We start from the raw sequence: 55,523 nt of genomic DNA on the forward strand, positions 1-55,523 counted from the left end.
TTTTCACTTGTCATTTTGATCCTTCACCATCAACTTAGGCAATGTTCTAGGTTTTCTCCATGTATATCCTCTTGTATTTTGGATTTTATTTTTCTATTTATTTTTTTCTTTTCTTGATTTTTTATGGGGTCAAAAGTGAGTAACAACAGACATATAGGATACACAAAATCAATTAAAATCATTTTTTATTTCTTGAAACACTTTAAAGGTGCACTAGGTGTCCATAATACATAAACAACAAAACATGAAGCACTTATTTCATTACCTCTCCATACTAAGTTCTTGATATCATATTGAATAAAGTTTATGTCTAGTTGCAGATTTCAGCACATAAAAAAAAGGTGCATTAGTTAATAACCGATGTTATATGATCACATTAAATATATAATATAAGTAAAAGCAAGCAAATAAAAAAAATATTTTGCTAACTACAAATAAAAGTGAATGTCTATCTCTAAACCCTCAAACTTTATAGCAGTATGGTAGCTTGCATCATGCATAACCGCTCCATCTATGTACCACACTTTAATAGGGGTGATCATTTTCGGTTCGGTTCGGTTTTTAACTATAAAAAACAACCAAACCTATTTTTTTTTTGAAAAAAAACCGAAACCGAACCAAAACCGAGTCAAACCGACCGGTTTCAGTCCGGTCCGGTTCGGTTCTTGATTTCAAAAAACCGAGAAAACCTATATGCTCATATTTCTTTTTGAACTCGTCAGTAAGATGTCTTTTCACAACTATTGTTTTCCTTGCATTGTGCAAACGAATTAAAAGCCAAAAATCAACACCACTGATTTCATCCCAAATCCAAAACTTTGCTATAAATCAAAACCCTAAATTTCCAGGCACTGGAAATCTGGACTTCCATAGAAGTCATTGAAACTGAGCCTTACATTATTCAACACAAAATGCAGAATCATGAAGCAAGCAAGCAAAACAATTATATCACTAGATTGTTGCCTCAAATGTAAAGGGGAAACAAATTGAAAGATATCCATCCTACTCACACAAACAAATCTTCCTATGGTTCATCGCAAAGACTACTAACAATAACATTTCGTATGTGGTGTTGATTGGGGTTCTCATGGCTTACAGGGGATGGTGGTCTCTGCAATCATGTAAGTCACAATATATGGATCCATGTTTGAAGCAACCCTTCTAAGTCTAGGGGGAGGGGGAGGGAGAGGGAGAGAAAGAGGGAGAGGGGGTTGCGGCTAGGGTTACTGGAGAGAAAGAGGGAGAGGGAGAGTGAGAGGGGGTTGTGGCTAGGGTTACTGGAGAGAAAGAGGGAGAGGGAAAGGGAGAGAAAGAGTGAGAGGCGGCTAGGGTTACTTGGGGGAGGTGGGGTAATTTTTTCTATTTATAGTGCCTTTTTTGAACCGGTTCGGTTCGGTCCGGGTTAACCAGTTCCTGCATTACAAAACCAAAAACCGAACCGAACCGGGATTTTTTCTAACTATTCTAATCGGTTTAATCGGTTTTTTTTTGTTCGGTTTTTTCAGTTAATTTTTTCTCGATTTTCTCGGTTTATTCAGTTTTCCGGTTTTTTTGCACACCCCTACACTTTAATAGTGCCATGGATCCCCTCATTCTACACCACACAAAATACATTAATTATGTACTAATCCCAAAGTAATTAGAAAATTTTAGCCTTACTTACTAATTACCTATTGTTTCACCTATTTTGAAACCAAGAGGAAGGAAAAATCCCTAAAGCTTAGTTATTGTAAAAGCTTGAAAATCATTCCCAGAATAGGTCATTGAAAATATATTTCTATAAAAACCTTCACAAAACAAATTAATCTGTAAGAAATAATCAACACATTAACAACTAATCAAAACCGACTCCAAATCATACAAGATTCCAGGTTTTACAAAGCATAACAAATTTCAAATTTACAAAGCTTCTTGTAGTAGCCAATCAAAACAAATAATACTCAACTATCAAGATTTTTTTATAAAAAAATTAATTAAAATCACTAATTACATAGTTTTAACTTGGCAAAACATAAATTTTAAAGCAAACACTATACACCAAAGAAATTAAAGCCAATTTTATCATTAAAACCCTCACCTCCAAATCAAGTAAAAATCATAACCTTAAGTTTATTTTTGGGGGGCGGGGGGAGTAAAACCTTATATGGGTAGATGAGAGGTACTGTCGGTGTCGGATTTGTGAGTTGGTTGTTGGATTTGGAGGGGGGGTTCTTGTTGTGTTTTGTAAAAGTAAGAAGAAGAATAAATGGGGAGAGAGTAGAGGGATTGTCAGGTTTTAATTCAATTTAAAATTACCAATAAAACTTTCATCAGTAATTTGATACATCATCAAGCTAAAGGAATTGTTCACGATATTTTTTTTATTTTGAAAATTTTCCATCGTAGTTTTTGTTAGGAAACAACGATGGAGTATTTTTCATTGACATTTTTGTATCTATTTTTTAATTTTCTGTTAGTGAATCTTGCACTTCGAAGTGGCCATGGTGAAAGTATAAAGAGTGTGTATATGTATAAATAATCCATGCTTGGAGTGAATAAGATGGTCCCTTGCATGTTCCATTCATTCCAAATGCATTTTATTGGAATAATAATATTTTCATTCCCCATCACGAAAACTTTGTTTAGAATGTACAATGGAAGGATAAAATAAATGTGATTTGATGGCTGTAAATGCATGACTAAAGATTTGGGAATGCTTAACTTCTCGCATTTACTTTTTTTTAATATATAGTTTTTCGATGGTTATTTAATTTTTGTTCACTCGCTCTCTGTTACGAGAAAAATATTGTATTGCCGCATTAATTTCAATATAAATGTGTAAAAAATATTTAAAAGTCAATAAGAAAAAAAAAAAGCAAAAAACCACTACTTCCTAGACGGCCACTTAAACCGTTAAATAAGAAAAATATTTGACTTTGTGAGCAATACTTTGTTAAGAACTCTTGTCTGTCTAGCAAGTGGTAAACATGTGGATCCCACTCGTTCATTGACTTAGTTTTTTTTCTGATAAAAGTTGAATTGCATCATTTTAAAAATTAAATAGAGTGTTTTGCCTTTTCTTATCCTACTTTGCGAGCGAAAACGGAGCTGTCGTTTCTGTTTCCACGCAAAAATGGAATTGCATGGTAATTGGCATGTACGCTTGAGTTTTTGGGTTTCTTCTTCTTTTTTTTTTTTAAAAAAAATAGTAAAATAACATAGTTTAAAAAATTATGAGATAACATAATTTATACATGTTACTATTAAAAATATGAAATTCAAACTTGTTGCTATTTAAAATTGCGACATTTGAAAAAAATTATGATATAAATTACATAAATTACGATAAGAAGAGAAGAGAAATAAAAAAATAAAAAAGAAATTAAAGGTATACCGAAGCTTTAATTACGATACTACTAGTATTATTGAAAAGATCTCGATAAGACGAAACTAACGACACCATAGAAAGTTATAACAAAGTCGATAAGATGAAAAACCATTCTAATAAGCAAAAATAGCCTAAGTTTTTTCGGACATTAGCAAAATATTTTTTAAAAATATTACAATCTAGAAAATATTGAGAAAAATATCATAGTTTAGCAACTTGCAAATGGTATTTGCCAGTTGCAAGTTGCCTATGCCACTAACGACTCTCTTAAATTGTTAAATGGCTTGTTACAAATTATAATAAAGAGAAATGAGAGAGGGAAAAAGAAAGAAAGAAACTCTAGAGTCACACTAGAACTTCGATAATAACACTACCAGTACTATTAGAAAGATCACAAAGAGACGAATCCATTTGCTTTTAGACAGCTCGTGTAGCCCATTTGTTTTTAGACGGCTCGTGTGGCACATTCTAGTCATTGTTAATGTCTTTCCTTAGTGTTGTTGAATTTGTCTCATCAAGATTTTTTTTATGGTACTCGTGATGTTATCATCGGAGTTTTGGCGTGCCTCTAAGGTCTCTTTCTTTCTTTCTTTCTTTCTCCATCCTTTTCTTTAGAAATTATAACAAAAAAGAGGAGAGAAAAAAAACAAAAAAAATAGAAAAAAACCCTCTCATGGATACACTAAAACTTCGATGATAACACCATTAGTACCGTAAAAAAAATCTTAGTGAAATGGATTCAACAACATTAAAAAAGGTCATCAATAGTAACTGAAGTGGACCACACAAACCGTCTATATGCAAGCGAGTCATTCACTATCTTTAGGCTACTCGTGTAGCCCGTTTCAATCATTATTGATGATTTTTTTTGATGTTATTGGATTTTTCTTGTCAATATCTTTCTAACAATACTATTGATGCTATTATTGAAGTTTTGATATGTTTCAAGGGCATTTTTTTTTCTTTTTTTTTGGTTCTCTCTCACCTCTTTTTTTTTTATTATTATTGTAATTTATGCCAAACCATTTAACAATTGTAAGTTTATTGAGATATGTGATTCATGAGTAGTAGATTTCATATCTAACTCTAAATTGTACTTTAATTTTCTAAATATTTTATGTGTTATCGTCCTAATTTTTTTAAGGTGCTAAAAGTCCAGAAAAAAATCTCTCTAAGCATCTGATCTTCCGGTTTTTCTTACTTGTCATGTCCTAATCAACTTTGTAATTAAGGTTGTTGGCCGTTGGCGACTGTTTCTGCGGTGGCAGTGAAGGATCGACCAGTCATTAGAATTAAGATGATTTGGCCAGTGGGGTGGGTGGGTGGGTGCTTTTCAAGATTCTCATGAACTATAATATACTCCATATTTTTATAAAGTTATCTCGTGAATTACAAGACCACCTAAGGCATCGCGACAATTTATATTCAACCAATCCACCCAGTTTTTTTTTTTTTTTGTCTTATATGTTATTTAACAGTAAAGTAGTTATTGTTTTTAAAAATATTTTTATTTAAAAATATATTAAAATAATAGTTTTTTTATTTTTTAAAATTTATTTTTAACATCATTACTTCAAAACAATTAAAAAAACTAATTTAAAGTAAAATAAATTATTTTTTAAAAAATATTTTTAAAACACAAAAATAAAATTTATTAAATCACAAAAATTATCAAATCCAATGAAACAATCATTTTAAAATCACAAAAGTTATCAAATTCATCCAATTGATTCAATGTATGAACATATTTTATTAAATCGACAAACATGAACTGATTTCTTGAGTTAAAGAAAAAAAGAATCCACTTCTTTCTTTACAATACAATATAAATTGAATATATGTTAATTTCTCCATATCATTGACTATATTTATTTCACGTAAAATATGATTTTGTAAAATATTTTTTTTATGGAGAATTATTCAATACAACGGGAATTGTACTCTTTTCTCTCACATAATAGTGGGGTGCGTGAATAATTTTATAATGGGTCTCATATTTTTGTGAAATAGAGGAATACAATTCTTTATATATCTAATAATTTCTCTTTTCTTGATTTTCACACCTAACACATATGCACGCATACATACATAGCATTTATATGTGTGTGTAATGTATGTATGTCTGTATTTATTTATTTTGAATAGAGTTTTTAGTTGAATTTGACAATATTTATATTATATTTATCTAGATAACTATCTAAAAATACCAACTCATTTAAATTAGTTTGAAATAATTATACAACATACTAAAAAAAACTTGGGTTTTTTCCTAGCTATTTAACTATTTATATGGATAGTGAAATTGTGCTTTTTTTCATTTTATCATAAAGTATTTGTCGTTGATTAAATTATGTTCAAAATCTATTTAAAAATTAAGAATAAAAAATTATTTGAATTGAGTTTCCATGAATAATTTATTATTAATATTATTATTTTCATATCAGATACATAATAATTGAAAAATAAATTATTAAAATTTAAATAAAAATTTATAATAATATTTAAAAACAATATCAAAACTAAAAAGTTAGTGAATCCAATAATTTTTCTTTGAGTGGTAAAAAAACCAAGAAAAAAAAAGGTTTAGACCTAACATTTGGCCTCCAGTAGAAGGCCCGTTTCCTTGAACTTGCTTTTTTTTTTTTCTGTCCTTTAATTTTTCTTAAAAAAAAAAATAGATGACAAGTTATTTAAAAGAAAATATTATTGTCAATATCACTTAAATCTGTGACCTCTATATTCTGACCCGCACACTAACCACCTAAGCAACAACACAGAATTGTTATCTAAATGATTAAACAAATATATTAACCCACCTCACTGTTATATGAACAATAAAACACTATAAGAATCACAATTATTTTAGTAGTATACTATAATCCATTTGAATTAAATTGTGATCCATTTGAATTAAACTGTGAAGCGTGTATTTAATAACTCAGTGTAGAATGTTTTTGTAAATTTATTTATATTTTTAACATATTTAACATCAATATGTTAAAAATATAAATAAAACTGAATATTTTTTCAGTTAAAAAAACAGTTTTAAAAAACCGCAAAAACATAGCCACAACTTTAGACTAATCGCGAGGTGAATTCATTTTCCTTACCACATTCAGAAAAAAATGTGAGTTTTGTCAAATGGACTAATTTTCAATTCACGTCGGCAGCCTCAGCCTGGAAAATACCTACATGTGGCTCCCACAACATACTGACTCCTCATATTTGTCCAGACTTGGGCAAAGAGTGCAAGGCACCAAAGTTTTAAAAAGAGGGACTTTTCTCTTTTCTCTTTTCTTCCTGGTTTCTGTGATTCTGCAGCGTGTCTTGGTTTCGTCAAGTCCTAACGCATATGGTTTCATATTCTTTTCTTTCTCCGTCTTGGTGCACCCGTATCAGGTGCATCTGTCTCACACCACGTTCTTTATATATATATATATATATATTGAGATGTGCACTTTGCTTTTGTGAGTTCTGTGCTTTTGTTTATCCAACAAAAAGAAAAGAATTTTCAGTTCTTGTTTTTATTCAGGGTTGTGCTCTGAGTTCTTGAAGGAAAATTGGGTTGTTCTCAGAGAGCTTTCACGTGATTACTTGAAGTTTGGTTAGTTTTCACGATTTCTTCGTCTGGGTTCTTTTTATTTTATTCTTTCTTTCTGTTCTGGACAAGTTTTTATGAATTTGTTTGTACTTCTTTGATGGTCGTTGGCTTTGTTCGCTAAGATGTGTTAATATCTTGGTTCGCAGAGCTGTCAAGTTTTTTCGGATAATTTTGGAATTGGTTGGTAAGTTTTGGAGTCTTTTTAAGTTTTAGTAAAGTTGTGTTATTGAGGCATCTGTTTTGATGCTCTTGTATTAAATGTATCTGCATATTGTATTCAGGAGTTATTACTACCAGACAAAGGCTCTCTTTTCTAACTTGATTAATTATTTGTGAGAACCATTTCCATACATAAAATAGTACTAATCTCTATTTGTGTGGAATGTTTTGAGATGCTAATATTATGATTTCTTTTGGTTAAGTACTTGTGGAACCAAAATATGTAAATTTTCATTATAATATGCTTATCCATGCAAATGATTTTTAGAGACTTTGGCATTCCTGCATATTTTGTTGCTACAAGTCTATACCAAAGTTTAAACATTTTTTGTAATGTTGAATTCAGGAGATGATAACATAATCACATACCTGTACGTGAGTAATTGTAAATTTTAAAGAGGGTTCCTTTTTCTTTCTTGGAGATGCAAAGATGGGGAAGAGTGGAAAGATCTCTCAATACAGAGAGAGGCTGGACCAGACACTGGCATCCCCTGAACTGACAAATCTTGACGCACTTAAAACCCTTATCAGGAATCAACTTGTTCACTCTTCGCTTGATGAAACCGAAGGCTAGTATTTCTCAGAATTTGCTGTTCTCTTTTTCAAACTGCTGGGATGTTGATTTTGTTAGATTCTTATCTTTTGTAAGCTACTAATTGTGATGGTCAGCTGCATTTGTCAAAGACTCTAATTTTGGATTCTGAATTTGCAGGATGCAGCGACAATTTAATAGAAAATAGAACTAAACATGTATCCTCTTTTCTTGACATGTTGAGGAGTGCTTCTGTAAGTGAAAATGAGGTGTCAAGAACCAGTGAGACATCACATGGTGGATGGAAAGTATGCCCTTTTAGCTAACTATTCATTCTGGCTTCTTTTCTTTCTGTTTACTCCTAGGAACGTTTTCTTTCAGAGAAAAAAAAAGCAAGAAAATCAGCTGATTTCATATTTTTTTATCTGTTCAAGTTTGATGTTTCAGCTCCTCTCAGGTTTCTTTCATATGTTCTTTAGTTCTCACATAGTCAGAATTATATTTATAATTGGTGTCTATTTAGAAAAATGGTCTCAATACTGATGTGCTGAAGCTTACTTCTCTTGACAGATAAAAGAGGATCATGAAGAGTTCCGTGTTATGTATCGCCCAGGACCTGAGGGTACTCCCTTTCATTCATTACTTGTCGAAGGTTATGTTGATGGAACTGTCGATACTTGTAAGTTTAGGTGAAATATTAATAAATTTTGAGCTTTATCCTCGTAGACTAGCACAAAGCAGACAATTATTTGAGACATCTTGAAGCTGCACAAATTGAATACTCTTTTGACAAGTACAAATAATATCTTGTAGGCTTATGCGTCTCTTGGGAGGCGACACTCTACAGGAAATGGTAAGGATTGCTTCTATCTTGGCATCTCTCTTCACTTTGTGACATATAATGTCTACGGAGATACTCTGTTTTGTGAAACAACATTTATACACCTCTCTTCAGTTCATTCCTCTGTCCAGCTTTAATGACAATATTGTTGCGGCATCTTAACTTGATAAAAATACTGCATTTTACTTTTATTTTAGGGAAAAAAAATCACAATTGCTGAAAAATTTGCATTTTAACACTGCTAATTATAGTTATTCCTTATGGGGGCTGATTTTACATCCAGTAATGCTAAGGAAATCAGATCACTTGAGAGTTGAAGCTGTTAATTTTGATTGTGAACTTTTATAAATGCATCATTGAAAGTTCCATAAGTTGCATTTTATACTTTTGAGACAGTTCTGAGAATTTCCTCAAGAATGTGTAGGTTGGTGGATCTGTATAAATGACATTGTGCTTAAATTCTTTCACATTTTGGCCCTGCTTCCAGCTTCTTTAAAGACAATATGCACATAGACTAGGATTTCTTCCTTGGAAGTTTGACATTTTTGTTCATGAGTACAAAATAAGAGGCTGTCTCTTGTCATATTTGTCTCATCCTTCTACATATCGACCCATGTCAATCATATTTATCCTTGTTACTCCAATTAACTATTGCTGCCAGATATGCATGGTCATGCATGACGGATAGCAATTAGTGCATTGATGAGGAGTTTTAGGCTTATGGGAACAACAATCTTTGCTGGCAGCCTTGCCCTAGAAATGTCAAGGATTTATGTGGCTGCACGTCCTTCTAGATTCATGTGATTATTCTTATTTCTCCAGTTTTAGTTGAGGGACGGTGCACAGTTGACAAGAGATTAAAAATTAAATGGTTGAAATCAAGATTTATATTGCAAGGTTTGCTTTAATCTGGTGATTTCGTGTTCTCAGGTGGCCCCAGTATAGTTTCCCACCTTTTAAAATCACCATTTGTGAATGCTTGCAAAAGATCCGGATCAGTGAGCAGATATCTCTAGTGAGGTTTGCCCGCCACAATCTGTAGCGGTTATGTGGAGTAACTTATAAATTAGCCCTTCTGGTCTTGATAAATGAATTAATTAGTCCCCCTTGTTTCAAAAACTAATTCAATACTACTTTATTCCAAAATTCTTTTTTTTTTTTCACGGAAAGGACTGAATAATTAGTTTTTGAAACAAGAGGGACTAATTAATTCATTTATCAAGACTAGAGGGACTAGTTTATAATTTACTAGTTATTTGAAGTAACTTGTTTGATTCCTTTTGCTTGTATTCTGCAACATAAAATTCTGATTCTTCCTCAAATTTTGGAAGGAAGGGTGAAGGTTACATGGCCGATGACGGCTAGGGAAGCTGTTGTGCACTATGTTTTGTTTGAACACCTCCAAGATGGTCTGGTTGTTGTTATCATAAGCACGGTACTCGCTTGAAGTGGATGAATTCATCATTTTATCAGTTGCAATTTCTTTTTACCCAAGTTTTTGGATACCTAATTCTAAATTGGAAGAGAAATTCCCGGATTATATTGCTTTCAGATCTCGGATTTGGAGGGCATTGATAAAAATACCCATGGATTTTCAAAAGATGGAATCCCTGAAGCAAAGGATGTGGTAAGGATTGATATGATGGGTGGCTTTGCCATCCAAAAAGTGACCCCAGGAAGAAGTTATTTTCGGTGAGTAACAGTTAGTTCGATTTATATTGCGAGTCTTCTTTGATATACGACACATGCACAAGTCCTACGGTTCAAAGGAGGAAAACTTGTAATTGAATTTCATATAAACGTAATCATTCCTGTTTACGGCTCTACCATCTATCATCTGCTACATAAGTAGACAAGTTGAGGCTTGATCTTTCCCATTGCATGAGCTCCTTTGTTGTGGAGCTTTTGAAAACCATTAAATTTTGCAGGACAATAGCAAATATGGATTTGAAGCTGGATTTTGTCCCTCCATCTCTCATGAACTTCATCACAAGGCAGCTCGTTGGCAATGGTTTCACACTCTATCAGAAGGTTATATATTTCTCTCTATTTATTTTCCGTATACCCTGCTGCATGCAACAGTGAATCCAATTCATTTGGCTCTTTATACGCTCTCTGCAGTATTAACAAAACCAGTGCCCGGTATTCATAATCATAACAACTTTTGAAGGTAGAGGATCTGGGTTCAATAGGTGATAGACTAGTTGGGCTTGGGATTTTCTCTCTTTTGGCCTGAGTAATAAAGATAGGGGGCATGAAAATTAAGGATTATAGTAGGATCTACAAAAGTTTCAGACCCAGTTTCTATGTCAGGAGGGTCATGCATGAAGAATGAAGAACCATCATTGCATTCTAACTTTTGTGGTTTCTGTGCAAATATATTTCTCTGACATCCATTTTGCAAATTATTACAGGCAGTGGCTTCTGTGTCTAACCATGATGAAGACTACAGAAAGGCTTTGGAAGCTCCAATGTATGCTCGAATACGCGAGGCTCTTTATTCTACTGAAAACGCAAATGAGGCCATGGAATGGAAAGAGCCTAAAGCAGATGCTTGCCTTCTACAGCAAGAGCATTCTGCTGAAGATATAAAAGAAAACTTGGGAGATGTTGAACTGAATATTCTTGGAGACAATGATGCAAGTGAAGCTTCTCCAGAAAATGCACAAGTTGTGGTAAACAAATCCTTTGGTGAGATCAAGGAAGAAAATAATCAAGAAAGCAGACACTTGAAGAATGAAAGCTTGGGAGTTATGGAACTGAATATTCATGGAGATGATGGTGCAAGCGAAGCTTTTCCAGACAATGCACCAGTTACGGACAATAAATCCTTTGGTGATATCAAGGAAGAAAAGAATCCAGAAAGCAGACACTTGAACGATGGAATGCGAGGGATGGAGCAGAGAGTTCATTGCAATGACCATGGAAATGAAAGTTGGCGAAACATTGCACTTGCTACAGGTAGGAAAACTTTTATTGAGATTGAGGAAGAAGAAAGTGAAGATAGCAGGCGATTAATGAGGGATTGCAGAGTTATAGGTCAAACTTCAAGCAATAATATTTCCCTAAAGAGTCCTGGAAACTGTACAAGGAATATACGTATCAGTTCTGATGTAGGGAGAGCTTTAGAAACTCTAGAGAAGGCCATTTCTATGGTCCGGGAATACGGTAATTCTCTTACCAGGTCTTTCTCTAGAAAAACAAATGAAGAAAATAAAAACCTTGAAAAGGATGCAGAAAATGATCCAACTCATTTACAAGACAGTGGAGGCCGTTCAAATGCTGAGGTCTCTGTTGAAGCATCCAATAAAGGAAAACGTGTTGGGAGGAGTTCATCCAGGAATAGCTTCAGCAACCGTGAAATCAGGTACTCATGCCTGCGTACTGCTGTCCAAAACATAGTAATGATTCTAATGGAAATGATAAATTATTACTTCAACTGCTCTAGGATAATGACGTTGCTGGTTCGATCTTTGTTTTACAGGCGTGCAGGTTCAAGGGAAACAAGCCATAACAAGATAACGCCTGCATCACCAGATCAATACATTTCAATTCCTAGTGAAACTAACCATGTTGCTTTATATTCTTCTGAAAATGGGAAAGATGAAACAACAGAGGTACCAGCTATGGACCTAACCACGCAAGGCGACAAGCAAATGAGCCTTGAGGTAAATGGCATCCATGAAAATGTTTTCATTGAAGGGAAGAAACTTACTCGGCAAACAAATTATAGATACTGTTGTTTTGGTTCCACATACGAGTAGATGTTACAGTGAGACAAGAATTGAGATAACCAAAGAGGTCGAAGATTTAGTGATCAACTCAATACATTTGTTGTATTCACAGCTAAACTATGAGAGTGGATTTGTATCACCTTGTACTGATGATATATGTACCAATATATCATTGTTTCTTATTTGTCAAAGACGTATCAATAGTGAGTTTTTCTTTCCTTTATTGTTTTTAGCAAATATTTATGAATAAGTTATACCAATAATTCGTAGAAATTGATGGGAATTTGGAGTTTGGGAAAGAAAAAATGGTCAAGTTAGCAGTAAAGTGAGTAAAATCTTGTAATTGGGTGTAACAGAATCATCTTTTGTTGCATAATTCAAGTTACAAATTAGAATGCTGGGTTGAACTCGGATTATAGCACAACTGGATTTAATAAATTGATTTTATTTTAATTAAACAATAAAAAAAAGTAACTATAGTAAATTAATATTTTTTTAAAAATCATGATAATTTGAAAAATAAACCCTTAGAAATATGAAATTGGGTAAAAAATAGTTAAAAAAAAAACTCGAGTCAACCCGAAATATAGTGATAGACATATATGATATAACCTAGGTAATAAAGGGCGTGCCAACCCGCAAAATCCATGGTTCAGATCATGAGATCAGAATAACCCGATAGAGAAGAAATTGAAAAAAACCACAATCAATTTTTATTTTTTAAAAAAACTAATGTTAAACTATGAAGTTGAAAAGGAAAATAAGCAAAAAAAAAAAAAGAAGTTGACTCGCATTAACTATTCAAACCCGTGAGTCAAGTTATTAGACCAGAAATAACATACATGAAAAAACTATGAACCTCAATCCCCATCAAATCAAACGTTGAATGATAAAATCGAAAAAAAAAATCAATTACATAAAAATTCTAAAATAAAAAATAACAATTAAAAGAATTAGGGTAAAAACAAAATAAAAAGTAAATTAGAGGACAACTTTAAATTTTTAATTGGAGGGTTGAATTGAAAATAAAAATAACTTTAATAAAGAGAAAAAAATCAAAAAAATGATGACCAAATTGAAAAAAAATAATGCACCATAAACTTGGATTGAAGGATGAAATTGAAAACCAATAAAACTTTTACAAAATGCTAAGAAAAAAAATAAAAATCAAAAGAATAAGGACCAAATTAGAAAATAAAAATATGATAAATTGAAATTGAAGGATTAAATTGAAAACAAGTAAATTTTTTACAAAAAGACTAAAAACAAAAAGTAAAAATCAAAAGAATAAGGACCAAAATTAAAACATCAACAACAAAGAGGATCAACTTATAATTTTTTGAGGAGGAAAAAAAAAGAAAAGGAAGGGCCGATTAATGACAAACTATCATGCTATCGTCAACACGCACCTAACCAGAAGAAAGAAAAGGTGATGATTCTTTCAATGACATGATAAAATGATATTTTATGCCACCATAAGATACTACATGTGTGGTATAAAATGTGTTGAAAGATTAAAAAAATTCTAAATTTATGATTATTAAAAGGCACATACATGTGGTTAAATTTTTTTTACTCTAAAAATAAATTTATTATTTTATTGTATTTTAAAAAATAAAAAGATAAAAATACTCTTTTTAGTTAATTTTAAAAATTCTAACTTGAAAAGTAAGTAAGTTATTTTAAGTGTTCAAAATTAAAATGATACCTATACTTCTAATTATTTTTTTAATAACTAATGGAAGTATAAAAAATTTAAAATATCTCCGACACCAGGTATATTAGTTTTTTCGAAAAAGCAAAAACGAATTGTGTGTATAGTGATAATATTTTTTATTATTATTATTTATTATGCATGTTGTTAATTTATTAGCTTGTGTTTGATGCCCACTTAAATTGTATTTTTTTAATTTAAAAAATATTTATTTTAATTTTTTTTTATAATTTTGGATATTTTAAGGTGCTATATAAAAAATAATTGAAAAATATATAAAAATATTATTTTAATATATTTTTAAATAAAAATAAAACTTAAAAAAATAAAGAATACTAGACTCTCTCTTAACCGTTTCTAGAAAAGCCACCCACTCACCATTTATTTATTTATTTAATTTTTGGTCACAAGCCCTATAAACCTTTGCTTCACCCATTCAACAAAATCACAAAACAAAACAAAGAAAATGTTGAAAGCAAAGAAGAAGCTATGGTGTCCTCTCTACAAACGTCTCCTCCAGACCAGAACCATCTCTTCAACGACATGTGGCTTCTTACAGAACCAACAACAGCATATCTCCAATTCACAACCTCACTCTCCCTTTCCTTTCTTTTCCTACAACAACAACAAAAAAGAAATCCAGACTTCATCTTCAAGTGGGTTTTCCTCCCACTTTCTCTCTTTTTCAGGGAAAAGTTTCTGCTCCGCCCAATCTTCCGAGAAAACCAACCTCAGATGCTGGAACTGTAATGCCGAGCCTCAAAACGCACCGTTTTTGGTCTGCGAGTCTTGTACAACCATCCAGCCTGTTGATCACTCTGTTGATTACTTCCAAATATTTGGCCTGTAAAGTACACCCTGTTAATTTTTTTCCTGCTTTTAAAGTTAATTTTGGATTTGGGTTTTGTATTTTATTGGCAAGGTTTTATTCTTTTGAGTGGGGGTTTTAATATTACAGGGAAAACAAGTATGAAATAGAGGAGGATCATAATTTGGAGGTGAAGTATAAAAATTGGCAGAAAAAATTGCATCCTGATTTAGTTCATTCAAAACCTGAGGTTAGTCTGTTTAATTTTTTTATTTTATTTTAAATAGAAGGTACTCTTTTTTTCTTTTGAATTTTTTTGCTTTGGGTTTCAATTGTTGATTTGTTTTTGCTTTTTCAGAAAGAGAGAGAGTTTGCTGCAGAACAATCAGCTAGGGTGATTGATGCTTACCGGACGCTGAACAATGCCTTGTCAAGGGCAATATACATTGTAAGCATTTAGATATCATCCCGGCATAAATTGAAGCATTTTTATTTGTGCTATTTTACCGGCATTTATGGCCTTTTTGGTAATAACAGTATAAGGGGTTTCCAGGTTTCAACTAAGAATGCCGATTTTCTCATTGATTTATGTCAGTTGAATATTTAAGAACCTTTTTGATAAGTCCTTATTTGTACCACTTGGAGTGCTTAAATTATTATGCTTGGAATTATAGCTTTTTGTAGAGTTTATGATACAGTAGTTCCTGGTGCATTTGATCAATTGACTATCATAAGAAAAATCAAGGGCGTTGTTAATTAGATGTGTTTAGATCTTTTTGGTTGTTTTGGTATAAAATAGTTGATGGATAACAGAAGGCATGGGGCCAGAGGATGCATATGCTAATACACAAGAAAAATAATATGGACATGTTTAAAATTTGTTAATAGTTTGGTGTCATCAAGTTTTTGGACAATGTGATTCTAAGTATTTCAGGGTAATATTTCTTCATTACGCAATCCATGAATGCCTGTTTTTCCTCCTTCATGTATTTCATTGTATAAATTCTCCTGTTCCTAAACATTCATAAAATTATGTACTTTCTTTCTTACAGCTGAAACTTGAAGGTGTAAATGTTAATGAAGAAGAAACAGTGTCAGAACCGGAGCTGCTAGCTGAGGTAATTTATAAGAGCTTCTTGTTTTTGTTCTGTATTTCATTCCTGGCATAGATTTCTTGGGTAGATTACTGCATGCAAGCTCCTAAGCAGATGATCTATGTTTTCGAACTTGGATCTTTTATTACTCTAATTTCTGACACTGCAGATTATGGAAATCAGGGAAGCAGTTGAAGAGGCACCTGACTATCAGGCTTTAAAGGAGATCCAGTCTTTGGTATGACTTCTTTGGAAAATTTTATGAGAATTTGGAACATGGTGATGAGTTTCGTTGTAAATTCAAAATAGTTCTTTTAGATTGCTATATTGGGCCTCATATGCTGAGACACAGGCTGACTGGCTTCATTTTTCTGTAATTTCCCAAAGTATGTCTATATCTTGTTTATGTTATATTTACAATTTCAAATTGTTTATGCAGATGCAAGAGAAATTACAAAACTGGTCTAATTCCTTTGCAAGTGCATTCCGAGGCCATAAATTTGAAGAAGCTAAAAATTGCATCCGGAGAATGACTTATTATGACCGTGTAAATGAAGAAATTGTGAAGAGGCTTTAGAAAAAGGTACTTTCCTCGAAGTATTTCTTTTTGGGTGACATTTAATTACAAGCAAAAGATGAGTTTTAGGTCTGTGGATGATAAAAAAGGAGTTCCTCAAAGTACATCAAGCAAAAGAATGTTTTTAGTGTCCATACAGCGAAATTTTCTTCACCATAACTTGCCTAATGACTTTTGGGGTGAATATCTTAACTTTTGTTAATTGGGCGCACTGGGCTATTTCTGGGATGTCCAATATATTTTCAAATTCTAGTATGGAATCTTAAACACGGGCTTTACCTTTATGTGTGATATAGGGAAAAAAATAAAAAAAAACAAAGAAAAGAATTGTTTTCTTCTTGCGACTTGCTGTTAGGACATCCTCAATGGTTTTGTAGGAATCACAAATGATCAAAAGAGTGCAACTTCCTCTTTGTTTCTTTATAATTATCCACAACATTGCAAATCTTAACAAACCATTAATTTCTAATCCAGTCTGTTAAATAGTTATGTTAACTCTAGCAGTGTAAGGCATAGAATGGGAATGGATATTCTTTGAAAGTTGGCTTGTGATCCTTACCCATGAGTTTTGGAATTTACGTTGTGTGGAAAGGGAAAGAAGGGGGAAAAGGTGAAATTTTTTATTTCTTATTAATCTTAAATTGAACGTAAGCCATGCTTTTTTATGTTGAATATATAGAACATCTTTGACCAGTCCTTATGTCATCATGCTCTTGATTTTGTGCCATTTTTGGCAGTTCAGCATGTCATTTTAGGGTCAACAACGCTTGATTCCAATTCATTGGATTATCATCTTCAACGAAATTTGTAGGTATGTATCCTTCATTTGTTGGGAAAAAAATCGTAATTGTAGTGTATTTCTTCTGGATCAATTCGTCTGAGATTCCTTCTCTCTCTCTCTCTCTCTCTCTCGTTTTCTTTGTTTTAAGCTGATGGAAAAAGAAAATGCATGTGTAATTCCATTTTAATAAGTGATCTTGCGATTGAATTTTTCTGTTCCTATTTCCACCAATTATGTTGCCAACTTTGGATTTGTAATAGCATTATTTGCTGCAAGATGTAGAATGATCATATATACATTTTTTTATTCAATGCTATTTTGTAGTTTGTTTATAAGTTTTCTATCTTATTTCACGCCCAATTCTCTCAGTTGGCTTTTCTCTAACACTTCCATTTAAAAAATAATAAAATATTTTTATTTTTTTTCTTTACTTCAAATTAAATTATTTTTAATATTTTTTTATCAGTTTGGTTTGATGCTTTGAAGTTAAAAATAATTTTTTTTAAAAAAAAATTGTTATTTTAATACATTGTTTTTTAAAAAAAACATTTTCAAACTTAAACAAAGTCACAAGCTCGGATGGTTGCCAATATCGTTGTCGGTAGACTGCAAGAATCACCAGATTCACCACCCATTCTATTCCAGAGATAATTCTGGTGATGTTTGCTTTCTCGTGGGAATAATTAATGCGGTGTTTCTTTTCTCCTTCATCTGAACATCAAAAGCTGTGATTAGATCATTTTCTGTTTGTTTCTCATTGGTTTTTTTTTTTTTTTACCAGGCAGAATTTTGGTGGCAGGCCTAGTGGAGGCAGCTAGGTATCGTGTTAAGTCAGGCAAATGGAGAAATCTGAAGCCGAGACTTATCTTGGCTTAGTCGTCTTCTTAGTTATAACCCATCGGTTCATGCTTTGTTGGGGCATGAAACTGCTCCTGTTTCTTTTTTTCTTTTTCTCTTTTTTTTTTGTCTAATTTGGTTTCTTTTGGATGAAAGTCGCTAAAATAGAAAATAGAAAAAAGCCAGCTAAACAATGAGATAGTTATTAAGCATTGCTAATTCAAAATTTCTATTATCTTTGAAGGTTCATAACTCGAATATTATAATCTCAACTCATTTTTTCATACTATATCCAAACGTTGAAAGATCTTTTTGTTTTTGTAAGAAATCACTAGCTCCACCACCCTTGCTATGTTGTAGGGTTGGACAAGATTATTTACTCGCGTTATAAAAAAAATTTAAAGAGCAAAAGAAGATATTCAATTATTGGTGATGTGTTGTTTTTAAAAATAGATTTTAACTATGAAATCAAAAACATTAGAATTGTTTAGGTTAATATGGGTTGACAAGTTATTAAGTTAAATTTGTGGGGTTGAAAAAAATAAATTGAAAAGTACAATCTTGAATTAACTTAATAATAAAGGATAAAATTGATAAAAATATAATATTTACTTAATAAAAAACAACCAGATGAATTCGAGTCAATAAAGCAAACTTAGGATGCAAGTTAAGTACGTTATTTGATTCAATCAATTTTTTTTATCTTATTTATTATTTATTATTTAATTTTATAAAAATAAATCACTTGATAATTTTTTGTATCAAGTATTTGTTTTAGAAATAAAAAAACCATGATAAAAACATGGTGTTAAGATAGTAAAAATACATAATTGATAGCAAATGATGAAATTGTATCATTTTTTTTAAAAAAAAATTGAGGAGCGGTAAAAACATTAAAATAAAAAATAAAAATAATAGTTCAGATACTGCGTATTAACCGGTTAAACTTACGACTTGGTTCATTGTTCGACAAATTTTTTTTTATCAATCCTTTTAACTTAAATATAAAATAGCAAAAAAATAAAAACAAAAAGAAACCCAAAAGAAGCCAAGGCTCATGAGCCCGTTCATTTTAAAAAAATAGCTTAGTTATGAGAGCCTTCCAACCCATTCGCCCAGATCTGTCTTTATTTTTTTAATTTTTAAAATCATTCACTCCATTTTTATTTTTTTTAGAAGAGGGTAGTCGACACATTGTCTGTTTTTTTTATCGCTGGAAAAACAGGGCTTCAATTTTTTTGGTTTAAAAACCCATTTTTCAATCCATTTTGACCCAAAACACTATAAACACCTTAATAAACTTATCTATGGCCTAAAAAACTAGAAAATAGCTCAAAAAATTGAATTAAACCTGAACCTAAAAACATTTTCGTGATCAGATCTGCCTCCTCGAGCAAGGAGAAGGAAAAAAACTTCTAAGTAAAATTACCCTCATGAAATGGAAACTATTGACACCAATTTCAACTTTTTTGGTGGTTGGAATAAACAATCGCTTTCTCTCGTTAAGTTAAAATTCAACGTCCTATCTCTCTCTCCTTTAATAAAAAATGACTGAAAAATGAGGTATATATACTTTTGTATCAAAATTAAATTTTGGATAATTAAAGAGACCAATCATCTATAAACCTAAAAAGATAGGGGATGAAAATAATTTTTTTATAAAAAATTCGAATTTACTATCTATTTTACTTGTTATTTTCACTTTGATCCTTTGATTTTCAATTTACCTTTTTTTTTCTAAGAAAAATTTCAATTAAATGCTAATTTGAGCTCAAAAAGCTAAATTATACTAAAATAATTTGAGAATTAAATTAATTTTTTTTTAAAAAAACTTAACTATTACACTCTACCGTAATTCGTGAGATATAAATAGTATTGGAACCTACACCCCCTGAGCCAATTTACGAAATGTGCACAAAACATGCCTGTCAAATGTAAAAGTTTATAATTCTGAGAGTTTTGTTTACAGCCATAGGTGAGCCTATTTGTTTACAGCCATGGGTGAGCCTGCAAAGTTTACTGAAGCATGGCACGCAAAGCTCTTAGTTCATAACTGAAATTTACAATATGAGTAATGGAGACAATCATAATAAGTTAATCTGGTTAAATAATCTGTTTCTTTTCTTTTCCTTCCCATATTATTTTTCTGACTGGCCATGATTCGGTACTCATTTATCACGAATTAAATTAAATTTAAAAGTAAATTTAAGAGTTATAAAAGAATTGAAGATAAAATTTAAAAAATATCATATTACATCTAGTTAACCTGAATTAATTGAAAAAACTTACAACCTGAGTTATGGACATGATATTAATTAGGCATAATTTTTTCAAGCTAAATGATAAAAAAAGATAAAATTGTATTTTTTTTTGTTTTAAGTTAAACAAAAAAATTAATGACAACAAAGGGTTAAATTGCACTTTTTTTCTAAATTAAAGGGGAAAATGCATTAAACAATAAAGAAGCCCTGAATGTTGTATTTTAACTCGTCAAAATCTTGATCCATGCTAAGAACCAAATCGGGTCTAATTTCTTTTTTTTCTTCTTAAATTCATTATGCACTAAACAGAAATAATATAAAAATTGCAAAAAATAACCTTGTTCACCAAAACAAAGAAAGTTTTGTCGGGTTCCAGTGTAGAGAGAAAAATTACCGTTTTCATATATTCCAACCATCAAGTTAGTTTATTTTGGTATCTACAAGTTTCATTTGAAGAAAGTAGCTCAATGATGGTTGTTTAAAATCTCAATATTGCCTAAGAAAATAGATTGAAGCCGATGAAGAAAAAACTAACTTAGTTTGATTTCATATTGGTAGACTATTTTTAAGGTTTCTTAGGTTTATAAATTGGTTTATAGGTGTTTTGAGAGTGCTTTTAATGTGTTGTTTGGTTAAAATGAGTTTTTAGGAGGAAAATATTTTAGCAGGCAACATGTTATCCTCCGCTAATTATCAAATTATCATTATTTTATATATTTGTTCAGCCATAAAAATGTTTATAAATGTAATTGTCTTATTAATTATGAACTTGAGTAGTATGAACTATAAATGACATGGTGATTGATATTTTATTAGTTTTCCAATGTAATATGCGACAAGGATACTAATCCACGGTGTTTCAAGGATGCAAACTTGAGCAATATAAATTGAAAGTATCTTGCTAACAAACGAGCATGAATGATTGGGATCCTAACAATATGTTCGACAAGTTAATAGAAAAATGGATAGTAGAAAAAATTCTCTTGTTTTTTTTATAATTGTCCTGGTTATCCAAAAACTATTGAAGGTTTGAAAAATATTGAATTATTTTTCTTGCCACTCAACACAACATCAAATATGCAACCTTGTGATTTAGGAATCACACAAGCTTTCAAGATGCATTATTGTCATTAATTTTATTGAAATCTTTTAGAGTGTTGTGAAATTAAGATCATAAATCTAAAGAAAATAAATATTTTAGATGCAATAAATCTAGCAATCTTGGCTTGGATAGCCGATGTTTAAACAAACACAATTACAAATTGTTTTTGACATTGTAAAATTAAGCTATGGATAAACAATTTGGATCAACACTCATATGGTGAAAGTATTCAATAATTGCATGTTTTAAACAAAAAGTTGAAATATCATAATACAATGGATGTTGAGTACCTTTTGAACTACTCAAGAAAATACAAGGCAACTTCAAAGTTGTTTGAATATGATCGAACTATTAAGGACGTCATGAAAAATGATAAAGAAGATAAAATTTAAGATGATAGTTCTCTAGTAAAACTCATCTTCTGCAAAGATACACTCAAAGCAACAATCACATAACATAATTTTCTCTTGCAACCTGAGAACACTACAACTTAGTTTCTTAATGCGTTAAAAAAAGTTAGAGATAATGTCTAATGATACATCAATTTCAAGAGAAAATAAGTAACATTTGAATCGTATTTTACAAAGGCTTTCTAATTGAATTATATATATATAATCTTGATGTATACAAAGATTATTAATTTATCAAGGTTATTTTGTAAAATCCAAAAATAATAAAATTACATCAAAAATCAATAAATTATAAAATTGGATATTTGTTATTATTTTTTTATAAGGTATTTTTGGTTATTTTATTATGTTATCTTTGACTCTTTTAGAGTAGATGATTTATACCTTTTGATAAACTCTATTAATATAAAAAAAAACTCTTTAATTAAAAGATGAATAAAATGTTTATTTATGTCTATATTTCTAATATTACCTAACATATATTAAAAAAGAGTCTTGAAAAATAAAAAAAGATTTGTAAAAACTATAATGATGATAAAGTTTAGTGGAACCTTAAATGAAATTTTTTTTCATATTTGTATGTCATATATTTGTGTTTTATATAAATGATTTTATTCAAATTTTATTCTTACATGATATTTTATTGATTTTTTTTCCAAAAATGTTTCACATCTTAGATATTTTGGTTGAAAAGAGAGAAGAGAGAATTGTTTCTAGTACTATGTCACTAAAATGAGTTTTTAGGGGAAAAATGTTATAGCATGCAACGTGTCATCCTCTCTTAATTATCAAATTATCATTATTCTATGTATTTGTTTAGCCATAAAAATGTTCATGAATGTAATTAGTCTTATTAAATATGAACTTTAGTAGTTTGAACTATAAGTGACATGGTGATTGAGATTTTATTAGTTCTACAATGTAATATGCGACAAGCATGATAATTCACAGTGTTTCATGGATGTGAACTTGAGCAATATGAATTGAGAGTATCATGCTAACAAACGAGTATGGATAATTGGGATCCCAACAATATGTTCGACAAGTTAATAAAAAAATGGATAGTAGAAACAATTCTCTTGCTTTTTATAATTGTCCTGCTCATCCAAAAATTATTGAAGAGTTGAAAAATATTAAATTATTGTCACTCAACACAACATCAAATATGCAATCTTGTGATGTACGGATCATACAAGCTTTCAAGATGCATTTTGTCATTGATTTTATTGAAATCTTTTAAAGGATTGTGAAATTAAAATCACAGATCTGAAGAAAATAAAATTGTTAGATGCAATTAATCTAACAATTTTAGCTTGGATAGCTGATGTTTAAACAAACATAATTGTAGATTGTTTTTGACATTGTAAAATTTAGTTATGGATAACATGATTTCATACAATTTGAATCAACAGTTATATGGTGGAAGTATTCAATAATTGCATGTTCTAATCAAAAAGTTGAAATAACACAATTGTAGATCGTTTTTGACATTGTAAAATTTAGTTATGGATAACATGATTTCATACAATTTGAATCAACACTTATACGGTGGAAGTATTCAATAATTGCATGTTCTAATCAAAAAGTTGAAATATCATAATATAATGGATGTTGAGTACCTCTTGAACTACTCAAGAAAATACAAGGCAACTTCAAAGTTGTTGAATATGATCAAACTATTGAGAACATCATGAAAAATGACAAAGAAGATGAAATTGAAGATGATAATTTTTTAGTGGAACTTGTCTTGTGCAAAAATACACTTCAAGCAACAATCACATAAAATAATTTTCTTTTGCAACACGAGAACGCTACAACTTAACTTCTTAATATGTTAAAAAAAAGTTAAAGATGAGGTTCAAAAATACATCAATTTCAAGAGAAAATAACATTTTAATCATATTTTACAAAGACTTTCTAATTGAGTCACATATATATAAAAATTTGATGTATACAAAGATTATTAATTTGTATATTAAGTGGGACCTATGTGTTTTTTTAATTATATTATCATGTAGATTTAGTTAATTATTAAATTATCATATTAGTCCTAGGTTGGAATTGACCAAAAATATTATTTAATTTAAATTATTAATTTATCAAGGTTATTTTGTAAAATCCAAAAATAGTAAAATTACATCAAAATTCAATAAATTATAAAATTGGACCTTGTTACTATTTTTTTTTAAGGTATTTTTTGGTTGTTTTATTATGTTATCTTTGACTCTTTTAGAGAAGATGATTTATTATACCTTTTGATAAACTCTATTAATATATATAAAAAAAATCTTTAATTAGAAGATGAATAAAATGTTTATTTATGTCTATATTTCTAATATTACCTAACATATGTTAAAAAAGAGTCTTGAAAAATAAAAAAGATTTGTAAAAACTATAATGATGATAAAGTTTAGTGGACCCTTAAATAAAATTTGTATTCATATTTGTATGTTATGTATTTGTGTTTTATATAAATGATTTTATTCAAATTTTATTTTTACATGATATTTTATTGATTTTTTTTTCAAAAATATTTCACATCTTAGATATTTTGATTGAAGAGAGAGAAGAGAGAATTGTTTCTAGGACTATGTTACTGATATACATGGACCTTTTTATATTTTCATCACAATTTGAAATTAGCTTTGATTAAGAGTATAAATTATCATGTTTGAAGAGATAGAGAAAAAATATTACATTGCTCAAACCTTAAAAGAATGAGAACAATTTTCTCAATAATATTTTTAAATCACCTTTAAACCTCCATCTACATAGTATCTTATTGAAACTTTATTTTAACTATTAAAACTCTAAAAATAATAAAACAAATAGGTCCACAAAAGATAATAATTACAATCTAAAAAAATAATAAAAGTACATCAAAATTTATTAAATTAGATCCTTGATTATATATTTTGTTATCTTTTATATTATTCTTATATCTTTAAAAAAACCATAAAAGTTTTCTTATTCTTTTTACAATCACTACTAAAAATTAAAAAAAACCTCTTTAAAATAAAACATTTATAAAAAAATTACTTCAAAATTCAATAAATTATTAAATCGGACCTTTGTTATTATTTTCTTATAAGGGATTCTTGGTTGTTTTCTTATTTTATCTTTGATTCTTTTAAAGAAAATAATTTATACCTTTTGAAAATTATTATTAATATAAAAAAGAGTTTTTTAATTAAAATATGAATACATTGTTTATTTGTGTCTATGCTTTTTAATATTACCTAACATATATTAAAAAGAAAGTCTTAAGAACAAGAATTTGTAAAAGCTATGTAATTATGATAAATTTTAGTGGAGTTTGAAATTTGTATTAATATGTTGCATAATGATTTTATTCAAATTTTTTTCTTACATGGTATTTTTTTTCTTTTTTTTAACCACTAATAATTACTCCTCATACAATCTTCAAATTCCTGGTGTGATTGCTTACATATGTATAAAGAAGCACCATTCTCTGCTGAACTGAAGCTCAGTTTCTGCTTATCAAAGTAGCTAATAAATGTCTTAAAACAATGAGGCAGACATTCAAACTCCAATCCTTACGCTATAAACCACTTAATTCCCAGCTCTCCGCATACCAATTTTTTCACTTTTCCAGCCTCTCTAAATCATCTAAACCCTCCCATTCGAAGAAAACTCAAGAATCCCAATTGAAAGGCCATGCAAAAACTAAAACCATTAATTCACTCTTTAAAGAGATAACTGAGATCTTGGGTGCTGATGTTGTGATCCCAGATAGAACTCCATATGGGTTTTTTATACCTAGAGAAACCCAAGTGGGAGATAACGAGATAAGTGGAGAATGCAAGTATCGCGAAGAAGGTGTTTGTGGAAATGCTAAACTGAATAATGGGTTGCAAAAGGAGGGGTCTTTGTTGGCTTTCGGAGATATAAAGGCGGGAGCTTTGAATGAAACTGACTTTAGTGCTGTAGTTCATGAGATTACTGGGATTGTTCGTGCAGAAAATTGCACAGCTTCAATGGAGGAAAGGCTAGATAAAGTGGGGTTTCAGTTAGAACCAGAGATTGTTGAGAAAGTATTGAAGAGGTGCTATAAAGTGCCACATTTAGCTTATAGATTCTTTAATTGGGTGAAGACGAAAGATGGGTTTTGTCATACAACGAAGACTTATAATACCATGTTGTATACAGCTGGGGAAGCCAGAGAGTTCTCGTTGGTGGATGTTTTACTGGAGGAGATGGAGAAGTACTCTTGCGAAAGGGATATTAAGACTTGGACTATTCTTATTCGACAGTATGGGAAGGCAAAGTTGATAGGCAAAGCCTTGTTGGTCCATGAGAAGATGAGAAAGTCTGGGTGTGAACCTGATGTAGAAGTTTATGAAGTGACGTTGCATTCACTTTGTGATGCTGGAAAAGGTGAAATCGCTTTGGAAATTTACAAGGAAATGGTGCAAAGGGAAATGGAACCTAACTTAAGTTTGTACAAGATGTTATTGAATTGCTTGGCACAGTCAGGAGATGTTAGTGCTGTTCAATCGGTGGCTGATGACATGATTAGGGTCTCTCAGATTCCGGAGCATGATGTTCATGTTTGTGTCCTGAAGAGCTATTGCGTGGCTGGGAGAATTAGAGAAGCTTTAGAATTGATTCGTGATCTCAAGAATAAAGAAATACAGCTTGATTATGAATTTTCCGAGACCTTGGTGAAAGGACTAAGCAGGGCTAATAGGATTGCAGATGCTCTAGAAATTGTTGAAATTATGAAGAGAAAAGATTTTGTTGATGGGAAGGTTTATGGGATCATCATCAATGGGTACTTGAGGAGAAATGAACTTTCTAAGGCACTCGATTTGTTCCAGAGCATGAAAGAGTTTGGACATTTGCCTACTACTTCTACCTATACAGAGCTATTGCAACACCTCTTCAGATCAAATGAGTATCAGAAAGGCTGCGAGCTGTATGATGAGATGCTGGAAAGAGGAGTTGAGATAGACAGTGTGGCAGTTATGGCCATTGTTGTAGGTCATGTTCGCCAAGACCATATATCTGAAGCATGGGAAGTGTTTGAGACTATGGAGGATAAGGGAATCAAGCCGACTTGGAAATCTTATTCAATATTTATCAAGGAGCTTTGCAAAGTTTTGAGAACAGATGAAATTATCAAGGTTTTGGGGAAAATGCAGGCTTCCAAGATGTTTATTTGTGATGAAATATTTGAGTGGGTTATATCTTGTATGGAGAGAAAGGGAGAGATGGACAACATTAGAAAAGTAAAGCAGATGCATAGAATCTGCAGACTTCATTCGCTAAATGATGAAGTATCTAGAAATGATTTGTCCAGGGAAGAGGAGCTCCATGTTGACTCGAACTGTAATGAATCAGTGCAAGGAAGGGTGGATTGGAACTCGGTGAAGCCACTTTCAAAGGCTTACGATGAGCAGGACTTGCAAGAAGTTCTGAGGATATTATCATCCTTGGAGGATTGGCCCATCATTCAAGATGCCCTGGAGAAATGCACCATTCAGTTCACACCAGAACTTGTTGCCGAGACCTTACGCAATTGCGGTATGCATGGAAATGCTGCATTGCATTTCTTTGCGTGGGTAGGAAAGCAAAATGGTTTTTGCCAAACTACAGAAACGTACAACATGGCAATGAAAGTTTCAGGTCGTGGGAAAGATTTCAAGCACATGAGAAGCCTCTTTTATGAAATGAGGAGAAGGGGCTTCTTAATACCACCAGATACATGGGCAATCATGATAATGCAATATGGTCGAACAGGTCTAACAGAGATTGCTCTTAAGATATTTGGTGAGATGAAAGCTAGCGGTTGTAATCCAAATGACAGCACTTACAAGTACTTGATAATTTTTCTTTGTGGAAGAAAAGGAAGAAAGGTTGATGAAGCCATTAAAATATTCCGGGAGATGATTCGTGCTGGACATGTCCCTGACAAAGAGCTGGTTGGAACGTATCTCTGCTGTTTATGTGAAGTTGGCAAATTGTTGGAAGCCAGAAAATCCGTAGACTCTCTTTGTAAAGCTGGTTTTACAGTTCCTGCTAGTTACTCCTTGTACATTAGAGCGCTTTGTCGAGCAGGAATGTTAGAAGAAGCTTTATCATTAGTAGACCAGGTTAGCACCGAGAAAACTACGTTGGATCGGTATACTCATGCAAGCCTTGTTCATGGCCTATTACAGAAGGGACGACTAGAAGAGGCTTTAGCTAAGGTGGACTCTATGAAGCAGGTAGGCATTAATCCAACCGTCCATGTTTACACATCCTTGATAGTTCATTTCTTCAGGGAAAAGCAGGCATCAAAAGCGTTGGAAATTTTCGAAAGCATGAAACAGGAGGGTTGTGAGCCAACAATAGTTACATATTCGGCATTGATTCGCGGTTACATGGACACGGAAAATGTCATTGAAGCTTGGAACGTCTTCCATTCTCTCAAAACGAAAGGGCCTGCGCCTGATTTTAAGACTTATTCAATGTTTATTAGCTGTCTATGTAGGGCAGGAAAATCTGAAGAAGCCCTACAGCTTCTGTCAGATATGGTGGATAATGGGATTGTTCCCAGCAATGTTAATTTTAGAACTGTTTTCTTTGGGCTAAACAGAGAAGGCAAGCAAAGTTTAGCTCAAACTGTATTGCAAAAGAAGTGGGCTTTAACCAGTAAACGTAAATTTTCTTAACATAATAAATCTGATTCTCTCTTCTCTTGTGTTCATAGCAATGTTTTACATTTTCTTCATCTCTTCTTAATGAGAAAAACAACTTGGCTTTCGAATAGAAGCAAAAACCGAAATGGTCGGGGTGATACGTGTCTGTCAACAAACCGACTTGTAGTTGTCACCCGTGTGACAGTGACGAAGCAGCACCGTACTACTCAGGTAGGTCTAGAATCTCCACCGAAAACAAACACGATACACGAAACCTAACGCCCCGCCCAAACTCTTTGTATACAAATACAAATCTAAACTGTACTGTACACGAACGAAGAAGGCATAGCAAGCAGTAACAACAGGGGACAGACAATGGGGTGGGTGTCGAAAGACGACTCCGACTCCGACTCGGACGATTACTTTGAAAATAACCCTAATTATTCTTCTTCTTCTTCTGGTGAGGTTTGTTCCACGAGGACGGTTGTGATCAGGTCGCAGTGCAAGAAGACCGAAGAGGTCCTTCGTGACTGCCTCGGAAAGTAAGTTATTTTAGATTTTTGTTAATTATATTTTGGTTTCTGTTTGGTTCCTGAGAAAAAGAAATGGTGATGATTGATTGAACTTTTTAATGATTGATTGTGAAGATGGAATGGCCATTTCCTCATTTATGCTGTTATAGTTGATGGAGAGGAATTTTTCCCCCCTCTTATTTTAAAAGAGTTTTGATTATAGATACCGAAAGTCTTGGATGTCATTAGCTTCGAATAAAAGGCTTCACTCTCCAACCAATAGCTTCTTTTCCCATAGAATAAACAACGGTGGTGTTTAAGGAATAAATTCTGGGAAATTGGTGGTGAAGAAGGATTAGCTTAACGGTAGAGCATTGATGCTCAATTTTGGTTATGCAATGGGAGGAAAGGCCTTGCCTTGAACTCACTCATTTCCGAGTATATGAACTCCTATCAGACGTGAAAAATAGTTTTAGCTAGTTTTGTGGAGGACGATAGAATAATAGTTCCTATATGAAAATGTGGATCTGCTTGTGTTGTGTCCCAGTTTTTCTGGCATTAGAAACTGCTCAGCGTGTCTCCTCCAAGACACATGGATTATACGAAATGCTCATACATCTGGGCAGCTATCCTTCCAAGGATTCAGGTTAAGCGGTGGCTTTAGGTTCAGGGATGCTTTATGGTATAAAACGTGGGTGATGATGCATATGGAGCAGTCACTGAGGCTGTGAATAACTAATATACAAGAGTAGCAAGGAAGGGGATAAATTTTGGAATAAATGCTTTGACTCGAGCCTTGTTTCGAGTTGATTCCTGAATCGAGTTATAAAAATAATATTGACTCTTTTTATCTGTGACTCAGGTCTTGTCCCGGGCTGACTCTCAAATCAGGTTTTAAAACTATGATAATTATTACTTTTATCCTTACTTTGACCTTGTTTAATGGTCAACCCGACCTGTAATCCGAAACTTATCTTGAGTCGACCTCCCGAGTTGAATTTTAAAACTATAATAATAATTATTTTTATTATTACTTGTTTTAGCTAGATAATTTTGGAATTAAGGATTTTTTACGAGGATATTTTATGAATAAAAAATAAAATATATTATCTTGAAGACATGTCCCTCATGTATTTTATATTTTGAAAATATATAAATTCACTTAAAAAATATCATAGAGATAAATTTATTTTTATATCTTTATCTTTGTCTTTTCAACTAAATATATTTATATCTTTATTATTTTTATCTTTTTTATCTCACACAACATTCCAATAAAAAGGTTTTGATGAAAAGTTTTTTAACAAATATATATTTTTTGAATATTTTTTAATAAATATTTAATAAAAAAAATTAATGTGAGATATGTCTATTTATATCTTCTTTAAAATACTTATGTTCTATTTTATTTTTTTTATTTTAAATAAATATAAGGATATTTGTAACAAAAAGAAATAATTTTAGTGACAAATAATTTTTGAACTAAGAGCAAAATACTCAAGATTACAGATTGAATTCATTTGAATTTCCACATGTTTTTTTAAAATATAATTGAATTTAATTATATGATTTATTTTTTATTCTAAACATGGAATTATAATAGATTATAAATTAAATTCAAATATATTTATAATTTAATTCTAAACATTGTGTTAATTCATATGTGGTCTTCATGCTTCGCGTTGGGAATATGGTTGTTATGTTTTTGTGCACACATGGGATTTATGAAAGTACCCAATCTCCTTTTCCCTTGATTTTATGTACATTGATTTACGAATTTCATCAGTATTTTGGTAATGGTTATTTTTTTAAAAAAATTTTATTTAAAAATATATTAAAATAATATTTTTTAATAATAATATATTAAAATATCTAAAAACAAAAAATAATAATTTAAAGTATAAAAATTATTAAAAAAATACTTATAAGATATAAAAACAAACGGAATGTATATCTGCCATCAGGTTTTATCCATTTTTCCATGAGACAGCATAATCCTGCTTCCCTGAGCCAGTACTAATCAATTAATTTGCAGATTTGCTTTGTTTGCATGTGTTTCTTCATAGAATATTTGCTGATCAATGACTGTTTAGGAGATGCTAATTCCTAAGCATCGATTTATTGCTGAGCAATGGAGGAATATCACATCAAGTTAGGACTAAAATTTGATCATAGATTTTGACCGGCGTCTTTTGCACATCTTTGTTTAAATCAATTTAGTGGTGGTTGGACTGAAGAAATAACGTTTAGTCAAAGCTTTTTTTTTTTTTAAAGTTTAATATGGGTGTCCGGGCCAGCTTGCGCGCATCTCAACTAATCCCACAGGTCCTGAAGTTAACGATCATGTAAGTCTTCAGTAGCCATCATATGAGCAATCATAAGGCTCGAACCTGAGACCACAGAGGAAACAAACCTCTTGATCTTAAGCTTTTACCACTGAGCCACCATCTAGATGGTTTTAGTCAGAGCTTTCTTGTATGTCTTTATGGCTGTATTTTTTAATAAAAATTAATTTTAATTTTAATTTTAATTTTAATTTTATTTTTTAAATTATTTTGATATATTGATATAAAAAATAATTAAAATAATTAAAAATATATTATTTTAACAAAAGAAAATACTTTAAAATTAACAATAATTACAATAACAAATCAATGCTTAAATTCGAGGCTCAAAGGAAACAAAGCAAAAATCTAATAGCTTCATTGATGATAATGTGGGTAATAAATATTTGGAGCACATATTGAGTCCAAGACCATTTCTACGTGAGTAATGTTATATGTAATGATTTTTTATTTTATTTTATTGAACAGATTCAATGACAGTATTCGTAATTTAATTTAAATTTTTAATCATTTACTTTATGTTTCTATTCATTATTAATTAATTAAAATGTTTTTCGTTATTTATGTGCATCCTCCTAAGATTACCTCCAAAAATAGGTCAAAAGGTCAAAGCCTCCGCATGGGAAAAACTAATGTGGGTGCTGTAAAGTCATTGGATTGATCATCCTCCTCCTTCTTTTTCTTTTTCTTTTATATATATATATATATATATATATATAAAAGAGTGTATTTAGAATTATAATAGCAGCTGTGGTTAAAAATATATCAAAATAATATTTTTTTATTTGTAAAAACTTATTTTTGATATTAATATAAAATATATAAAAAAATATTTTTAATAAAAAAAATTCAAAAATTTAAAAAAATCGTTACATGAAGCATCTTTTAGATCACCTCTTCTTCTGGTTATTAATGATGGAAAGACTGACCGATAAGTCTTTCCATGATGGGATGCATTGTTTGTCCTTTCATCTTATTTTCTCAACCATAATCAAGTCGTCTATCATGACAGGTTTTGGACCAAGTAAAGATAATTTTTGTCAATATTAGATTTACTTGGTTAAAGTGGTCGCTTTTTTTATCAAATAAATAAAATATGTGGGATCAGCAGAATACTACCGGCGCATGCCGGCTGCCGGCCTGCGACAATCCCAGGCTCACTCAAATCCAGACTGTCCAGCTGCACAGGGCCCTTCTACAAAAACAAGAAGCACTTTCACCAGGTTTTCCAAGAAGTGGAAAACCCCAAGACCAATTTCCAAAAATAAATAAAATAAAAGGAGAATCGAGAAACATATCAATCTCAACCATCAATTCCAGAATGGACCCACCATCTCAAAATTCATGCTATACTACTCTATACTACACTAACGCATTAAACGCGATATTTTATACTCAGGACGCAAATTTTGAAAGTTTCCAACGGAATAAACGGTCTTTCCTTCCACCTCCCTTCCCTTTTCTGTGACACAATGGAAGGAAAAGACTCTAGACAACGTACGTACTGCATACTATTTAATCTCTGTCAGCTCAAACATCTTTCTCAAAGCTCGAGAAGACCCGGTAAAAACAATCTTTCAACACGCGCACATAGACTCTGTCTTGTTCTTCAATTTCTCCTTCTCCGGTCTCTCTCGTTTTTTTTTTAATGGTTTGCTTTCATGACCCTAATTATTTTATTATTTTTTTACGCAATAGTATTCAATCACTGGACTGGAATCCTAGAATCTGTCCTCTATATGGATAATGTTATCCAGATTGCAGGATTCAGGGCATTTGTGAATTGTGAGGGAGGCTCTGATATATTTTTTTGGGTTGACTCGTGTGTGAACGCCAATGTCAGTTGTGGAGCACACAATTAATGATTGCCAGTTACAGAATTCTGTGTTTGCATACATTAGAAAGAGGGAGTTGTGGAATCAAAGCGTAGTGTCAAACTCTTCTGATCGGTGAAGGTTTTAATTTGATTGTGTTCCCTTCAAATCACTCGGCCTTTTAGAGAACAAAGAAGTGGGGTCTTATTATATGATAGAGAACTGAATATGGGGAATAATAATTGTATTGGATCAAGGGTTTCCAGGGATGGTATCTTTCAAACAATCTCTTCTTCTGTTTGGTGGGCTCGATCGAAGGATTGCTTGATCACTTATAATAAGAAAGAAAATGTTGATGAGTTGTCCTTGAATAGAGTGCAAGAACCTCCTTTCCATGCTCAAAACAAGCCTCCGGAGCAAATGAAGATAGCTAAGGAAGAGATAATTAATCAAGTACCATCGCCTCCAAAACCAATGGAAAATGCAACTGTACCATCGGAGATTATCATGGAGGTTGAAGAGAGTACACCGGCAAAGCCAGCAAGTGACAAGGAAGTGAAAAAACCAGCAGAGCCCACGAGACCAAATAAGCCTTTTGTTAAGAGGACACCAAGTGCAGGGCTGCAGGTAGATTCAGTGTTGAAGACAAGAACCGGTCATTTGAAGGAGTACTACAACTTGGGGAGGAAGCTTGGCCGTGGTCAATTTGGGACAACTTTTCTTTGTGTGGAAAAAGCAACTGGAAAAGAGTATGCTTGCAAGTCGATTGCGAAAAGGAATTTATTGACAGCAGATGATGTGGAGGATGTAAGGAGGGAAATTCAGATAATGCATCACCTGGCAGGGCAGCCTAATGTTATCTCTATCAACGGGGCGTACGAGGATGCTGTGGCAGTTCATGTTGTGATGGAATTGTGTGCTGGTGGTGAGCTCTTTGATAGGATTATTAAGCGAGGACATTACACAGAAAGAAAGGCAGCTCAACTCACTAGGACTATAGTTGGTGTTATAGAAGCCTGCCATTCCTTAGGGGTCATGCATCGGGATCTCAAGCCTGAGAACTTTCTCTTTGTCAATGAGCGTGAGGATTCACCTCTCAAGGCAATAGATTTTGGATTATCAGTATTCTTCAAGCCTGGTATGTTTCCGACTTTCAGTAGCTTTCCTTCTTTTGAAATCATATCACTTGCTCACCTTCCAGTAATGCTTTGTAGTTAGTGCATTAATCTCCATTAGTTCTCACAAGAATGTCATTCTAAATCCAGAGAAAAAATTGAGCATTAATATTTTTCCCATGGTCTATGAACAATAAATGAAGTCCATAATACAAGGAAATGCACAACTGAATATCCCCTGCTTCCAATTAGAATAAATATAAAGGACTCCAGATCTTTGCGTATTAGGGAAGTAGCGTCTAACTAATCCTTTAACACATGATCCCTATGTTTCTCATGTACATAGATTTTTTGTCGGTAATGATATGCAGCATTATTTAAGAGGATCTCATCTCTTCTTTTCCACTCATGAATGATATGCTATATATAGTCGAATATTGAGAGTCCTAAATTGCAGGGGAGATTTTAAATGATGTGGTTGGAAGCCCATATTATGTTGCACCTGAAGTTCTGCGCAAGCGCTATGGTCCAGAAGCAGATGTTTGGAGTGCTGGAGTGATGGTTTATATCCTCTTATGTGGGGTACCTCCATTTTGGGCTGGTGAGAATTTTCTGATGTCCGTTACTTCTAAGGTTCATTCCTAATGTTCTCAGCAATTTGATTTCCTGTTCTTGTTCTTTCTTTGATTATGACATAGAAAAGGAACATGACATATTTGAGGAGGTCTTGCATGGTCATCTGGATTTCACATCAAATCCCTGGCCTAAGGTCTCTGCAAGTGCAAAAGATTTGATCAGGAGAATGCTTGTCAGAGACCCTAAGAAGCGACTTACTGCCCATGAAGTTCTTTGTAAGTTGTGATACATTTTCTCAATTAGTCTTATTTTCCTCAATCCAGCTTTTTATCACTGAAATATATATGAGATTGCTGAACTCATAGGACTCATAGTTGGTCAAGACCCTTGTCGTTAGATGGTACGAGGAACACAATGAATGTTATTTCATATTATCATAGAAACGATGAGTCTCTATAGCTGAAAGTTGTGGGCTAGGATGCCAAGTTGCTTGTAATTAGTTTTCTGATCGGAATATATCGATGATCTTGAACAAGTACGCTTTATTTAGATAGAATGACCTGCTTGAGTTAAACTCTCACCTGGTTCATCGCCAGTTTTCAGTTTCTGGCCTCATGTGGCACCTCTAGATAGGATGGCTTTTGATTCATGTGATCAGATGTTTAAACTTGATATAAATAATCAATTTATTGTCTATTATCATCTCAGCAGAAAGATTTTCTTCTGCATTCATTTGTTGCAGAATTGAAGCTCTGATGTATGTGCCAGTACCAGTGCTGAACGTAAATTTTGGTTCCCTGCAGGTCACCCTTGGGTTCGTGATGATGGGGTGGCTCCAGACAAGCCTCTAGATCCTGCAGTATTAAGTCGCTTGAAGCAGTTTTCTGCAATGAACAAGATTAAGAAAATGGCTCTTAGAGTAAGTCTAACAATTGTATCCTCGCATATTTAATTCCACATTTTTTTGTCCTCAAACCATTGAAGTTGTTTCCACTCACGAATTGTCTACTATTATTGTAAATGAAGAGTGCAAGTTCTTAAATCTATTGCCCGCAGATCATTGCCGAGAACCTATCTGAAGAAGAAATTGCTGGCTTAAAAGAGATATTTAAGATGATAGACACAGACAATAGTGGTCAAATTACTTTCGAAGAACTCAAAGTAGGACTGAGAAGATTTGGTGCAAATCTCACCGAGGCTGAAATTTACTCCCTACTGCGAGCAGTAAGATCATCCAACTACTTCAGTACTGTCATTATGCTAGCTGCTGCTCTTGATCTTGACCACAATGTTTGTTTCAAAATTGCAGGCAGATGTTGATAACAGTGGCACAATAGATTACAAGGAGTTCATAGCTGCCACATTACATTTACACAAAGTTGAAAAGGAAGATCATCTATTTGCAGCCTTCTCATATTTTGACAAGGATGATAGTGGTTATATCACCATAGATGAACTCCAACAAGCCTGTAATGAATTCGGCATGGATGACGTTCACTTAGAAGAAATGATTCGAGAAGTTGATCAAGATAATGTGAGCACTTCTTTATTATTAAGATGTTTCCATCAATTAAAGAAACTATTTTCAATCTGAAAAAATATATGGAAACCTTCATTGATTATACTTTTGCTTCGTGTTTACAGGATGGTCGCATAGATTACAATGAATTTGTGGCCATGATGCAGAGAGGCAACACCGAGTTGGTTAAGAACGGTTTACAGGGTAAGAATTTTAGCATTGGATTTAGGGAGGCACTATCAGTCTATTAACCTGATGATGAGCTTGTCTTCTGGAAACAAATAATGTTTTTTAACTCGATACATTTGTATTGCAAAATAGACCACATGTCCTGTATGATATGTGAAAGGAGATTCCCGATTAACTCAAATGTGTTCGACCAGATTTATGTAGTGTACGTGTATATCCTTCTTGCAAGGCAATGAGATCATAGAAAACCTTACAAATATTAATTTATTTTCAAAGCTGGGGACATGATGAAAAGTAGAGAATGTTGATGTGAGAACACTTGCAAAACAAGCCCTTTGTCGGGTTTAGGAGCTCCTGCGGTGTTTAAGTTAACATTGATGGCGGAGAAAGTGGGCTTTAGAAGGCTGTGTTGTCCGTGTTACATAGCTTAAATAAGGTAGTGTTTTCTTATGAAAAAAATTGTGAAGGAGATGGTTGCTTAGAAAAAGACTTCCCTCGAGATTTAAGGATGTTTATAACTTCATATAGCCTTGAGCTCGCTCATGTGAGTATGTAGCCTAAATATATGTCGCCTCTAATTTTCAACTACTTGAGAATAAAGACCTCGACTGGCAAGTTGCCCTCATTCTAGGTTAGGTTTTGTGAGCTATGTAACGATGATATAAATAATTTTTAGAGGACAACGTGATTAAGATATGTGTTTTTATTTAATGCATGTATAATTTGTTCTTGTGATTGGTGATATGTATAACAAATCTAATTAAAGGGTAATGCACTTAATTATTTAGGTGATGGCTCAGTGATATGAGTTTAGGACCAAGAGGTTTGCTTCCTCTGTAGTCTTAGGTTCGAGTCATGTGGTTACTCATATGATGGTTATTAGAGGTTTATATAATCGTTAACTTCAGGGTCCATGATCGTTAACTCCAGAGCCCGTAAAATTAATCGAGGTAATCATAAACTAACTCGGATACTTACATTAAACTAAAAAAAAAAAAAGGTAATGCACTTACGGGTAGCAGATGGCTTTGAGGTATATCCGTTTGATCTAAAACTAGACTTGCATGAGATCTCGGCGTGTTCTCTATTCGGGGCATTGTCTCGATGAGTTTCTTGGACACCCCGAAGCTCAAATTAATGGTGGGTGTGATAAATTTGTTGGGTGATTAAGGCTACTAGAAGCCCGAATCAATAATTTATACTCTAAAAGAGTATTGGGCCACATGATATGTCTAGGCATAAATGAATATGAACTCATTTAGGTACTAGGATGTCGAGCGCACTTCATCCTCTTGAGCATGTGTCCTTTAGGCTCTATCTTGAGCTCCATGACATGCGTCACGAGCAGTTCTGAAACCCGGCTGTAATATATAATATTTGTTTTTAAAAATACATTAAAATAATTTATATTTTCTTATATTTTGCATTAACATATTAAAATTATAAAAAAAACATGAATGTAATGTTTTTTGGAGACAAATTCACCTCTCAAGAACACGTAAAAACAAAAGCTACTGCAGAGATTGTCCATTTCAATCTTCAATAATACTCCATTACGTTCTACCAAAACTTGACATCAATACTGATCCCCCACTGCAAGGTGTGAATCTGGGTCGATAACAAAAAAAGGATAATGGATTGATTAGAAAGAAACTATTTGCATAATAATGTTTTTTTTTTTTTTAATTTTCCTCCACGAAGTTGAGGGGTAGGTTTCAATATCAAGCTATGGGGACTATGAATGTATGGCATAAACGTATGGAGAAAATAAACCAAGACAATCATGCATACCTGAAAGGAGCATGGAAATAAAGCGCAAGGCATCTCTAATCTTTAATCTTGAAAGAGGCAGCTCAACCTATGTGCTGCCGAGGAATGTCTTAGCCATCAATGGCCCAACCCCAACATTCAAGTTTTATCAAGAATATAAATTTTAAAATATAAAAAACATATATTATTTTAAAAAATAATTATTGCCGCAATAAGACGAAGAATTCAGGAGGAGGCATTGTTAACTTTAAGAAGCGAAATCAACGGTCTTTCTTTTTCTTTTTTTCGGGTGAGGAAATCAAGTGGCGCCAGCAGGTGCAAGGAATAATGCTTAATGCTTTCAGGGGGAGAAGGTTAAATTAATTTAAAACTTGAATGAACCAATTGGGGGGTGCTACCTAAGAACATCAATTTGCCAGCTGGGAAAAAGAAAGTCTTCAAGTTTGACTCTGTCAAATGAATTATTTGGTTCACGTTTCCAGGAAAATAAAAAGAATATCATAAAAAACTATGCTCTGTTACAGCGTATCAAATCCATGAAATTAAACATTTAATTTATTTTCAAACAATTTTATAAACTAAATTTATTTCGGTTGGATGATATCACGTTTACTTTTATCCCCTCAAGGTTTTTTTAATTAAAAAAAAAAGGAGCAATCATAAATGGATGGCCCATTTGATATTCTATACATTACAGCCTTGCATGGTTATGCTTTTTTAAAAAAAATTAATGTTTTTTATTTAAAATTATTTTAATGTGTTATATAAAAATAAATCTTAAAAATATATTTTATATTAAATTTTTAGAAAAGTTTGAAGACAGAATATATATATATATATATATATATATATATATATATATATATATATATATATATAGTGCTATAAATTTGGTAAACAGTGGATGATGGCCATGCGTGCGTTAGGAAATCCCACGCATCTCCATGAACTTGGACCGCCTAGAATGCAAGTAGCTAGTTTCCATGCCTAGAGCTAGAGAATGTCTCAAGGGAGTAAATAAAACATCCACTTGTTTTTATTGTGCATAGGCAGGGAACAACAGCAAGCTTGGGGGTGCCATTGCCAAGCTCCCCCCCAAAGCTTGATGGAGGTCCGCCCATGGGTATATACATGGTACTTTGTATGGCTAGTTATTAGAATTTATTTGACAACAAAAAATAAAAAATAAAAAATAATTTTCATCAAGTAAATACATTTAATTCATAACATTTATTAAGAAGTGAACTCGTGTTCTACAGGGAAATGCCAAAAGAGAGAGGAGACACTAATAGGAGAGGCGAGGGTCTGGCCGGCAGGGTGTGGACAGCCGGGGAAAAAACAATAATTGTTTTTTAATTGTTTTAAAAGGTTAATCTCCAGAGCGGAAGGCAGGCCAGCCTTGCTCAGGAATGCAACGTGCCACCCAGAAAATCCTGTAATCTACAAATCCCCAGGAAAATCAATGGGGCCCAAAACGTGGTAAATGATTGAACTCTTAAATCCAACGCCTCCGATCATCTATCTCATCCTCAAGAGGGAAACTCTAATCTCCAACGCACGTTGTGACAGCTCGCTGGCGGTTGGTGTACGTGGTGTAAGTGGGGTCCACTTTTATGTTCGTTGGGCTCCAACGTGACACCAATCATGCTGCCCGGTCAAGCCACGTCATCTAGGGTGACACACCCACTTGTGACCCAGTAAGAAGTGGGACCAACATCCAATGAGAGCTCTCTCACATCCCACGTTGTGTAACAGCTTCTTCTGTCGTCTTCAATAATTATATAATATTGTCTTGCCCTGTACTTACTCTAATGCCCTTCCTCGCTAATTATTCTATATTACCATAACGCCCCCCGGCTTTTCCTCTCTTCGCCGCTGATTAATTGCTGGGAGAATAAGTATTTAATTCTCCTCGGCTATTGAGTATTTGCCCTGATTCTTGCGATTTTTTATTTTCAAAAATAAATAAATAAAATGGAAACGTCAGAGTAAAATCTCCCTTGATTGGTTTCAGACACGTGCTGCTAATGTCTTGATGAGCATTGGGGGGTGGTTGGTTGTTTGAACCCATAAATAAATAAATAAATAAATAAATATTTTTGGAGTGGCACCCAGCTAATTCAATTTGAAAAGAAGCTTTACTTGTTTTATTTAATTGGGAAAAAGACAACAAGTGACGATTAATAAAATTAAGGAAAGTATTTGGCATTATATGGTGGTTGGCAGTGATGCTGGGGTTGTTTCAGGCAAGCTAGATTAATTTCTTGGTTGATTGATCATAAACGAGACACATGAGTGTGTGTGACCCATTCAGATATTGGAGGAGAAAGGGTTGATTGATTACAATAGAACCAACGACCCCCCACCCATGATTGATAAATACTACATTAATGTCTCTTGCTGTGCCTGAATCAATTTTTTATAATTAAAAAAAAATATTTAGGTAACGATTGTCTTTAAAAAAAACAAAAAATTTAAGACTCATGTTGGGTTATTGACTTGATTGTATCAAATAAACTCGGTTAATTTAATAATATAATAAAAAAAAAGTAATGATAGCATATAAATTAAAAAAAAAAGATAATAATTAACTATAAAAAATGAGTTGTTAATATCATACTCAAGAGAAGCGAAAAAGAAAAATCTATCTTAAATTTATCGTCATTATGTCATGAACACCACCCACAACCAAAAAGAGATCATCGAGACGGTTGAAAATTGCTAAAGTATAAAAAAAATAAGAATCAAAGAAATAAGAATCATATCTGATGGGAAAAAAAAAACTAAAGAAAGATGAAATAGTAAAAGTTTTAAAACTATCTAAAATAAAATAAATAGCCATAAAAAAAATAAAGACCAAATCTGACAGAAAGAAAATAGAGGGTAAAATAAAAAAAATCTAATTTTATAAATTATTTCAAATAAAACATATAGTAATTAAAAGAACATGAACCAAATACAAAGAAAAAATAAATTGAAGGGTTGTTTTTAAAATTTAGAAATTAGGCATGGAAATCGAGAAAAAAAAGGGTAAAAAAAAGGAGAAAGAAGAAAAGGTCGTCAATACCAGAGCGGAGGCTAGGAAGCAACACGCGCCACCTAGAAAGAAAGGGGTCACTAAGATGATTCCAACCAAATCAACGACGGTCATCTTTGATCGTCGTACCCGCTACTTGAAAACAATAGAGTGGTATATACCTTGACACATGCAATGCACTCGCCAATTAATATTTTTATATATTTTATATTTATTAAAATACAAAATTACTCCTAAGTCATCTTAATTAAAATTATATTATTCTAATCCATATTGCAAACTACAATGAGAAATATTTCTAGCGATTGTAATTTTTGTTATGGGGAGACAAAATAGTGTAGAAGATGAGAATCTACTAGTAAGGTTTTTAGACTTGAGTAAAGACCATCAAAGCAAAATGACAACGGAAATACATTAAACAGAATAAAGAGAAAAGGTACAGTAATTGTATTTTCTTTTAACTACTTGGAATGCTGTCATTAATAGACTTCGGACAACTCCAAATATCCAACGTCAGGGAGAACCCAAGTGGACTGTAGCCTAATTGTCTCTCATTGCGAAATCGAAGCAAAACTAGATATTAGGTTTTGCTGCGGGTAGAATAATTATTTGTTTTTTTATATATATATAAAATGAATCTATAGGTTTTTTAACATGTTTTTTTGACATAATTTTTAAAAGAATAAATATTAAGATAATGACTCATTGAACTAACCTAGATTTTACAGCTTAACTCGTTGACCTATAACCTAGATCATGGTAAAAAAAATAGTTGATTGTAAAATCGAGCACCAGCTAAAAATCAAGATGTTTGTTTGAGATTTTGATGATTCTATAGAAAGCAAATCGAAATAAATTGTGAAGCCCGATTATAACCAATCAAAGTTAACAGACAAACTAGTGACCCGTCAACTCAATGTCAGAATGTTTATTTGAAACTTCAATAACTTTATTAAAAGCAAATCAAAATAAATTATAAAGTTTGATTCCTAACCTATCAAAGTTAACCAGTCAAACTCATGACATGTTACATGCTCTACTTAGGTTTTGGCGATTAGAGGTCGCTGAAAATCCAGGGCATATGTGTTTTTTTCACGTAAGAGCTTTTTTAGAAAAATAAATATTTTCCTTACTTAATTTTATTTTTTTCATATTTTTATTTTCAAATTATGTATTATAATTTTTTTTTGTTTTTTTTCTATTTAAATAGAATATTTTCTTCTAGTTTATTTTTTCTATTCAGTATTATGAGGGTTTTCTAGTTGTTTTCTCTATGTAAAGTGTTGTAATAACATTTTAACAAGTAGTATAAATAAAAATTATATATTTTGAGTGTTTCCTTATAATTATGGTGTTCTTGATCTTTGAGGGTTTTGGTAGGTAACAAACTCCGTTATCCTTCGCTCTTATTTATGTCAATTGATATCATAACTCAATAATCACAGGTTATTACTTATTGTATGTTGCAATCCCATGTTATTTTGTTTTCCACGTGCTACTAAATAATCATGGCTGGAAGAGAGCTCAACGATCCCTAGTGATTATTTTGCTTTGTTGGGTGCTGCAGAACAACCATGGCTGGAAGAGAATCAAATGATCTTTGGAGGCTGTTTTGTTTTGCTATGTGCTGCAAAATAACGATGGCTGGAAAAAGATTGCAGAACAGGACGTGCCTGTGTAGGAGAGGGTGAAGAGGTTTCCCTCGAGAAAAATACTTTCATGAACTAGTATTGTTTTTGTTTATGTCAGTTGTTGTCATTCAAAATCTTGGTGGTGAAGGTGGATCATACACAAAAAGATATTCTTAATTGAAGATTATTTTTTAGCTGAAAACTGAACTCGAGGATGAGTTCCTTTCAAACCAAGAAGACTAATGCATGAGATTTTTTAGGAAAATAGATATTTTTCGATTCTTTAAATTGATGCTTTTATAGGTTTTTGTTTTATTTTAAGGGGATTTTTTTCTAGTTTATTTTTTTTCTATTCAGTATTATTAGGGTTTTCTTGTTTTATTTTTATATAAAAGATTGCAGTATTCTTTTAGCATGTAGAGATATAGATGAATAAAAATTAAATATTTTGGTTGGCTCCTCATACTTGTGGTGTTTTTTTTTTATTTGAGAGTTGTGACATGTAACAAACCTCTTTTTTCATTCGCTCTTGTCTACGTTAATAACTAACGCAAGAGCTTTTTTAGAAAATAGATATTTTTCTATTCTTTATATTGATGTTTTTCTATTTTTTTCCTATTTTAAGGGAATATTTTTTCTAGTTTATTTTTCACTATTCAATATTTTTAGGGTTTTCATGTTTTTTTATATATAAAAGATTGTAGTGTTCTTTTGGCATGTGAAGACATAGATGAATAAAAATTAAATATTTTGGTTGGCTCCTTATACTTATGGTGTTTTTTGGTCTTTAAGGGTTTTGACATGTAACAAACCCCTTGATCATTTGCTCTCGTTTATATCATTAACTAACGTAAGAGCTTTTCTAGGAAAATATATGTTTTTCTATTCTTTATATCAATGTTTTTTTTTCTATTTCAAGGGAATATTTTTCATAGTTTTTTTTATTCAATATTATTAGGGGTTTCTTGTTTTTTCTATATAAAAAGTTTCAATAGTCTTTTGGCAAGTAGAGACATAGATGCATAAAAATTGAATATTTTGGTTAGTCTCTCATCTACGTCACTTAGTATCAGAGCCTAACGATTCTTAGTGGTTTTGGTAGGGGGTCGTTGAGAACGTGTATTAGAGCTCAAGGATTTCTAGTGGTTAGTTGTTATGTGTTGTTGAATAACTATGACTAGAAGAGATTACAGGACAATACATACTTATGTAGGAAATGATGATGAGGTCCCTCTTATAAAATAAATGTCATGTTGTTATTGAAAATCTTGGTGATGGGACCTATAATAGGGTGATTTGTATAAAGATGTTGGGCTAGGGATCAATGATAGGACGACATGCACAAAGATATTGTATTAAGTACCCATAATGAGGTGGTTCACAAAAAAATTTAAAGACCAATGATGGGGTGATCCAAACACAAAAGATGTTCATGAAAGACGATTGCTAACTAATGTTTGAACTCGAAGACGAGTTCCTTTCAACCCGTGAAGAGTGATGCAAAAACTATTTTAGAAAAATAAATTTCTTAGTTAATTTTATTTTGTGTCTTATTATGTATTATAATGCTGGTCTAGTTTGTGTTTCTATTTAAATGGAATAGCTTTTCTAATTTATTTGTTTCTATTTAGTATTATTAGAGTTTTCTAGTGTTTCTATATATAAAGGGTTGTAATAGATTTTTTGCAAATGGAAACTTGGGTGAATAAAAATTAAATATTTTGAGTGTCTTCTTATAGTTATGATGTTCTTGGTCTTTAAAGGTTTTGATATGTAACAAATCTCATTATCCTTCGCTTTTATCTATGCTAGTTTTACACCTAAAAATTCATTTAACTATTTTGACCCAAAAATACCTAAAAAACACTCTATAGATCTAAATAAACTCGTTTATGTCTTTTAATAACCCAAAAAATAGTCCTAAAACAAAAAATCAACCTGAAACCCAAAATATTCTTGAGGTCAGATTTACTTTTCAGGTAATTTGAAGGTGAAAGAACATTTTAAGGGAATTATTTTTATCAAATAAAACTTATTGACATCAAGATCAACCATTTTGATGGTCGAAATCGTTGTCAATCAACAATTTTCTCTCTTTACTACTAGAATCTGGTAACTCTCTCTCACCTTAAACTAGGAATCGAAAAATGAGAAAAATGAAGTTTTGAACCAAAAGTAATTTTTGAAAAACCAAAGGGATGAAAAATGGGTATATTGCAAACTAAGATGACCAAAGTCAGCTTTTTAGTTGAATTTCAAAACAACTATCTATTTTCTCTAAATTTTTCATTTTGATCTCCTGCCTTTTAAATTTTTCCGTTCTCTGACGATATAGAAGCAATTGTAGCCACGTAAGCATGCAATCAATGAGAATAAAATTTTGATGACTAAAATAAATAAATCATTATGATAGTCTATAGGGCTACTAGTGTGGGGGCTATAGTATTTTTCCAAGCCTTTTATGTTTTCTATTATTATTATAATAATAATAGTAGTAGTAGAAGTATTCTGCTTAATATTGTTATTATATTTTTAAACCCAAGTCACCTGCTTTATTGGCTAGTATTGAAAAATAAATTAGAAAAGTTTATGATTGTGCACGTTAAAAATCTTATTTTTTTTATTCGAAAATAAAAAATATTTTTGAACCACCCTACACATTTTTTTTATTCGAATATAAACTAGAAATGTTTTTTTTTTTTAAAAAAAAAAAGGGCAAAGAATTCCCTCCCACCATGAGGATTCAGAATCATGGGAGTTACAAGGTAACAGATAATTTTTTTAAAAATAAAATGAACTGGCAAGGAAGGAAGTGGCATGTTAGTAATTAGACATTCCAAAACAGTGTCTCATAAATCTATCTATTTCTATCCACTTCATTGGAATTCACATCCTACTTTAACTCTTCACAGCCAACCCACCCCCCCCCTCTCTCTCTCTCTCTCTCTCTCTCTCTCGTATTTCTCGAACAGAACCAGAACCAGAACCAGATAGAGTGGCAGTGTGTGTACGTGTCACGACAACCGGCTCTTACACGTCTATCTTTGTAGCTTTACACTCAGAGTTTGTCACTTCTTTATCATTCTCACATACATTTCAGTCTTTTATCTCATTTGCTCTCTGGTCTCCCTCAAAAGTTCGAACTTCACTCCTCTGCTAGTGTCTAAAGGTCTGCTTTTGTTTTCTAATTTTGCTTTTGCGTGGTATTTATGTTCTTGTAATGTTGCCTTTGGAATCTGGACAACTTTTCTTTATTTTTTTTTGGGTAAGGTTTTGTTTTTTGTTTTGTTTTTTGGTTTAAATCTTGATTGGTGTTTTAGCGTCTAGTCACATTGGATTTATTTTTTCTTGGATTGATCTCTCGTTTTCAATCTTTTCTGTTTGAAAGTTTGTGAGAGTTTGCAGTGTTGTGTAGTTGCTGTGACATGGAGGAAAAACGAAGGTCTTGAAGCTTGCATTCTTTAGAAAATACTGTAGTTAAACCTCCATCGTGTTCCTAGTTTCCATAAATGATGCGGGGTTTTCCTTTAAATGATATGTAGTTGTTGCGTGAAGTTTTGCAGTTTCAGATTTGATTTGTCCTTTGTTTAATTGCAGAGAAAGTGTGGGGAAGATAGAATTTGGTTTGTCTGAATTTTACATTTAAAAGGAGGCAACGTTTTCTTTAAATGTGAACTTCTAGCTTTGGTAATTTTGAGTTTCAACATCGAAGAGCATATTTCAATTTCCTGAAACCAGCCTGGCTAAACCCTTTATTTGTTGTATTTTGATTTGGTAGGCTTTCATTTCATTTATTTATGTTAATCTGTACTAAATCTTGAAGTTTAAGTCCTTTTTCTTTGTTTTAGTGATCAATTATATGGGATCTGAATTATTTGGTTTTATTTCTGGCCTTTCATTTTATTGGTGTAGCTTATTCAATTGTATTGTGATTTCAGTTTTTGTATTCGTTCAATTTCTGTTCATTTTTGTTACGAAGAATAAGGTTTTCATTTTCAACAATCTATCTGGCTGTTAGCCCAGTAAGATCATTTTGCTTGGTCAAAATGCATATCATAGAGTAGCATGAAGTTCGAGTCTTCATATCTATTGTAATTTTGCAGTTCCTTGCAATAAGATTCAGTGAAGGAATGGAGGGTGACAATGCAGTTAAAACGAATGAGGAAACCATTGCTGAGGAAATTCATGCTGAAGCACCTGTTTTGGCACCAGAAAAGGAAGAAAAAAATGCTACCAATGGTGAAAGACCTCTAAAAGCCAATGAAACATCTAAGCATGTTGCCAAAACTGAAGGTCTTAATTCCTCTGGCATTGCAAGTGAAGGTGCAGCAAGTGTTTCTGAAAGAAAACCATCAAATGCCTTAAAGGTGCTGTGCAATTTGTGAATATCAGATTCATAGTGCTAAATGAAAGACACATTTTCCTTCTTACCGTGTTGGTATGTCTTCACCTGTGTTTAGGAACCTGCTCTGAGGAAAGGCACTGGTTCAAAGAACAGCAAATTGGCCAAGGATAAGCCTAATGTGAAAGGCTCAGGTCCATTTTCTCATATTCAGAGACCAATACTTTCTCAGAGTATTTCATTTCCAGCAAAAGGTGTGCGGACTAATAATATGAGGAAGAGCATCGAGGGACACCCACTCAAAACTGCTGTCAAGCTTTCCCGGGATGAAGGAACAAAGGTGCAGGTTCCTTTTTCCAATGGATCAGTCACTTCAAGTCCCCGTTTCAACCGAGCCAACAGGCTTGCACCCACTGGAGCGAATTCAAAGGAATCAAATATTAATGGTAGTAAGACTTTAACTAAGCAGACTTCCTCCACAAGCAAGTCTAGCAGTCAACAGGCTGCGGTAAGATTTTCGGCTGTTATATTTTGACCATTAACATTTATGTTGTAATTTTAGGTCTTTTGTTTTTGTAACTCTTTGTTGTTCATAACAGTCTGTGAAATCAAGTTCTTTGACTGAAGCTGCAAAGTGCCCTCCACCCCAGGTTTCTGAGTACGTCAACATCCATGCATTACATAAAATTTTGTTTCCCTTTTTATCGGTTGAAGCCATCAAATGTATTCATGGAAGCTTCCCATGTCCCACCTCCACCTTCTGCCCTTGAAAAGGAGTAAACCTGTTTATATATTTGCTACGTGGATAAAAGTTCCTAATAAAATATTTATCTATTTGCAGGTCTGCTGCTGATCAAAACTCAAAACCTGAGACAACCACATTGTCAAGCAAAGAAGAAGATGACACCCATTCCACAACTTCGTACTGCTCCTATAGAACACAATTTGTTTTGTAATTATTTATGTATACTAGTATCTATTTTGCTAATGTGCCATTATACTCTATTAATATCAGAAGTGCCACTCTTAGTGGGCGGAGAAGTAGCGGCTCTGGATTCTCCTTCAGATTGGAAGAACGTGCTGAGAAACGGAAGGAGGTTGTTGCTGGACTTTAGTTTCTCTGCTAGATTCTTTATATTTTTATTTTAATCCATTACATGATTGTATTGTGGCCTTTGTTCACCAGTTCTTTTCAAAGCTTGAAGAGAAGATCCATGCTAAAGAAATAGAACAAACTAACTTGCAGGCAAAATCAAAGGTATTGGGATTTTTCTTTCAACTGAAACATTTTTCCTCTTGACCTTTATCATATTTTTTTTAACAATTTGACTTTTCTCTCCCGAGTCTAAAGGATAATGAATCTTCATTTCATATTTTACTTTATGGTGGATTACAGGAGAGCCAGGAAGCAGAGATCAAAAAACTGAGGAAGAGTTTGACATTTAAAGCTGCACCTATGCCATGTTTTTATAAAGAGCCTCCTCCAAAAGTGGAACTAAAGAAGGTAATGCTTGAACTGTCAGTTATCCATTGATAACGTTGTGTTTTTTTTTTCCTGCCTTTTGTATTTCAGCATTTCATCAACTATAAGATTGAAAGCACACCAATTGAACTCTTTAAATGCCTAAAAATTATCACTATTTTTTAAATGCTCATTATGTTTTTACTAATATCATGCGCATTATGTGGACTAACCAATGCGTACACTCTGGTTTCTAATCCACGTGTTCTGTCTGTGTTTGTCTGGATCTGTTGAATTAAGTTTTCTAAATATGGCCTACAATTTCTATGAATCTTGGAAGTCCTTAAGTATAATTGGGCATATTTAATGACAATGCATTTATACAACAAATGATTTTTGCATTTTTTTTAAGCTTTTGTTTGGCCTTTGCAAATTGCAAGTGCTGTTTATTAGGACAGTTAGTGATGTGTTAGCTTAGGATCCTGCTTTCACGAGTCTATTTTGCATGGTAAGGTGTTGACAATAGCTAGTGAGGCCATCTCTGCGTGGATGCTGGTTTTTTTAAAAAAAATGGGACACAACCTTTTTGCTTAACTCCTTAATCCTTTTTCTTTTTTTGAATAACTCAGGCAATATTATGATAACTCCTTAATCCAAATGTTATCAAGTAGGAGGAATATACTCATTAAAAAATTATGATATAGGTCCAAACTTAGATCTTAATTGACGGTTACATGCCCAAGTCTTACCGAGGCTTGTAAAGACCCATTTGTTTCTGTCATTACTTCAAAACAGACCTAGTAGTTTCTGAAGGACTGAAGGTTGAAGATGGCATATGGTCATGGTCATCTGTTATTACTCAGGAGCCTTGTTTTCTGTTTTTCCAAAGAGGAAAGTTCACATTGTTTTGTTCTACATCTCATGAACCCTAACAGGAACTATCATAACGGTTTGGTTATTTCTGCTTCTGCTATATTGAATGTGAACATCAGGTCCAGTGCTAACCTCAAGTCCTCATTTCTCACTCAGTTTGATACTTGGAAGTAGAAACACTTATTCTGATGCTGTTGGAGAAGTTTATGGATTCAGGCCAACATGAGTCCCAACAGTTTGTGGCTCAGCCCGTATACTGTGAATATGTGTGCACAAACAAATATACTTGCTAGTTCAATTCTAAGCTCATGTAGCTCAATGCATTTTAATGCTCATTTTTTCCACCCCCTTCATTTCATGTTCCTTGCTTGCTCTTTTTTTTTTTTTTTTTTTCCTGTCTACGCAACATTGAGATAAAGTTTTGTGTGCTGATTCTTATAGATACCGACTACTCGTGCAAAATCACCGAAGCTTGGAAGGCGCAAGAGCTCTACCACTTCAATGAACAATTCTTTGGAAGATGTTGGATCTTCTTTGAGCCCACGAGCTTCTCACAGCCCACTTTTGAACCAAGAATCAAGCAACCCAACCAAACGAGTTCAGAGAAATGGTAACGTGGATAATGGTGTTTCAAAAACACCAATTAGGAAGTCCCAGCCTAAGCTTCAGTCTCGCCAAATAACAGCCAATGGAATGGAAGGAAAGACTGTCAAGTCCAAAGCGAAGCTACCAGGAGCAGAGAGTCAAACCCAGAAAGCTAATGTCGAAAAAGTGGAAGTAAACGAGAATAACTCCATGAAAGTTCCTGTATGTGAGAATGGAATTGAGACCATGCCCGAAAACAACACTCCTCAGAGCAATGGACCGGTTTTGTCCTCGTCCAGTCCTGAGATTATGCTCCCTCATGTCACAGTTGGAGGGTGAGAACTTGATTATTTCATCTTGTGTCTGTAGGTTTTGGTCAAGTCCCATCATGTTGTGAATAGCCTGGTTGTATGTTAAGGTATATGGCATTTTTTGGGGTACTTGTGAAATCAACATTAATCTACCAAATTGTGCATGATATAAGCTTGTATTCTTTTGTTAAATTTTATTGAAGTGTTTGGCAAAAAAAAAAAAAAGAACTTCTTAATTAGTCCTCTAATGCGAGGCTTAAATTGCCGGCCTTTTAATACAACCAGTAACGATAAACATTTTCCAAGGAAGTAAGAAAGGTGAAGCAATTATGAAGCTGCAAGTTGTAGAAGGTGAAGTTCGATGTTGAAAACTGAAAGCACATAACAATGACAAAAAGAGGCTCGTGAAAAGGTAAAGCTTCTCTTGTTTGCTAAGCAAAATGTGATTGTTGTTGAGTAAAGATTCTACCTTTATTGAAATCTCACCGAACTTTACTTCTGTGATTTGGACATGGTGGCAAGGTGACTCTGCTATCATGCCAAACTGGAGAGCTCATTTCAACCATCTTTAACTTCCTACCCTCACAGAGCGCGACAGGTTTTAGTTGATGCTGAAAGAAGGAAAATCCCTACTGAAGGCCAAATTCTCCGGCAATTAAAGGCATGGGGTAGCCAGGACCAGCTTGGAGTGGATGGCAGTGATTGATTGCTTCCAAGCTCAGATCATTATGAAAAAAGAGTTGTTTTTATGTCCAAAATGCTACCATTCGTGTATTGATTACATTACGAGTGGATTTTCTCTTCACGTTTACATCTAGTATTCAAGCAATGTTTAATCTGGAAATTTTTTTTAAAAAAAATTATAAATATATTTAAAATTATTTTAATACACTGATATTAAAAATAAATTTTAAAAAATAAAAAAAATTATTTTAATATATTATAAAGAAAACATTTTAAAATTCGACCACGTTGGAAAATATACTAAACCTGTAAGATTCCTCCATCTCAAAAAGAAAAGGAATGCCTCGGGAAATGAAATTATTATGCTATCTACTTGCATGCTGGATCCAGCAATATGCTTTGGTGTCATGTACCCGAGTCTGCATCACATATCTCCCACGCCCTGTTTTGGTTTTTGGCTTTTTCTTATGTCAATCGGTAGGTTCAGTAATTACTTTAAATTAACTAATCAAGTCAAAAGCATAGCTTTCATGCCCAGAAAAAGATAAATGATTTCTAAGTCAATGATTTCTTGGATTAACTCACTGAGTTATACCAGATTTGACAAGCAAGGCCAAAAGGAATCCCTCGTGTTAAGCGTAGCTTTAAAACGATATTTTTCTTCCGATAAATTATACAAGAGAGGTGCAGTCAATTAGTCTATTGGCCTGACTAATAATTCACGGAGAAAAATAGAAAAAAGTTTCAAGTTCAATTCACAAGCGGTGGATCATAAAGAAGACAGCCCATTATATATATATATATATATATATATATATATATATATATATATATATATATATATATAGTAGTAGTTTTCCGAGTCTGTTCATACATTAAAAAATAATTAAAAAAATGATGTGTAATTACAGTATTTATGACAAAAACAACAACAACCTCTCTCTGATGGCTGGGATTCAGAGGAAAGTCCTGCAGGCAAATCCTTCCCTTCCAATTGTGTTTGTATTCCAGACATCTTCCTGCAATTAATTACCATTTCTCTATTGTTTTCTTGGTTCCAGCCATCTTCCCTCTCTTCTTTTTTTGCGATTTTTACTGTGTATATTCACTGACATGTAGTGAAACGCGAGTCCTGTCCAAGAGTTCCAAGCATTATACAGGCTACTTCCAATAATTTCCCTGCAAGACAGAATCCACAATAAAAACTGTCAAGTCAACTCGTGTTAATGTATCAACATCACAGGCATGCAAAGACTAATCATAAATTGAGCTGTTAAGATCTCAATTAAACGCCGTCTCAACTACGCCCTCCAATTCAGGTCAGCTAATAAAAGAAATGCAGGAATATTATGGCGTGGAACTTAATTATAGACAAGCTGTTGTTGGCATCTTAGCTGTGGTGGGGTGGGGCATAATAATGTGGCTCACAGCTAGGAAAAAAACTGCATTTCCTTTTGCTTTTCAATTTTCACATGGATTCGTCGGTGGCAGGGGCCATAGAACCCTGCTTTTCCTCCATCTCAACTTCTTTTAATCAGAGACTCAAGAACATCAAAACTGTAAAACCCATCTTCATACGAAACCTGCACTGTTTCATTAAGCTTCTGCTATCCAGGCTGGAAACCAATGGAATGGAAATCCTCTAACAGCTCGACAGCAGTCAATCATCATCACAACTTAATGCGATTGAGAGCATGATTCCCTCTCCTCACCAACCAGAAATGTTGGGAAAGAGAGTGAACTTGACATCGACAATTTTAGGCACTATAGCTTTACCAGAATGCACGAAATCATCCAATTCCTTTCAAAGCAATCTGGACTCATCTCTGCTTAACAGCTAAGCTATCCCCTATGGAAAAGAGTAATCAAAGGCTATAAAGACCACAATCGACAACTGCCTATTCCATGATTCCATCTGCCCCATCACCGACACCAATCATAACCACACATACCAGAACTTTTGGCAAGAGTTCAATCCCATCATCCCTAGCACAATTTCACCTAACTCTTCACTCATCAAACAAACCCCCCCTCCGTAACCAAAACAACCTAACCCCAAAACTGGGTTCCTAATCCAACAAAGGAAACTGTACTTGTATGGACCTATGATCTGAATTAGCACTAAACAGTAACTAGAGTTGACTTAACAAGAAAAAAATAATCTTATCAATCCATAACAAACAATCAAACGAACAAACTAACCGAAAATAACAAAAGCATACCTCTTCTTGGCTTGGTAGTGGCAACCTTAACAGAGCTGACGGATTTCTTAACAGAAGTACTCTCTTTCTCAACTTCAGGAAACAAAACCCCATCAATCCCTTGAACTGAAATCCTCCCATCTGTATAGATATCCGGGTCAAACAAATAGGCCGACCCATCACCTGACCCGAACTTAACCGACCCATCAGCTTCTTGCGCCGCGACTTTATGTGGCAACCTCAATGTATCATACCCTATTTTCCCAAACCTCCTAACAGCATTATACATACTCTCTTCAGTTTGGTACTCAGGTATTATATGGTAGTAAATAATCTGCTCTGGTGCCCCTGGTTCACTCAGCTGGTCTGTTGTTAGCTTAGCCATGGCTTCATCATTTGGTGCCAAAACTGTAAGCACATAGCCTTCAGATACCAACCTGCCCATTTCAGTGGCTAATGAAGTTAAGTTCACTAAAATATCAGCCATTTCATTGTAGCCACCGTAGAGTAGTAGTGTCTGTATAAAGTCTTTAACTTGGCTTTCTCCGTCGAAGTGGTGGTGAGGTCCACCGGGTCCTGGAGCTGGGGCGGGAGCCAATGATGGGCCAGGAGCCATGGCATCATAAATGGGCAAAACCGGTGGTGAACCGGCCCGAACTGGTGGTTCCGGTTTTTTCAATCTGTGGGTTCTTGGGTCAACTTCCGGGGCTCCTTCAGGCAATACAGCTGATATGGATCTCAAATTTCTTCTCCTATTGAAGTCTTCCTGGACTGACTGTGGGACTAGGAGCCGCTCAATGCCATGAATAACACCGTCCGGTCGGGTCACGTCGTCGGGTCGGGTCAACTCGGCGGATCCGACAACCTTTTTGCCTGAATTCTTGGTGATCAAGTGCAGATGATCGTTGCAGAGAGTGGTGTGCCTGCTGGGGTTTGATTTGTGACCTGGCCAGTCATTGGATCCGACCCGTTGGGGGATAATGTGGAACAATACAAGGGTTTGGAGAGATTTGAGATTACCGGGTTCAAGTAAAAACCGTTTGAATTCGGGATCAAGTTGACGCTCTAAAGCTTCATTTCTTGGCGCAAAGATGGTGATGTTGTGTTTGCCAACAGCTTCTTCAAGGGTTTGTAGAAGGAGAGCCTTTTCAACGAGCTCAGCTAACTCGGTGTAATGCGAGTCAAGAAGCGCCACAAGCACCGAGTTGGAGTTTATCATTTGACCAGTACCCGTACTATTGCCAGTTTTATTCTGATGGGGTAATGCAGAAATGGAGGAAACGGAAAGACAGAGAAGAGTAAAGAGAAAAAGGGTTTTCTTAGAGACACCACAGATGTGAGAATCCATGGTGCTCAAAGACAGATTGGAACTTAGAAGAGATCGATGAGAAATTTTTTGGGTCTCTTTGGCTTTTGGTTAAATGGGTGGTGTGCAGTGTACTTTTGGTTAAATGGTTCGGGTGACCTTTTTAGGGAGGTGGAGGTGGAGGTGGAGGTGGAGGTGGAGGCGGAGGCGAGAGGGTTGGGTGGGGTTTTGCTTTAGAGAAGAGAAAGGTGAGACCTTTGCGGAAGAAGACTTCACTTGGGAAGTAATGGACACTTATAAAAGTGGGGTAAAGACTTTTTTTCTTGAGGACAGGCACAGGCTGGATGTGGGGTTCACACGGAAGGCGACTGCTTTACTTGGCGGTGCTTGGCAGTGGGGGGTATAACTGTACTTTTAATTTAAATTTATTTTAGATTTAAATTATTTTTTAATTTATAATCTTGCATTATATTAAAAATAAAAAATATTAATTTTTTTATTTTTAATATCAGAAAATTCAGATTTAAAAGCAAGCAATTTCAAAACATACGAAACACAAGGTGAAAGGCAATCACAATCAGGCCAGTTTTGTATTCAGATTTTGACAATTCACCATTTCTTGTCTACTTTTGAGTTGCTTGGAGATGAATGGAGGAGGGCATTCTTCTTGTGGGAAAGGAAAAACAAACAAACAAACAAGTAGACGTTTTTGGAAACTTAATCTAAATA

The 55,523-nt window shown here is 33.2% G+C and overlaps 6 protein-coding genes across 10 annotated transcripts; 5 read left to right on the top strand and 1 right to left on the bottom strand.

Annotated features, from left to right (window-relative positions):
- Window positions 1-6,605: 6,605 nt before the first annotated feature.
- LOC133690244 (uncharacterized) lies at window positions 6,606-12,517 on the top strand. 2 transcript variants are annotated; one of them, XM_062110471.1, is made up of 13 exons: window positions 6,606-6,766; window positions 6,900-6,971; window positions 7,115-7,152; window positions 7,534-7,756; window positions 7,900-8,027; window positions 8,290-8,398; window positions 8,533-8,572; window positions 9,491-9,580; window positions 9,896-9,995; window positions 10,113-10,252; window positions 10,489-10,591; window positions 10,975-11,927; window positions 12,045-12,517. In XM_062110471.1, the coding sequence occupies exons 4-13, from the start codon at window positions 7,618-7,620 to the stop codon at window positions 12,322-12,324; spliced, it is 2,082 nt and encodes a 693-aa protein (XP_061966455.1). In that variant the 5' UTR covers window positions 6,606-6,766; window positions 6,900-6,971; window positions 7,115-7,152; window positions 7,534-7,617; the 3' UTR covers window positions 12,325-12,517. The 2 variants fall into 2 exon arrangements, with proteins under 2 accessions (XP_061966455.1, XP_061966456.1); XM_062110472.1 differs by lacking the exon at window positions 7,115-7,152.
- Window positions 12,518-14,427: 1,910 nt separating this feature from the next.
- On the top strand, window positions 14,428-18,394 carry LOC133688710 (iron-sulfur cluster co-chaperone protein HscB homolog). 2 transcript variants are annotated; one of them, XM_062108284.1, is made up of 8 exons: window positions 14,428-14,854; window positions 14,967-15,066; window positions 15,175-15,264; window positions 15,869-15,934; window positions 16,080-16,148; window positions 16,350-16,493; window positions 17,230-17,298; window positions 18,050-18,394. In XM_062108284.1, exons 1-6 carry the CDS (start codon window positions 14,475-14,477, stop codon window positions 16,485-16,487), a joined length of 843 nt encoding a protein of 280 aa, XP_061964268.1. In that variant the 5' UTR covers window positions 14,428-14,474; the 3' UTR covers window positions 16,488-16,493; window positions 17,230-17,298; window positions 18,050-18,394. The 2 variants fall into 2 exon arrangements, with proteins under 2 accessions (XP_061964268.1, XP_061964267.1); XM_062108283.1 differs by having other exon boundaries at window positions 14,429-14,854; window positions 17,225-17,298.
- Window positions 18,395-25,287: 6,893 nt separating this feature from the next.
- Window positions 25,288-28,590, top strand: LOC133688759 (putative pentatricopeptide repeat-containing protein At5g06400, mitochondrial). Its single transcript, XM_062108365.1, has one exon. It carries the CDS (start codon window positions 25,409-25,411, stop codon window positions 28,553-28,555), a length of 3,147 nt encoding a protein of 1,048 aa, XP_061964349.1. The 5' UTR covers window positions 25,288-25,408; the 3' UTR covers window positions 28,556-28,590.
- Window positions 28,591-32,817: 4,227 nt separating this feature from the next.
- LOC133689181 (calcium-dependent protein kinase 26-like) lies at window positions 32,818-37,284 on the top strand. The gene is made up of 7 exons (XM_062108963.1): window positions 32,818-34,331; window positions 34,766-34,909; window positions 35,007-35,159; window positions 35,688-35,803; window positions 35,941-36,108; window positions 36,194-36,418; window positions 36,529-37,284. The coding sequence occupies exons 1-7, from the start codon at window positions 33,422-33,424 to the stop codon at window positions 36,652-36,654; spliced, it is 1,842 nt and encodes a 613-aa protein (XP_061964947.1). The 5' UTR covers window positions 32,818-33,421; the 3' UTR covers window positions 36,655-37,284.
- Window positions 37,285-45,917: 8,633 nt separating this feature from the next.
- On the top strand, window positions 45,918-50,795 carry LOC133689623 (protein WVD2-like 4). Of its 3 annotated transcripts, none has more exons than XM_062109555.1 (9): window positions 45,918-46,199; window positions 47,134-47,397; window positions 47,491-47,880; window positions 47,972-48,030; window positions 48,214-48,294; window positions 48,388-48,469; window positions 48,559-48,630; window positions 48,769-48,876; window positions 50,149-50,795. In XM_062109555.1, exons 2-9 carry the CDS (start codon window positions 47,161-47,163, stop codon window positions 50,629-50,631), a joined length of 1,512 nt encoding a protein of 503 aa, XP_061965539.1. In that variant the 5' UTR covers window positions 45,918-46,199; window positions 47,134-47,160; the 3' UTR covers window positions 50,632-50,795. The 3 variants fall into 3 exon arrangements, with proteins under 3 accessions (XP_061965539.1, XP_061965540.1, XP_061965541.1); XM_062109556.1 differs by having other exon boundaries at window positions 45,925-46,093; XM_062109557.1 differs by having other exon boundaries at window positions 45,932-46,037.
- A 1,363-nt stretch (window positions 50,796-52,158) lies between these two features.
- LOC133688910 (fasciclin-like arabinogalactan protein 15) lies at window positions 52,159-55,071 on the bottom strand. The gene is made up of 2 exons (XM_062108556.1): window positions 53,510-55,071; window positions 52,159-52,466 (listed from the first exon to the last, which is right to left on the bottom strand). Exons 1-2 carry the CDS (start codon window positions 54,834-54,836, stop codon window positions 52,393-52,395), a joined length of 1,401 nt encoding a protein of 466 aa, XP_061964540.1. The 5' UTR covers window positions 54,837-55,071; the 3' UTR covers window positions 52,159-52,392.
- Between the last annotated feature and the right edge of the window lie 452 nt (window positions 55,072-55,523).

Source organism: Populus nigra, chromosome 3, assembly GCF_951802175.1.
Source record: "Populus nigra chromosome 3, ddPopNigr1.1, whole genome shotgun sequence".
In the NCBI taxonomy this organism is placed as follows: domain Eukaryota; kingdom Viridiplantae; phylum Streptophyta; class Magnoliopsida; order Malpighiales; family Salicaceae; genus Populus; species Populus nigra.

Bases quoted from the DNA above. Each gene is read 5' to 3' on its own strand.
- LOC133688910 (XM_062108556.1), bottom strand. From the start codon at position 54,836: ATGGATTCTCACATCTGTGGTGTCTCTAAGAAAACCCTTTTTCTCTTT. The intron at 52,467-53,509 runs GTATGCTTTTGT...TCTGTCTTGCAG, and splicing joins CACTACCAAGCCAAGAAGAG to GGAAATTATTGGAAGTAGCC.
- LOC133690244 (XM_062110471.1), top strand. From the start codon at position 7,618: ATGGGGAAGAGTGGAAAGATCTCTCAATACAGAGAGAGGCTGGACCAG. The intron at 8,573-9,490 runs GTAAGGATTGCT...TCGTGTTCTCAG, and splicing joins GCGACACTCTACAGGAAATG to GTGGCCCCAGTATAGTTTCC. The intron at 9,581-9,895 runs GTTTGCCCGCCA...TTTGGAAGGAAG, and splicing joins GAGCAGATATCTCTAGTGAG to GGTGAAGGTTACATGGCCGA.
- LOC133689623 (XM_062109555.1), top strand. From the start codon at position 47,161: ATGGAGGGTGACAATGCAGTTAAAACGAATGAGGAAACCATTGCTGAG. The intron at 48,295-48,387 runs GTACTGCTCCTA...TATTAATATCAG, and splicing joins GACACCCATTCCACAACTTC to AAGTGCCACTCTTAGTGGGC. The intron at 48,470-48,558 runs GTTGTTGCTGGA...TTTGTTCACCAG, and splicing joins GTGCTGAGAAACGGAAGGAG to TTCTTTTCAAAGCTTGAAGA.
- LOC133688710 (XM_062108284.1), top strand. From the start codon at position 14,475: ATGTTGAAAGCAAAGAAGAAGCTATGGTGTCCTCTCTACAAACGTCTC. The intron at 14,855-14,966 runs GTAAAGTACACC...TTAATATTACAG, and splicing joins TACTTCCAAATATTTGGCCT to GGAAAACAAGTATGAAATAG. The intron at 15,067-15,174 runs GTTAGTCTGTTT...TTGCTTTTTCAG, and splicing joins TAGTTCATTCAAAACCTGAG to AAAGAGAGAGAGTTTGCTGC.
- LOC133688759 (XM_062108365.1), top strand. From the start codon at position 25,409: ATGAGGCAGACATTCAAACTCCAATCCTTACGCTATAAACCACTTAAT.
- LOC133689181 (XM_062108963.1), top strand. From the start codon at position 33,422: ATGGGGAATAATAATTGTATTGGATCAAGGGTTTCCAGGGATGGTATC. The intron at 35,804-35,940 runs GTAAGTCTAACA...TATTGCCCGCAG, and splicing joins TTAAGAAAATGGCTCTTAGA to ATCATTGCCGAGAACCTATC. The intron at 36,419-36,528 runs GTGAGCACTTCT...TCGTGTTTACAG, and splicing joins GAGAAGTTGATCAAGATAAT to GATGGTCGCATAGATTACAA.